The sequence below is a fragment of the Benincasa hispida genome, chromosome 11 (genome assembly GCF_027475165.1).
Source record: "Benincasa hispida cultivar pf3 chromosome 11, pf3_genome.v1.1, whole genome shotgun sequence".
Classification (NCBI taxonomy): domain Eukaryota; kingdom Viridiplantae; phylum Streptophyta; class Magnoliopsida; order Cucurbitales; family Cucurbitaceae; genus Benincasa; species Benincasa hispida.
In genome coordinates this window covers 67,733,537-67,805,625 of record NC_143488.1, presented here as the reverse complement: position 1 = coordinate 67,805,625, position 72,089 = coordinate 67,733,537, and the positions used below count along the sequence as shown (strand labels likewise).

Genomic DNA, 72,089 nt, shown 5'->3' with positions numbered 1-72,089 from the left:
ATAATTGATTTATATGTATATATATTACAGATCTTGGCATAGAAAATATGTACAATCTCAATCATTCAAAAAAAAAAAAAAAAATCATAATATTAAAAAATTGCAGGTTCAAATTTCCTCTTAATTTTTTTTTTTAGATATAGAACTAAATTCCATTAAATTTTTTAGCTTGGTTTAAACATTCTGATGAGTTTAGATTTTTTTTTTCCCCTTGTGCTACATGTTTGATTTTGTCATCAAGGTCAAGTATTTTAAAGATTTGTTGTTTTAGAAATTTATTAACTTTATCTTGAGTACTTTGTTGGATGATTGGTTTTTATGTAATTTATTGTAATTCGTTCATAGTCAGCCTATTTTAGTTTTGATAAGGACAATGATCCTCCAACTATCTCCATAACAATATGATATCGTCCACTTTGGACATGAGAGCAACTATCTTGATAATGGTATGATATCATCGTCTTTGGATTTAAACTCTCATAACTTTGTTTTTGGTTTCAAACCAAAATGTCTCATACTAATGGAAATAGTTATCTTCACTTATATATCAATGATTCTCCCTTTACTCAAATAGTCATTCATCCGTCTAACTCTTATCTAGGTTAGCTCCTCTTCACCCAAGCACACTATCTATCTAATAGAGTTCAAAAGTTTTAATGGCTTTGCTTTTGGTTTCATCCCAAAAGACCTCGTACCAATAGAAATAGTTGTCTTTATTTATTTATATATCTATGATCCTTTTTGGTCGCATTTTCAACAAGTTTTAACTTAGTTTTTTAAAAATAAATAAATAAATTTAAAGGTTTGATGTTAACGTTTATTATTAAATTTCATTAGTTTAGGGCCTCATATTATTAACTATATAACTACAATTTTTAAATAATCAATGATGAGATATGGAATAAGTAGCTCAATCATTTGTTTAAAATTACTTTTGAGTAGACTTTACCATTTTGTAATATGATGTCCTGTAATGTTTCTAGAAAAATAATTTTAGTTTTATATATTACTTTATATTTTAGACTTTCAAATTTATCGTATTTTGAAGAGAAGAGAGTCGTCAGTATTCTTCATTGACCGATACGTGGCATAAAGAGAGATGACAGGCTACCGAATGAGAGTTGAAGGAGATGTTAGAAACCATATAGAATTTTTTTCAAATCTCAAAAACCTATATGTTTATTTTAAAAATTCTAAGATCAAATAGAAATTAATTTCAGTTATCAAATAGAAATCAACTACAAATGTGTTGTACCCTAAAGTAATATTTTAAAGTTAAATGACTAAGATAAAATTTAAGAAAAATATCAATTCACACTCATAAACTTCGGGGTTATATCGATTTGAATTCTAAACTAATATCAATTAAAACTTTGAACTTTTGAAAATGTATCAATTTATACCCTCAATTACGTTTCATTTGGGAAAATCTCACTTATAATTTTCTTTGCGAATCGTCTATTTATTTACTTTAATCACCCATTTTGTAAAATCAATATTTGAAGAAGTTTACACATGCTTGAGAATTTAATACATCGACGACTTTAAAAAGTAATCGTAAGAAATTGTCTGAATTGATTAACTTATAAAAATTTATAAATATAATTGATTAAAACTATAAATTTTATACGGTATTGATTGAACGAAATTAAAAAAAAAAAAAAAAAAAAAAGTATAAATTGATACACGTTTGCACATTTAAAATTTAAATTATTATATAATTAGTTCAAAATTTTAATGGATAAAATGTTTAAAATTTAAAGTTAATGAAATGGAAGTCTCCCTTCCCATTACACGCCACTTTGACCACAAGCCACTCTTTGCCATCACGCGAGCACCTAGCGGTGGGCCCCATTTTATTATTTTATTATTTATTTTCATTTTGTGACGACTCTATTGCCAAATTGCCAATTATAAGTTTACAACTGTTGAAAATTTGTATACAATATCATTTTGGTCCTATTATCTTCATATTAATTTTATTTTCACCCTTCTCTCATGAGATGTTTAGTCTCTATACGTTTTTTTAAATATATAAATATATATTAAAAGGGAATGTAAGAGAATTTTTACTTTTTCAATTTACCCTCCATTTTTAAACAAATGATTATAATACCTTACTAGATTTGGTGGTTAGTTATGTGTGATTGTTACTGATTCAATATATTTATAATTCCATATTTAATTTTCAGATCATCTACCATAATAATAACTAAATTCTCATAACATAAAAGAATGTTTATCAGTAGATTATATATTCTTGGCGAAATTCATCTACAATTCTGAATATTGCAATTTTAGAATTTTTTGAATTGAAGATTTTTGTAGATTTGATGCTCGAGAAGTATTTGATAAAATGCGCATAAAAAATGTAATTACTTGAAACACTATGGTTTCTAGATATGCTTACAATTATTGTCAGTGGATTTGCTTGTTGTGGTGTTATTTGTTCGTGTTTATGTTACGAAAATCATGTATACTATTTTCTTCATTCATTTTCTTTGTAGTTGATTAAGTGATCTTCGTGGATTCGATCAACTAATCTAATCTAAATATTGAGAATTTTTTTATATTTGACTTTTTATTTTTAGATTAACTTTTGATATTTTTATTTAAATATTTGATATTCATAGGTGGCCATGTTACAAAATCTCTAGCTTTTCTCTTTATCCCTTCCGTTCCTTTTTAATTTTTTCATAATAATAATTTTAAGCCTTCTATTTTGTATCTTCGTTAAAGATGTATGTTAGTCCTCATGTTTTTGTCATCTCAAAATTCTCGCCCTAATGTCTCAAAAGGTACACTTGTTTTTCTTTGTATTTATATACATAAAAAGATTTTCATTAATATTTAATAGATTATTCAATTCAAACTAGCACCTTCAATTAATTGTTAACATATTGTTTTCCCGGTACTAAATAAGTGTGAAGAGAGAATAGAGATTTAAAAGATAATTAATTAGTAATTGAGAAGATAAGTGAACAAAGGGATATACATAAAACTAGGGAGATAATTGGTACAAATAGATTTAATCTTCTTAATTTTAATTTCAATCTTAATTTTAAAAGTATACTAACTATTCATCTTCCACAATTTTTAGAATTATTATATACATAAATAAATTATTTTTAAATTTTCTTTAAATTAACAAAATAAAATATAACCTCATAATTTTATTAACTTTTAGGTATGTTGGGTTAATGAAATTTATAACTTATATTAAAAAAAATGGTTATTGTCCTCCAAGTCATATAAAATAAAAAACACGTTGACGGAAATTTTATGAAAAAAATTTAAAGTAGCAAACAAATATTTTTTAATAAAATAAGAAAGAATATTCATCATTTAAGAAAATAAAATATAGTTTTTTGGACAACAAATATTTTACATAAAATCAAAATTAGAATTTCGTAAACGAAAACAAATTAGTCTGATGCTTTACTTTATAAAAGATATAGCTTATGGGAATTAAAATGAAACTATATAATATTTATTTGTCACATGCTAAAATCTACTATGTTTTACAATGTCTAATTAAAACTACAAGATCCACGTGCATTGTACATGTTTTTTCACTAGTAAATTTTAAATTAGTTTATTATTATTAGTTTAAAGTTATTTTATTATCAAATTTTATAATATAATAATATTAAATGTCATACTAGAAGTAAAAAGTTGATCTTTGAAAATTTTCATACTATATTTTATAGAGAATATCAATAGAACAAATCTATTTTTATTTAGTAATTCAAATAATTGTACCTTTTTTAAAAAAAAAAAGAAAGAAAATTTAAATTCGCCATGTTTATTAGTTTTTAAATATTTAATATATGGATATTCTCATTTCTTTTAATTTTCTTTTGAGTACAATAAAGGATATCAAATATTCGAACTAAAGGTTATTTTTTGCTATCTAACACATATTGGGTTTCAGTCGAACTATGTTCTATATAACTTTTTTAACACTTCGTAAAGCATGTTTAAGGCATGTTTATTGTCTACAAAACTTATGCCAAAATAAAAATCTACAATGACATAGACTAAAAGCAAAATACTAAATGTTTTGCGGTATTTATAAGTTCTATTAATTCAATCTATTATGATTAATAATTTCCAATGAACGAGACATAAATGAAATACACACATAAATATATAAGAAGTATATTCAAACGAACTAGTTCATTAACATAAAATTTATACTATCAATTTTAAAATTGGAAGTCGATTCTTTCACCCAACATATGTAATGTATACGTTTCAGTTGAGTTCAAAAAGTAAAGTTTAAAAGTATAAGATTTAAAATCAAATGATACATAAGATTTAATTAAAATCTTATAAATATATAAATGTAATTTAATATATACATTTTTCTAACTAAAATTATGTTTGCATTTGAGGTCGAACTTGAAGTTATAATTTTAAACCATTATGGAACACTTTTTTATATATACAAAAAGAAAAAAAAAAGTATATTTATTGCGCAACTGCCCAACTAAGCCAATGGGAACTTGACAAAGTTTCAATAAATAACACTACAAAGTTCGGTTGGCACATGCATTTCAAACTTCTTATTCTATTTCTCTAGTGGTTTATTTTATTGCTATAATAATAATTATTATTTTTTTAATGTTCTGGATTATCCACAAAAGGCATCTAAGATCTTGACATTTTTGTCCTCCAAGAGTGTTGTATTCACACACAATTTTTAATGGGAAAGTAGGATTCAAACTTATTAGGGCTAAATGTTTGATAACTTTAATGTTCCTTCTCCTTATTAATATTTTTAAGGGATATAATTAACAACAAATTTTTTAAAAAGAATGCTAAATAATCCTTCAACGATATTGTGGGTGAAATTGAATCCAATGAAATAGGTCAAAATCGAGAAAAAGAAGTTTAAAATAAAAGTGGACTAAACTCAGCCAACTAATCATTAAGTCAGCTAGAAAACTTTGCTTCATTCTAATCCTAGGAGAAAAAAGGTAAATTGATCGGATTTTCCTTCTTCATATATTTCTCTATATTTGATTTTGACATTAAAATTTTATTTATTTGTTTTGTAGTCTATTTTTGAAGGTAAAAGACATGTGAAAAATATTCTGACAAGATTTTGCCATTAACAAAGAGAACAAAAAACACTAAAATTATTCTCACGCTTGTTTCAAAGAAAAAAGAAGAAAGTATTTTTTTTTTTCAAATACAAAAAGTAGAAAACACTTGAACGGGAGAAAGAAATTATGAGAAAAAAAGAAAAAGAAATGAAAAAAGAATAGCAGCCACTATATTGTTTTTTCTTAAACAAAGAAAATGCCCTTTTTTTTGGATTAAGATAAAAGGCCATTAAAAGAATAGATTGGATCGGAATCTTTTTGCACACCCATATTGAACTTGTAGTTATAAGTCACATTCTTGTTCTTGATACCTTAATAAGTAGTATGGGGAGTTTGGAGTAAGGAATCTACTCGATAAGATTAGAAAATTTGTAAAATCTAGAGAATTATGATGTCGTGAAACTATATATATCAGTTAATAAAATATAAAATTGATGTTTTTTAGTTGTGAGATACTAGAAGAAGAGCGTAACTCCAACTTTTTGGACTAAATAATCCCTATTTGTATATATTGAGTAAATTAATAAATAAAATATAATTTATTTAAATGACAAAACTGTTCAAAATATTTATAAATAATAGCAAAAGATCACAATCTATCTATAATAGATTGCGATAGACTGTGTCAATCATTTTCTATATTTGAAAACACTAATTAATCTAAAAAAAGTGAAATGATTTACTATAGCTTATGTCAATATTGGTGCAACCAAACATTTTTTTTAATCTAAATATAATATGATATTTGTCTTTTTTAAAAAAGAAATGCTTAAACTAGAAAGATATTTTAAATAACAGACTCTTAGATCATTGTTCCGACTTAAATATGGATCGAAATGGGGGAAAAAGGAAATGTATGGGTTGAAATGTAAAAGATTATGATTATCCAAATTCTAATATTAATTTATTTTTTAAAGTCAAATTAATAATTTTCCCATTTTTGATACATCAAATAATTGAAAATAGTTTTCATAAAGACAAATAATAATAAAGTAATCGAAAATGGTGATGGGATCGCGGACAGTATCCCTTGGGAGCTATCCAATTTGGTCATTTTTGGGGCTTTCTTTTTTCTTATTTAATTATTAAAGAAAATATTCAACACCTCGTAAATATAAAATTGTTTAAAAAAAATTCAGATATTATAATTGATCTTTTTATATTAGACATAGTACAGGGTCCACTGGATCATAATTTGAATGATAAACTTCTCTAATAATTTAATTTGTGTGTGTATAATATATATACGTGGTTGTACAAAATATGCTTTTTCCCCTTAGAAATATTATGAAAAATGAAATCATAATGTATTTCTTTTAGTAGGGTACACTTTATCCATATATTTAGTTTTATGAGTGAGTTTATTAATATTTGAAATTATAAATTCTAAATATTAACCGAATGGAGGTCATTTAGTATAAAGACATTGATTTTTTTTTTTTTAATAAAAAGGTTTATAGTATAAGTAGAACACACGCTCGTTCTCGCGGATGGATAATTTTTTTTTTTTTTTTTTTTTTGAAAAATATATGGTTGAAAATAATCCTTTCAAAAAAAATATATTTATCCATTCACGAAAACGTGCATGTGTTTTACTTTTAAACAAGCCTATATGTCTTAATGGATGGATAAACTTACTTATTTGTTTTCTTGATGTGTAATATCTAACTATTTATTTGTAGCATTTTCACATAAGGTTCAATAATTCTCTAACTTGATTTTGAGGGTTTTTTATTTTAATAATAATAATTATTATTAGTAATGACTTAGTTTAATCCATGATGGCAATTTTGACTTTGTATTTTTTTTTTAGATTTTTATTTTTAAACTTCTAGTTAGGAAAATAAAAACGGAAGGGATTGATTTCGTTTACCTCTTCGTTGTACACGATAGAGTTAGGGAGCTAAACGATAGAAAATGGATTATATTGTTTACCTTGTCGTTGTACACGATGGAGTCTCAAAGCTAAACGATAGTGAGACAGTTGATCGTTTGCCTCTTCGTTGTACACGACAGAATCAGGGAGCTAAGCGATAGAGTCAATCGTTTACCTCTTCGTTGTACACGATGGAGTTTGAGAGCTAAACGATGGAAAGAATATTGAATCGTTTAGATCTTCGTAGTACACGATTGGATTAGAGATACTAAACGATAGAGAGAGAATTTTATCACTTGCCTCTTCGTATTCTATTACTTGCTTTGGAAAGGGGCAACCTGCCCAATTTATACACTATTCCCATATTTTAGGGATACAAAGAATTACAAAATTATATAACGAATAACTAATGGTATGAGGACACATGGTCCAATACATGGAGAATGAATATTTGTTTGTTATTGCCCAATCCTAACAGAATTCTTCAGTTGATGTGTTTTCTTGACTCTTCTTTGGTAGCTGATGTGGCATAGTCTCTAACATCCCCCTTCAAACTTGTGGAGAGTTTAATTATCCCAAGTTTGGACCGTAAGTTGAAAAATTGAGAGTGGATCAATGGTTTTGTGAGACAGTCAGCTAACTGATCTGATGAAGGTATATACCTGATTTCAAGCTTCCCTTTAAGGACTAGGTCTTTGACAAAGTGGATGTCTATTTCAATATGTTTGGTCCGAGCATGGAAGACAGGGTTGTCGGCTAATGCCCCTGCATTCACATTGTCACATCAGATTATTGGTTTGGATGAGTGGGACTGCTGGATCTCACTTAGTAGCTGCTGAAGCCAAAAAATTTCTGAGGCAGTGTGTGCAAGGGCTCGATACTCCGATTCAGTACTTGATTGAGCTACTGTTGTTTGTTTCTTTGAGACCATATGACAAGATTTCCACCAACAAAGACACAGTACGCAGCTACTAACTTCCGGTCATCAATGTTTGCTGCCCAATCTACATCTGAGTAAGTTGAAACTTCAAGTGAGGGGCTTGGTTGAAACACAAGTCCATAGTTCTTGGTACCACTGATGTACTGAAGGATTCTTTTTGTTGCTTGCCAATAAGCATCTGTGGGAACTTGGAGAAATTGACTGAGATGATTCACCATATATGTGATGTCTGGACGAGTGTAAGTTAGATATTGAAGAGCTCCGATTGTACTTCTGTATAGATATGGATTAGTAAGGGGAACTCCATCGGTAATAGACAAGTGTTTGCCTAAGTAGCCAGGTGAGGCTGCAGGTTTCAAGTCTGGAAAGCCAATCCTTTGTAGTAGATCATCAACATACTTCAACTAATTTAATATAAAGCCATACTCCAGATACTGAAGTTGGATACCTAAGAAGTAATTCAACTTGCCCAGGTCTTTGAATGGAAACATGCTATCCAAAATGGCTACTAACCGAGAGATCAAGTTGTTGTTGTTATCGGTCACTATTACATCATCAACATAGACAAGGAGTAGTATAGTTGAGCCCTTTGAGTTTAGTATAAACAGTGAAGTATCTACCTTCGAGTTTATGAATCCCCAGTTGATTAGAGTAGTGTTAAGTAGATCATTTCAGGCCCGAGGGGCCTGTTTCAGTCCATATATAGCCTTATTCAACTTGCACACATGATTAGGGAAATTAGAGTTAACATACCCTAGTGATTGATGCATATAGACATCTTCTGTAAGTTTCTTATTGAGAAATGCATTGTTGAAATCAAGTTGACGAAGGGCCCATCCTTTGAAGACAACAATGCTTAAAACAACCCTGATAGTTGATGCTTTGATCACCAAGCTAAATGTTTCAAAGAAGTCAATTCCAGGTGTTAATGAAATTTTTTGGCCATTAGGTATGCCTTGTATCTTTGTATTGACCCATCAGAATTCTCTTTAAGCCTGAAGATCCCTTTATTGCCCAACACATTGAAGGATGGTGAGGGAGGAACCAAGTGCCAAGTCTGGTTGTTGATGAGAGCTTGAAACTCAGTATCCATGGCTTGCCTCCACTGAGGTGTAGCAAGAGCATCAAACAACCGGTTGGTTCGGTTAAGGACCAGTTATGTCGGACAGTGCTTAGCCAAGATTTTAGCTTGAAGATGCTAACTTTGCCTCTTGTAACCATTGGATGAATAGGCTGCAAGGGATGAGAGGGATTAGAGACAGGGGATGTATGTGGGTCATTTGGAGATATAGTGCTAGGTGACCGAGTGGAAGGGCTGGACAAGGGAGATTGGATGGCTATATTGTCTGGACAAGGGCTGGACAATGCATCTGGTATTGGGGAATAGAAGACAGCTTCAACTGAGACATAAGGGAGAGGAGAGGCTGGATTGATATCTAGTACAAGGATATTTGAGGGTGAGGGATTATTACATTAATTTGAGGAAAACTTGGGCAGCTGGATGAGGGCAGTGTGCAATAGTGGAATTATGTTGGGAGAGAGGACTTGAGGGCCACTGTTCACTATAGGTTTGTGAGTTGATAGACCGAACACCTAAAAACTATAGGAGAAAGAAAAATCAAACTCACTAAAAATGACATTTTTGGAGATGAACACTTTACCATCTTTGTTCAGACATCGATGTCCCTTGTGAACCATGCTTGGACCTAAGTAAACACATTTATCATAGTGGAACTGAAAATTGTTTGGTTGGTATGCTCGGAGACATGGAAAGCAGACACAACCAAACACTCTTAGTTTTGTAACATCTAGTAGTTTTCCATACATCAGTTGTATAGGTGATTGATTCTTTAGCACCTGTGAGGGAAGACAATTTATTAGATGACAAGTATTAAGAAAGGCATCTCACCAGAACTAACGAGGCATTGAGGCTTGTGCTAATAAAGTTAGTGCCATCTCTACTATGTGTCTATGTTTCCTTTCAGCTCGTCCATTGTGAAACTTGGATTTCCATTATCCTTACTTAAGCAGATGATTAAGGGATTAACTAGGTGAAAGTTAAATCCTATGTTGAAAGGAAGGAAATTTCTAAGTGTTGAATAGATTTTCCTTGAGTAGCTTTGAGTTAAGCTTAAATTGATGAAAAATTAACTAAGTGTTGGACTAGGCATTGCCATGCGTTGGCCATAATATCTTGGAGAGATTACTTGGCAAAAGGAGAAGAAAAAGTGTGAATTTGGAAGTTGACTTTTGGGGAAAAACTTGGAAATTTGACTAAGTATAAACCTATATGATGGATGCGTTGGATGCGTTGGAAGGATGGTATGCATCAATGCGGCTGAAGGAAGTGATGTGATGCATTGGAAGGGTTGTTGGTGATGGCATGCGGCTGAAGGAAGAAAGATGAAGGTGACATATTGGAAGGCACAAGGGTAGGCAAGGCATGCGTTAGAAGGCAGCCCATGCGTCAAGCGGCCAGCCAAGCTTCCTTGCCCAATGCGTCGAGTGGCCTCGGTCAGACGCCCAGCTATGCGTCGAGCAGCCTCGCCCAAATGCGCAGCCATACGTCTAGCAGGCTCGGCCAGACCCCCAGCCATGCGTTGAAGCGCCTCGGCCAAACTGTCCAGCCATGCGTCGATGGAAGCGCCCATGCGTCAAGCGGCTGAGCGAGCCCTGTGAGCGATGCCAAGCTGTTATGCCAAGCGTCCCTGCCCATGCGTCGAGCGGCCGAGCAAGCGAACGATGGCCTATGCCTATACAGCACGCCCATGCGTCGAGCGGCCATGCCAAGCGCCCCTGCCCATGCGTTGACCGGTCGAGCAAGCGAGCGATGGCCAGCGCCTATGCAACACGTCCATACGTCGAGCGGTCGAGCGAGCCTTATGAGCGATGCCAAGTTGCCATGCCAAGCGCCCCTGCCCATGCATCGAGCGACCAAATCCTATACAGCATGCTCATGTGTCGGTGGCCAGGGCCTATGTCAAGCGCCATGCGCCCATGTTGAGCAAGCCGTGCGGTGATACCTAGTGAGCCATGCATTGAGGATGAGCGGCCATCCTATGCGTTAGTGATGGCTGGCTCTTGCGATGACTAAGTTGGATTGCGATGGCTAAGTTGGGTTGCGATGGCTAAGTTGAGTTGCGATGGTAGTAAGTTGGCTTGCTATGCGTTGGTTATAGGCTATGCGTTGATTATGGACTATGCGTTGGACATCCAAGAGTTGGACGCATATAAAGGATGAGATTACATAGAAAACGTCATCAAACATGTGTCTTCTTGGGAGGAAGCCTTAAGCCTTAAGCATTTGAGGTGGTTGCATTAGAGGACATGCAATTTAAAGCTCATGCATTGGCTACATAGGAGAAAGACACTTAGATTACGTTGATTAAAAAGTTGTGTTGGTAGTATAAGGGAGAAACATTTGGACATGCAGCCAAGTAGGAGGTGTCGAATTTGGAGAAGGTTTGGATGCCTATAAATAGGGCCAAAAGACTTCATTTTTAGATCACAATTCAAAAATACAGTAAAAAGAGTGGGAAAGTTGATTAAACCTTGTGTTGAGAGCAAAATCCATGCGTTGATCATAGAGATTCAAAGAGGACGCATTGGACAGTGAAGTCTGGAAAACAGCATCAACTTGGGACGAGGAGTTCTCCCAATAAACTCGTGCATTTGGAGTGATTTCAAAACCATCTGAAAGCTATGAGAATCTAGTTTTCAGGATAGGGCTTCCAGAGAAGAAGCTCTAAGGAATCGGGCTGGAGAATGAGGAAAAGACAGAAGGGTCGAGCTGTCGGGTAAGCTAGGCCAGTCTTGATGTTTTGATGTTTCCAGCCAAACCACGGAGAGTTATAAAATAAGATTTTGAGGTAAGCTTCCTGAGACATTTTAGAGCATATTTGAAGGAGGTAACTCTAGATAAATCCTAGAACTATGAGTAGTTTGAGCTTTAAATTAAATCTGTAATTTAGGGTTCAAAAGAGGAGCTCGAGAAGACCAAGGAATTTCTAGAGAGAAAAGTTCCTAAACGACCAAAGTGAGTGGTACTTTCCTTTAAGTCTTAAAGAATATCTTTTAGAGTAAATTGAATATGCTTAGGTTATGAATGATTATCTAGTGTGAGAATGAGATTATGTGATCGGAATGGTCAAGGGGTCAATAGACCTAGTGCCTGAGCCCGTAAGCAAAACCTCAAGGGATGGTCAGGGGACACGAAAGTCTAGTTCTTGAGCCTGTGGGAGGATCCTCATATGGGATGGTCAGAGATCCGACGAGCCTAGCTTCTGATCCCATGAGTGGGGAGCTATGTGCACATAGGAGATTGAGGGAATGTAATGAGTAAGCGTTGTAGCTAGTAGCAGTTATCTATCTACCGTGTGTGTAGGTAGACAACATACTCATTTTATGTAGTTATCGAATTAGATATCTACTGTGCGTGTAGATAGAAGTGAGAACAGACTCACTCAAAGTTTAGGTTTGAATGTAACCTCGTATTCGTGATATGCTTGTTATTTATGAGTTGAAATAGACTCTAGAAGTTGCCTACCACTTACTAAGCTTTGTGAAGCTCATTCTGTTATTTTTTGTTTTTCTTCCCAGGTAGCGAAAGGTGAGGAGTTCCAGGGTGCTGCTAAGGTCAAGGTCTGCCACATGCCACTGTTACACTTCCAGAGAGTTCTGCAGTTGTTGTTGTAAACTTCGTAGTTAAGTCTTGGAGTTGTATAAACAATACATGGTTGTAATATAAGTTGGGCCTACTTAATCCGCTGTAGTTTGCCTCCTTGACTTAATCAGTTGGTTGTTGAATTTGTTCATTGGTATCAGAGTTATTTCCGCAAAAGTTATTAGGCAGTAAGTATCAACTAAAGGGTTGATAACTGTTGCAGTCACGCCCTTTCCTAGGTTAAGAGGATGGTCTGGGGTGGGGTGTGACATCCATTTTTTTGAGATGTATAGGGGCAAGAAAATCGAGATGCAATGCCTTGTGAGCTGCATAACTGATGCAATTTAGTATATTTAATACAATTATCTTACTGCAGTGCTTTAATGCTTGTTTTAAACTGTGTTTGAACAACTTGTAGGAAATGTTTGAAGAGAGTATCAGACTTTTGTTTAAGGGGATAAACCCAGAGGTATCTACTGTAATACTCAATAAATGATATGTAATATCATATCCTCCAGTGGAGTTTTTAGAGGTTGGACCCCATACATCTGATTGGATTAAATCAAATTTATGCTGTGCACGAGACAAAGAATTAGAAAAGGGTAGAGAGTGAGCTTTACCAAGACAAATGAGTTCACAAAACTTAATCTCTTCATTCAACTTAGTAGGAAGATTACAAGTTTTTAGTATAGTCTCTAAAACTCAAAGAGAGGGGTGATCTAGTCTCCTATGCCACAACCCTTTTGATTTTACTAAGTTTGCTCCACTTTTGGACCAAACAAATGTTGTAGAACTATTATTTTTGTTCATTGGGTTGGGAAAACAACAAGCCTTTTTGGTATTTACATCAACTGGGATCACCTCTGCTTCATTCAACTGATATAGTCCGTCTTTAAGAGTTCCTTTCACCAGTACTTGCCCTGAACATTTGTCTTTAACAACATAACTGTCATTATAGAACTCAACAGAAGCATCATTATCTTAAACCAGTTTTGATAACTAACCAAATTCTTTGCAATATTTGGTACACATAAGATTTTTTTCAGACTTAGATTGCAATTAGAGGAACTTAAACATGCATTGCCTCTGAAGGATATGTTTAACTATTGTCCATTTCCTACCATAATATGATCATTACCTGTGTACTCAGAAGGGTTGGCTATGTTGTTGGGATTAGTTGTGACATGGTTGGTTGCTCTGTCTGCATACCAATTAAAATCCCCTGCAGGTTCAGTTTGAAGAAATTGATTCAAGTTCTGAGAGGTAACAAAGGCTGAAGGATTGGTCCTTGAGTTCTCTTGGTTCTGACTGTTTCCTTTACCATTATTTTGATTTAGAACAAATTCTTGATTGTACCTTTGATAGCACACATCTGCAGCATGTCCATACTTGGAGCAGACCTGACAGGTAGGTCTATTTCCTCTGCGTCGACCTCTTCCTTTGTTTCCTCCACTATTATTGTTTCTCTGGATCCATTGAACTATTGTCGATTTCCTCCTTGTGTGTTACCCTGTCCAGATGTCATGAATGTGGAATTGTTCCGATTGAAAGCAGCATTAGCCGAGGCATTGTGTGCAAACGCTGTAGTGGCTTTTGAGGTATTTTGGTATTCTAACCTTTTTTCAAATGACAGCAACTCGGACTGCATATCTAGCCAGGAGATCTCAAGTTTGCTTTGGATAACAACCACCACTGGATTATACTCTTCATCTAGCCCAAGGAGTACTTGAGACACTAGGCTACGTGTGGACACTGGACTGCCAGCTTGAGCTAAGTTATCCGAGTGAAGCTTCATAACTTTCAAATATTCAGACATTGTCATGTTACCTTTACGGGTTTGTTGAAAAACTTAGTGAAGAAAGTCTTCTTCTGCCCTCGACTGAACTCCAAACAATGAGTGAATGGCATCCCATAGACTCTTAGCACTTTCATACCCCATCAGCTGTCCAACAACTTCAGGAGTCATGAAGTTGTATAACTACCCTAACAAGAGTTGGTTAATCGCTGGTGGATCTCAAAGCTCCTTCTGAGGCTTGAGAATCAACTTCACCAGTTTTAGTAGCTGATGAAGTAGCAACAATGAATATAGGAGGACATACCTTAGTTCCGGACAGATGACCTCCAAGTCTATATCCTTTCAAAACTAGATGAGCTAGCGTCTTCCATAGCATAAAGTTGCCTCTCTCCAACTTGGTGCTAGTTATTTGGTTTAATAGCTGATTCAGAGGGGGTGTGCTGAACTTCGTTGATTCATTGGTCACACCGGATCCTGTGATAGTGGCGTTTTCCATAGCTGCACTAATACCAAGTTAGGAAAATAAAAACGAAAGGGATTTGTTTCGTTTACCTCTTTGTCGTACACGATAGAGTTAGGGAGATAAGCGACAAAAAATGGATTGTATCGTTTACCTCGTCGTTATACACAATGGAGTCTCAGACCTAAATGATAGTGAGACAATTGATCGTTTACCTCTCCGTTGTACACGACAGAATCAGAGAGTTAAGCGATAGAATTAACCGTTTACCTCTTCATTGTACACGATGGAGTCTGGGAGCTAAACGATGGAAAGACTAATGAATCGTTTAGCTCTTCATAGTATATGATAGGATTAGATATACTAAACGATATAGAGAGAATTTTATCACTTGCCTTTTCGTATTTTATTACTTGCTTTGGAAAGGGGAAACCTGCCCAATTTATACACTATTCCCTATTTTAGGGATACAAAGAATTAAAAAATTATATAACGAATAACTATTAGTATGAAGACACATGGTCCAACACATAGAGAAAGAATATTTATTTGTTATTACCCAATCCTAACAGAATTCTAGAGCACTAAAGAAATACTCCTTCATGACTCACCTCAGTGACATGACATTCTTCTGCTGATGTGTATTCTTGACTCTTCCTTGGTAGCTGATGTGACAGAGTCTCTAACACTTCTAAATTTGTTTAATTTTAATTTTTAAAATTTTAAATTATCTATTTTAGTTTCTTATCTTTGATGTTTGTTCAAATTTTGTCTAAATTTTTTCTAATTTTGGCCTTTAATATGTAAGTTTTCTTTTAAATCTAATTTTCACTTTCCTAAAGTTTGTCGGCTTGAAATCATGCTCGTATTAACATGCTAGCAAATGTATCAAAGCTATGTCATGAATTTGATAATTAAAAAGACAAAAACAATGACCAAAATAATTACTCTTCTAAAGGTTCATGAACTAAAGTAAACACTTGTAAAAATTTGAGGCCGGATATTACAAATTTAAAAGTTCAATTATCAAAATAACATTTTGTACGTTCAATGATGAAAATATATGTATGTATGTGTGTATTGGATAAACCATATAATTTTATTTCAAAACTAATTATAAAAGAGAAGTAGTTCGTGTTTCTTCTTGAGATTGCAAGGTCTTCCATATTTATAATGTAAGATCCTCAATAGTTTGTACTTTTTTTAAAGGGTATTTTTCTTTTTCTAAAATCTATTGTATGAAAAGTTTGGAAAAGTAAACATAAAAAATACACACTGTTGGGTGCATAATTATATTTAAAACAGTCCATTGATTATATTTAAAACGGACCGTTGATTATTTTTAAAACGGTCCATTTCGACGCTGAAGGCCTATAAAAGGCGAGGCCTTTAGCAGTTCGTAAGACACATAATTCATTTTCATAATACCCAACTTTATTTTCCTCTCCTTCTCCATCTTTGCTTTCCGAGCAGTGCGTTTAGAAAGGGTGTACGTTCTGATCGGTAACGGTGCATTTTTGATCGGTTTTCATTTGGTTGTTTTTTCATGGGGATGACGTGGCAATTTTCAGACCTACTTGCACACTTGGGAGAGCCACAAAATTTCTTAAAGAGAGCGAGCTCCGCGACTCAGCCTATAACGATTTTCTATTTTGTAGGTTTTGCTCTTCGCTTAACCGTCGTGTCTTGACGGTTTACAGTTCGTCGTTCTGAGGACCCTGCCGTTTTCAACTTTTAAGACGTTTCCACATCATTAATGGCCCTCAATAGCAACAATGAGATATCTAACCTTAACTATCCATTTCGGTTCGAAGGAGCGAACTTCAAGCGGTGGAAGCAAAAGATGTTGTTCTTCCTCACCGTAAAAAAGGTTGTCGAAGCTTGTACCAGCGTTAAGCCGATCGTCCCTTTAGAAGAACCAACTAAACAACATATAAAAGAAGTTGTTGACTGGGAGGAAAAAGACTTTCTACGTAAGAATTTCATTTTAAATGGTTTGACGGATGATTTGTATGACTACTACAGTACAAGGAAGACAGTGAAGGAGGTCTGGGATGCCCTGCAAAAGAAGTATGACACCGATGAGGCCGGGTCAAAGAAATATGCGGTTAGCCGTTATCTCAAGTTCCAGATGACGGATGACAAATCCGTGGAGGCCCAATCCCATGAACTCGAAAAGATAGCCTACGAGATAATTACTGAAGATATGCCTCTAAACGAACAATTCCAAGTTGCTGTTATTATTGATAAACTGCCCCCCTTGTGGAAGAATTTTAAGAACACTTTAAGGAATAAGACCAAGAAGTTCTCCTTGGAGAGTCTTATAACCTGGTAAAGGATCGAGGAGGAAGCCCGGAAGTAAGACCAGAGGGAGGAGGTGAACGCAGTACCTAGGAAACCTGCTTTTGTCGTGGTAAAACCTGACCAAAAACCTAAGGGGACAAAGAGGAAATGTCAGAATCGTGGCTCCAGCAACCAGAACCAACAGAAAAAATAAAAGCACCCTTCAAGAGAAACGGTACAATTCCTCTTTGCTTTAATTGTAATAAACCTGGGCACATGGCTAAGAACTGTAGGAACAGACATCGTCCTGCTGGTCAGGCGAACCTGACAGAAGAACCGTTAGTCGCCATGATCACAAAAGTAAATGTGATTGGTGGTTGTGAAGGGTGGTGGATAGACACTGGCATGGTGCCCCATGTCTGTCATGATCTTAGTCTATTTAAAACTTGTACTGAAACTAAGGATAAGAATATTTTGTTGGGAGATCACCACTCTACGAAAGTTGCTGGAACCGATGAGGTGGAACTGAAATATACCTCTGGGAAGACTCTCACGTTGAAAAACATTCTGCACACACCGAAGATATGAAAGAATTTGGTTTCGAGCTATCTCCTCAACAAAGTCGGGTTTACTCAAACTATAGGGGCAGACCTATATACCCTTACCAAAAATAATGTATTTGTAGGGAAAGGGTATGCAACTAAGGGAATGTTCAAATTAAATCTAGACCTTAATAAAATGAAATCTTCTGTGTATATGCTATGTTCTATGAATATTTAGCATGCTAGACTTTGTCATGTGAATAATAATTTAATTAGTAACATGATTAGACTGGAAATGATACCTAAGTAATCCACGAATGATTTTGATAAATGTGAGTATTGTAGTCAAGCTAAAATTACTAAAACTCCACATAAATCTGTACTTAGGAATTCTTAGCCTCTAGATTTGATTCATTCTGTTGTCTGTGAATTTGATGGCATATTGACTAAAAACAGTAAAAGATATTTCATAACTTTTATTGACGACTGCTCTGATTTACTTTTGTATATCTACTGAAAAAAAAAGTGATGCTTTTGATGCCTTCAAACTTTTTGTTTCTGAAATAGAGAATCAGTTTAATAGAAAAGTTAAAAGACTTCGTAGTGATAGGGGAACTGAGTATGACTCAGACAGTTTTAATGAATTATTTAACTCACATGGAATAATACACGAAAAGACCACACTTTATTCTCCTGAAATGAACGAAAAATCCCAGAGGAAAAATAAAACTTTAGCTGAGCTAGTAGTTACTATTTTACTTAGTTCAGGAGTCGTATCTTATTGGTGGGGTGAAATAATGCTTACCATGTGTCATGTCCTAAATAGAATTCCGAAATCTAAAAATAAAACTTCACCTTACGAAATTCTCAAGAATAAGAAACTAAACTTGTCCTACTTTAGAACATGGGGTTGTTTAGCCTTTGTAAGGATTCCTGACCCAAAAAGGAGAAAGTTGGCTTGTAGAGCTTACGAGTGTGTCTTTATAGGTTATGTCTTAAATAGTAAAGCCTACAGGTTCTATGATCTAGTGAACCAAGTGATCATTGAGTCAAATGATGCGAACTTCTTTGAAGATAGATTTCCTTTTAAATCAAGGAATAGTGGGGGCTCCGATTTAAGTGGTATAACCCTAGTTAGAAATCTTAACCCTAGAGAGGAAACTGACACCGAACCTAGAAGAAGCAAAAGAGTTAGAACCACCAAAGATTTCGGAAATGACTTCCTGACCTACAATGTAGAAGAAGACCCAAAAGATCTAAAAGTTGCCCTGTCCTCAGTAGATACCAACCTATGGCAAGAAGCCATAAATGATGATATGGACGCACTTGAGTCAAATATAACTTGGCATTTAGTAGATCTACCCCCAGGATGTAAGGCAATAGAGTGGAAATGGATCTTAAGGAGGAAACTTAGACCTGATGGGACTGTCGACAAATTTAAAGCCAGGTTAGTAGCGAAGGGCTTTAGACAGAGAGAAAACGAAGATTTCTTTGACACCTTCTCCCCTGTCACTATAATTACCTCTATCTGTGTCCTATTTTCTCTCGCTGCCCTTTATAACCTCGTAGTACTTCAGATGGATGTAAAAATCACTTTCCTAAATGGTGAACTTGAAGAAGAGATTTACATGGAACAACTTGAGGGTTTTGTCGTCCATGGTCAAGAAAATAAGGTGTGTAAATTAGACAAATCTATCTATGGACTAAAACAAGCTCCTAAGCAATGACATGAAAAATTTGACAACCTTATCCTATCTAAAGGTTTCAAGGTCAATGAAAGTGACAAATGCATCTACCATAAGTTTGATAATAACCTCTGCACTATCTTGTGTTTATATATAGATGATTTATTGATCTTTGGGTCAAACTTCCATGTCATAAATGATGTAAAATCAATATTGAGTGCGAACTTCAAGATGAAAGACTTAGGAAAAGGCAGTGTAATCTTAGGCATAAAGTAAATAGGTCTGAAAAGGGAATTTCTTTAGTTCAATCTCATTATATAGAAAAGATTCTAAAGAAATATAATTACTTTGAGTGTAAACCAGCTTGTACTTCTTATAACCCTAGTGTCAAGTTGTTCAAGAACACTCGTGACAGTGTTAATGAATCTGAGTATGCGAGCATCATAGGCAGTCTTAGATACACTGCCGACTGCACTAGGCCTGACATAGCTTATGTTGTAGGACTACTTTGCAAGTTTACAAGCAGACCTAGTAAAGAGCATTGGAATGCTATAGAAATGGTCATGAGGTACTTTAAGAAAACCCAAAAACTAGGATTACGTTATCAAAAGTTTCCCACTGTCCTGGAAGGGTTCAACAATGCTGATTAGAACACTCTTTCGGATGATTCAAAGGCTACGAGTGGCCATGTCTTTAATATAACTGGTTGAGTTGTCTCTTGGAAGTTCAAGAAACATACTATTTTAGCCCAATCTACGATGGAGTCAGAAATGATAGCACTATCGACAGCTAGTGAATAAGCAGACTGGCTTAGAAGTCTGTTATCAGAGATTCCCTTATGGGAAAAGCCGGTACTGGCCATATTGATCCACTGTGATAGTACTGCAACAATCGCAAAAATTTAGAACTGTTACTACAACGAAAAGAGACATCAAATACGTCGTATGCACAGTACCATTAGAGAGTTTCTCACTACTGGTGCAGTTAGAGTGGATCACATATGGACTTATGAAAATGTGGCAGATCCTTTGACGAAAGGATTGGCCAAAGAAAGGGTTTTCAGAACCTCAGAAAGGATGGGACTCATACTTATCGAAAAATGAATCACGGTGAGGAAAACCCAACCTGTAGACTGAAGATCCCAAGAAATAGATTCAATGGATAATAACTGATCATGAGTGATATATAGTGAATCATGCTAAACCAAACACAGAGTTTCATTCCTATGACTTAAAGTCTGAGCATGATATCCTGAAGCGTAAGAAAGGTTGAACTCAGTTATTAATGAGATCTATACTTGATGATAAGTGTACCCTTGATAGATTCACCTGTGTGAATATGGAAGTGAGGGTCACTTCCTATGGAGTTTATAGGTAAACTCTCTAGAGCATTCACTAAACCGAGATTCACGTGCTATACCTTAAAAGCACGGGCTTTCGTACTATACCCTAACAACACTCTGTATGAGATGTTGTTAGAGATAGAGTTCAAAACGAAGGGTTACTCTAGTATATTCTGAATCATCTACACTATATAAAGGTTCAAGTCATAAGACACCTTTGCTTATGCACAGTGTTGTATATACTGAAACTGCTCGATGAAAATCTTTCCTCTCTTCTCGTTTTGTTTAAATTTCCAAATGGGGAATTATTGGGTACAAATTTATATTTAAAACGGTCCATTGATTATTTTAAAATGATCCGTTGATCATTTTTAAAACGGTCCATTGATTATTTTTAAAACGGCCCGTTTCAACGCTGAAGGCCTATGAAAAGCGAGGCCTTTAGCAGTTCGTAAGACACATACTTCATTTTCATAACACCCCATTTCATTTAACTCTCCTTCTCCATCTTAGCTTTCCGAGCAGTGAGTTTAGAAAGGATGTATGTTCTGATCGGTAACGGTGCATTTCCGATCGGTTTTCATTTGACTATTTTATCCTGGGGATGAAATGGTAATTTTTAAACCTGCTTGCACACTTGGGCAGAGCCGCGAAACGTCTTAAAGAGAGCAAGCTCCGTGACTTAACCTATAACGAGTTTCTGTTTTGCAGGTTTTGCTCTTCACTTGACCACCGTGCCTTGACGGTTTACAGTTCGTCGTTCTGAGGGCCCTGCCGTTTCCAACACACACACATTAAGATTATTTTTTTTATTTTATTATTTTTTAAATGGAAACGTATGCTTGAAGGTAAATCAATCTCTTATATTTCAAATAAATCAATGTATTTATTTTATAAATATGACAATGACACAGAAAAAATAGATCATTTTTCATAGGTACCCTTCATTTTCATTATCTGAACTACTTTTTCTTTTATTTTTTACAAATGAAGTAAATACAGAAAATCAAACCAACAAACGAACAATTCTCAAAGTGTGAAGTTTGTAACAAAATAATGTTCTCGGTCAGAACTCGGATATCAGCTAATCTTACACTGAAGTTAACAAATCTACCCTTATATATATATGATTAAAGTAGCTTAAAAAAGAAAAGGAAAATTGGAGGAAATAGCAAACTCGAAGGTATGTTTTGATTTTTGTCAAAAAATGAAAACAATATGATTTTTTTAGAAGTGTTTCATTTTTCACAATCTAACTTTAAGATAGTAGATTGTGACCCCACTTGTGCAAACTGTACAACGGCGACACGTGAGTGTCGACACATCTGGCAAAGACAGAGGGCCAATAGAAGTGTCGTGATGCGATCGGAGGATGGTGCATTATCCAACACCCCAACATAAGTGGATAAGCATGCCATGTTGAACATTAAGCAGAAAGACAAGCAATTGTGTGATCGGTGGTGTCGGTGACAAGCTCCGCGGGGGCCAGATGGGGCCCCAGGCCGTGACCTCAGAATGTAAGGTTCCGTCGCGAGTTTGAACGAGTGGCTCTAGAGTTAGATGTATATTGATAAGATATGCAAACACGTCGAATTTCATGTCAATCGGAGTTTAGGCAAGCGCTCTACGTTGGTGAGTGACAGTTCGCTAGTGGCAAATAGGAAAATGTTCAAAATGCACTATAGGGGGAGGCATGGTGTCAGCTCTCCACCACCTCTGGGCTCTGTGGCCTAATTGAGCTACCCCATGGCATATGCGTATATCATGGCATGGGCGAGCGTTACAAGACAAGTGTCTCGGGTGTCTTCCATTGAGAATGTGATCTCATAGACAGTGTAGGACGGCACGGGTATGCGGGCATTGCTCCCAATGGGCCAGAGGTTTAATGTAGCACCCAGTATGCCATTTTGATTCGACAAAAGCTCGGAAAGGCCTAAGTCTCGATTATGTTCAGATGGATGGATGTCCGGGAAGTCCCGAGTTAGATTGTTTTCCATGGGTTGGTTGATGATGGTTCTCGATAAGTGTGCCCAATCAGGAGAAAGGAAGCTGATGACATCTCGACACTGAGGATGGCATCCTAAGGCATCAGTGTGACTCGATAGTTTCTAGTGGCCCTATACTTGTTCAAGTTGTCCCGATAAGCAGTATAATGGCTCGGTAAAGCTCGGTAGGTGACCATTAGGCTGATAGAAGCCCGTTAAGTGCCAAAGTAGGCCGATAGATCCCGACAAGCATTGTTATGTCCTGGAAAGCCTCGATAAGTGTCTGAATCACCCGGTAAGCCCCAATAAAGGGTTATAAGCTTGTTTTGGCCCAACGAAGGGCCAGAATTCATCCCCGTGGAGTTTTGAAGCGATGTAGAAGTATGGAAGACGTGTTATTGGGAACCAAGATGGCGGAAAGAGATGCGGCGTTGTATTGTGATGAACTTAGCCTCATATATGGGCAAGGTCAAGCCTCAGGACTTGGCCTAGAGTAGAGGTAAGTCGGCTAGGAGTTGCACATGAGGGAAAATACACGTACGGGCGACGTGTATGGTCGAGTGAAGTTCAGTTCCACATGAGTTCAGTTCAATTGAGGATAGAATAACCTCGCCTAAGGTCTGACGAAGCTTCAAAGAGTCGAGCAAAATGTGAATTGGGGCTTGAGCATCCCTTAAGGCTGATCATGATCACGGGTGAATCATGGTGTCGCACGGTTGGAGAAGTACGACCGTGACACCACGCACATGACATATATTTTTTTTGTCCCCAAATTTCCCCTGGTATGGTCGATTAACAGTTTTTTCAAATACTGTATAATTGTTCTACCGTGTATAAATTCTCAATAGGAATATAATGTAGATAGAATCGTTTGTTAGAAGATCGTGTATCAACTCTCAATAGAAATACATATAATGGAATCGTCGGTTATGAGACTTCAACCTAATGAATTCAAGAGATAAATCTGTCGAATTTTTCTCTCAGTTTAAAATTTGAATTAACGGTTTTATATCTGTTTTGATTTGATTTAACCACTTTTCGAAAATATTCAGAATTAATTAATCTTTAATTTGTTTATCACCATTTTGATTTTAATTTATAATCTATCTTTATGTTTTACATTATTTTATTGGTTTTTTTATCATTTTAAATTCAAAATAAATTTTTTTTATCCTGGTTAGGATTTTACTTAATATTTTATACATATTATCTTCTAACAAACTGTATATTTCATTTAAATTTAATCATTTTTTATTTTTTAATCATCTTTTCTTTATTATCATCTTATTATGTTAAATAAGCATTCACTTTTGCATTCTTGATGTTCTCTGCAACAAGTAAGGTTTCTTTCGTAGGTTTTATGGTTGATGGAGTTATAAATACAGTGAAATTGTTGAAGCTTAAATGAAAATGAAATTATAAATACAGTGTAATTATAAATAAATGAACTTCCTTCATGATTTTTCTCCCCAAATTATATTTGAATTTATATTTTATTATCAAATTAGATTTATTTAACTACTTATTGAATTAATCACAATAAACAAAAATTTCCTGATTTTCTCTCCCATTTATTTTTGAACTTATTTTTTATCATCAAATTTGATTTTATCTAACTAACTTTCTATTTGCTTAAATGTTTGTTACAAATTCAATTGTATCTAAATATTTTTTTTCATTATTTTATACATATTGTTATCAAATTAGTTTGATTTTTTTTCATATTTTCGATGTTTTCAATATTTCATATAGAAACACGTAAAAATGGCTTGGTGTACTTAAAAAAAACATATAAATGGGAATTAAACTTTAAATGTTTGAAACATGTGTATATATATATTATTCAGTTATTAATATTAATATTATTATTACTATCATTATCATTATTATTATTATTAAAATAAGATTAAAAAAACCCTAAATCTCACCTTACTCATCTTCTTCACTTAGTCGTCCCCAAAATCTTTTTTTTTCACTATCAATCTCAGCAACCTTTCTTGAATTTCATCGTCTTGACTAGCTTTTGACGACCACCCTTGCTAGATCACCGAACTTTTTCGCTCGCACACATATATCCTGCTTTTGTTTCTACTTTAAACATCATTTTCAACAATGACATTTTGGTATTGATAGTGTTTAAAGTTGGCTTTCAAGATCCAATGAGAAAAATGGTCACATGGAATGAAAATGATGAAACTCCTTGCAACTAGTTTAGTGTCAAATGTAATCATATTTCCAATAGTCACATCATTCGGAAGTTGCAATTTCTTCAAATATTCAATTGTAAACAATAACTTCACTGGTACAATCAACTTTGCTTTTTGTCAACTTGAGGGAAGTTCATCATCATAGATATCCATAAGTTTCTAATGACTCCTACTGCTAAATCAACTTTGCTCTTTCTCACCTTAAAGGAAGTCCATTGCCATGGACATCCATAAGTTTCTAATGAACCCCACTGTCTGGTCGTCATCTTCTGACATACACGCATTCTATAGATAATCAGAAGTGTAAAAGATCATACTAGGTGATTTTTAATTTTTGCTTCTGGAATGTTTAGATACTGTGTACTCATGGTTCTAGAGTGTTTAGGTAGAGAGTATTTGTGGTATTCGAGTTGTTTTTGAAGCAGTGTATCTTTGCATTATCGTTTGTACTTAATTTTGTTGTTTTAGGGTAGTTTTGTCATTTAATAATTAGTATTTTCTATTATATAAATTGATTTTTTTTTTTTATAATTTTGAAATCTTTTTGCCATTTTTTCAAATGAAACTTTAAAATTAGCTATTTCTCTTGTGAGTCCTTAAAAAATGGAGTAAAAACTGGAGTATATAGCATAATTTTAGGTTTCAATTCGAAAAATTTAATAAGAATTTTAGCAAATCACTTGTGGATCACGTGTTCTGACTTTTTCTAATTCCTTATTTGCCATCAATCTGATCTATAGTTATACAGTGTAATTGTTGAAAACTGAGTTATTAACATTTATATATACAGTATAATTATTAACTATTGGGTTATTAGTTTTCATCATAATCAGATTAAATAAAAACCAAAAAACGAATATATTTTTGCATTTAAACAAATAATCCTTCCTAGCTTTCTCCCCAAATATCTCTCTTCAAATAAATCTTCGAATTTGATTAATATATTTTTCTATTTAAACAAATAATCCCTCCTAATTTTTCTCCTCAAATATCTCATATGTATCTTTCTTTTCTTAATATTTATCTAAATCATTTTTTCATTTATTTATACATATTGTTATTTATTTGTTTTCATTTTTTTCCAATGTATTCGTTTGTATTCTTATCATGTCTTATTTAATATTATATTAATATGAAGTTATGAAATTTAACTATCATATATTTACACATATAGTGTAGTTGTAGTGTGAAGTTATAAAGACTTTAACCATCATTTTTCATGATTACTAATTATAACGCTATATTGCATCTTCTTAAAACTCTATCAATATAATATGGTAATTAGCTAATATACATTTACAAACACAGTATAATAGTAATATAAAGTGATTAGATTTAACTAATTTACCTTTACACATACAGTGCTAATGTAAGTTATGAGGTTTTATGCAACACTCATAACCTTTAAAAAAAATGGTTATTTTTAATCAATTCAAATTTAATTATGGATTTTGTCTTTGAAATAAGTGTGGGCTCGATAAAATCAAAATATGGCTTAATTTGACTTTAATAGATTAAATTAAAATATTTTAGTTTTTATTATTTTGAATTGGAGATTTTGAATGTAAGTTTCATAATTTTGGAAGTCTAATGTATTTATTTTAATTTAAAATTTTTAGAATCAAAATTGAGTTTATTGGAAAGATTATCTAGAAGATATCGATATATTGGGAATTTAAGATGGAAAAGAGAAATTATTATTATTATTATTATATAAACATATTTAAATAAGTTTTTAAAGTTAAAATAATATATAAAAAAATAAAATAAAGTTAAACAAATTGGAGAAAAAAAATCTAGTTATCCTAACCACTGCACAAAGCCCTCCCCCCTCCCCCCACCCCTCCTTCGCATGAAGAGCAACACTCTTTGCTTCACACCAGTATCCATGTCATTCTGTTAGAATGCAGTCCACCACACGTCATCGTTTTTGTTGAAACTGCAGTCATCGCGAAAGTTTGCTTCGATAAGTGCCATGGATCTTCCTATATCATTCACTCTCTTTTTCTCATTTCCTCTCTCATTCTTTAGATTTCTTTTCCACCATTAATTACCAGACACCATCACTATTGCTGCCATTGGGGTCGTAAGAAGAGTTGGTCATCAGTGTTTAGGTGATATTTAGGTGATTATCGGGAGCTTTTGTTGTAGGTTTTTGTTAAAGTTTTGGTTTTTCTATGACATGATTGGCTTCAAATTAAATTAAGGATTGTTTTAGAGTTTAATTTGGTGGTAATTTTGGTTGCTATCTAACAAAGGATGTTGGACGACATCTGGTTTAATGTAATGCAATAGGTGGTCATTCAAACCGCAAAAACTGAACCATTTCTAAAAATCGAACCGAACCGAACCAAAAACTTAGTGAAACCGAAAAATGCGGTTCGATCTGATTTGAAGAAATTTTAAAACCGAATTAATTTGGTTCGATTCGGTTTCACTTTTGAAAATCGAATTTCAAAACCGAACCGAACCGTTTTTAACTAATATATTTATTTATTTATTTATATATTTAAAAAAGAGTAAATCCGAATTTAAAACCGAACCGCTTTTAATTTAAAGAACAAAATTGAATTTAAAACCGAACCAAACCGAACTGCTTTTTAATTAAAAAAGAATATGACATGGATTTTTTTAAAATGTCAAAACCGAATTTGAAACCGAACCGAACCACATATACGTGGTTTGGTTCGGTTTCACATTTTAAAAAATTCGGTTAGGTTCGGTTTGACCACCAAACCGAACCGTTTCCACCCCTAATTACAGTGTATTTGCATTGAATTAACTTCTTTGGATTTTATTTTGTTTGTGATATATGATTTAATCAGGTTTAGTGTGAATGGGTAATTTGGATATTTTCTAATTAATATTTTTTATTTTAAAAAATTGTTTTGCTATTTTTACGTTTTTTAAATTTTTTTGCTACTTTTCCAAATGAAATTTTAAAATTTGCTATTTATCTCATCAAGTGAAAAATAGATTCAACACCCAATGAGACTCGTTATTCCCAAGGCTCGGGCTTTCCAACTAAAGAGGCCCATTTTAAGGGATGTAAGTCTTTTATGAGGGCTAGCCTACTCTCTTTTCTTGGGGGATTTCTACATAAAAATCCTAAAGAATAGACACATATTAGTTAATGTCTTGAACATTTCATTTTTTATAAAAAGACCTATTGGCCTCCTTATTTTCACTAGTATCAGTAGTTATTTACAATTTAACCTTCACCTACGTTTTATTTATTTATTTATTTCTCTCTCCCCCATACATACTCTCTCTCCTATGCATATTCTCTCTCATGCATATATTCTTTCTCCCCAATAATATATTTCATATATTCTCTCTCCCATAATTCACACTCATTTCTTCCTCCAACCCTCCCCCCTCTCCTTTCTCCTTCCAGCGGTGTGAATTGCAGGCGGTAAACGACAACGTGGGGAGAGAGAATCTCTGACGATGGTTCGAGCAGACGACAACGTGGTTGTAGATGAATGGTGTGAGATGGCATGGTGCGAGGCGAAGCTTCCGGCATTGAGCGCGGGCAAATCCGACGCGGACTCGGGCAGATCCAGTTGACGGCAAATGGACGACGTGGCAAAATTTTCGGCACCGAGCGTGAGCAAACAGATGATGTGGCAAAGCTTCCGGCATAGGGCCCGAGCAGATCTGCGTGCGGACTTAGGCAGGGTTAGTTGATGGAGCTAGGCAAGAAAATTCGGTCGATGGTGGGGGTTTAATATAAACGATGATGATATATATATTGTGATATATATAATTTTATATAAATGATGATGATTTTTGTATTTAGATTTCTTGTTTGTGATATATATATATATATTTTATGTTGAACATCAAGTCCATCTATGATTTATATACTATGTAGATATTTTTTTCCTTTGATTTTTGACTACTTAGAATTTATGATATATGATATATACACATTTGTATATATGTTCTAAGGTATATTTAAATATAACCATGAATATTTGAGTAGTTATCAAATATATTTCATATATATTTTTAGAATGTTTCCACATAAAAAACGGAATATATTACATGTAGAAGTGAACAAACAATGAAACATTTCACATAATAACAAAAATCAACATAAAAAACAAAATAGAAAATAAAATCATATTAGAAGACATTTTCTCGCTCCAAATGAAAATGGAAAAAAAAAATATCAAATGCATTTTATATTAAATGCATTTTCTCTCTTCATAATAAATGCATTATATGGTGATTTATGTTAAATATTGAATTTATATATTGTGGTATATTTCACATATTGGTTAAAATATTTTCAAATACCTAACAAAATGTTCTTAGATATATTTTAAATAACCATGAATCGGCAAAAAAAAAAAAAGTGAAACCAAAACCAAAATAGAAAAAAAAATCATTAAATGCAGTTTCTCTCTCCATTTGAAAATATGGAGGAAAAAAATTATATTAAATGAATATTCTCTCTCCATAATAAATGTATTTTAGAAAGTTTGAAAATAGGGAAATATATATAAAAATCGAGAATAAAAATAATAAAAAATGGTAAATTTGTCCAAAAATAATACTAAAAGTCTTTATTGAAAAAATTCAAATTTAAAAACATTTTTGAAATATAGGGCCTAAAGAAGGTTTTTTTTTTCCTTAATGTAAAAAATCCTTCCCCCCTCCCATTCCATCCTTGAACAGAAAAATAAAATCAACGAAGTTTGAAAAGGCATAGTCGACTCTAATTCTCAATATAAGTTAACTTTTAGTACGATTCTAAACGAAATAATGTAAGCTTATAAATATTATGAATTTGTGTTTCAAAACAAATACTTTAGCTTAATTATGTTGTTCGACTAGAATAATATTCAACGAAAGTTTGATAAATGTCAATGATAAAATGATTTTAACTTTGCAGTAATTAACATGTCCTTTCTCTTTAGAAGTTGAATATTCGATTATTCATTCTTGCAATCGTACTAAAAAGAATGATAAATGTCAATATTTATACATCATGTACACTTGGATAACTTAAATGATTAATTTGAAAAAAATATGACCATTTATAAAAGTGTGACCCATTTACAAGCAAAGGAAAAAATGAACTTCCACTTCATCATTTTGTGACAAAAACTCAATCAACAGTGACATTGGGAATCTTTACATACATATAAACTTCAACTTGATTATTGGCCTTTTCCCTTTCATTTATTATTCACTTGTCTTACAACACTACAATTTATCCTTTCACTCTCTCTTTTTATTTCTATTAAAAAAATAAGTGAAAGAAAAAAAATTGAAATACGGTCTATATATTTTGAAGTTTGTCTAATTTTTAATTTATGTAGTTTCAGTTGTTCACTTTTAGTTTTTGTACTTTTAATACGAATTTTTTTCTTATCTATTAACATTTTTACTATAAATTTTGAAAGCATATTCATACATTGTATTCCTTTGTATGAAAATTATTCTTATTATTATTAATTAACCAATTTCAATAAAAGTTAACTTTGAAAGACTAACTTTATGATATATTGAACTTACAATAATAAAAAGTACAATGGCTAAAATTAGACAACTGAAAGGGGATTAAAATTGAACAAACTTGGGAGACCAAAATGATTAAATTATATACACAAAGTACAGTTTTTTTCATTTATTCTTTTTTACAACATTTTAGGTTGTAATAACAAAATAGCAAAAGTGAAAGATAAATCCATCTGTACATAATTCATAAGAATTGCTATCATGGTTGAACTAAAAAAAATGTGCCAAAAACATTTGACTATGGGGACCAAAATTATATTCAAAATTGGCTTGTTTGTATAATTATTGTTTGTTTGTTGTTTTTTTTTTTTTTTGAATAAAAAAGGGGGGAAATCCTCTTCAAAACTGTGAAAGGATAACTTGTAAATTATACTATTACTGTGTATATATGTTGAAGAAAAAAAAAAAGAATTGTTTGAAAATAAAAAAGAATTTTATTGAATTTCAAATGCAACAGTTTTAGCCCAAGACTTGAGGTGTTTCTTCATGTCAGAGGTTGAAGAAACCTTTGGCATCCTTAGATTTAAAAGAGGAGAATTTGATCTTTTTATTGTCCATGCCTCTGAAAGATATGGTCTTGCTATATCTCTCTTCTTATCATCATCATTTTCGTCGTCGTCGTCGTCGCCGTCGTCTTCTTCTTCGAGATTTTGTTTGTTTATTTGATCAGTTCTAAGCCTTTGTAAGCCAGGTAGCAACTTCACCATTCGAGGGCTCAAATTTTCTTTCTTAAATTCAAACCCTAAGTCCATAAACCCTTTAACTTCTTCAAGTTCCAACTCCCCCAAGCTTTTACAACTTGTAGATTTGTTCAATTTTGTTCCCACTACACACAAGAGTTCTTATCAATATATAACATAAATTATATGTAACTCAATTGAGTTTCCAAAGCTTAATTATGATGTTCGTTATAAAAATTTTGATTTTATATTGAACCTGAAAGTTTGAGATTGTTGAGACTTTCTTCACTTGGCTCTTTCTTCCCATCTTGTTTGTTTTTGTCTTCATCATTACTATAGTAATCCTGTTAAAACCAAACATAAACTGTTTTTGACGTGATATATACGTTTACAGTCTCGTCATTCATTTTCTCCTTAATTAATATTGAAAATCATTGTCGGACTTATTAATAACGTTGATTTTTTAAGCTTGAAACAAATAACTTGTTGGATATATCATAACTTAATCAAGATGAACTTAATGATGTATCGCAACAGGATGAAGGAGAGATCGAGGGTTACCTGTGAGACGAGGGAGATGTTGTCGGAGGAAACCGAAGGGGACGGCGAAGAGGAGGGAAGAATTGATTGATCCATTAGAGGTGAGAATGGGAGAGGGGAGGGAGAAGGGGAAGAAGGGAAGTTTGTGAAATGAAAAGATGATGTGTTGAGAAAATTGGGAATATGGGAACTCAATGGATCTGACCAAAGAATGATTTGGTGGTACCAAAGGCGATCCATGGTTGAAACTAGACATAAAGTATTTGTGTTCATAGCCATGGAAGAGAGGGAGAAAGAAAATAAGAGTGAAAGAAAGGGAGAAAAAAGGAGTATAAGTTTGGGATATAAAAACAATGGAAGAGGAGAGAGTTGTGGTGGAAATGAAACAACAAGGAATGAGTGAAAGCCAAAAGGAAAAAAAAAAAATAATAATTAACAAAGAATAAGTTTGAGTGGAAGTGGACTCCCTTTGGAGGAATATTGGAGGATGTGGTCACAAGTGAATATGAATCCATATCTTTAGGTTCTTTTTTTTTCTTTTTATCGTAAATTACTGTTTTGCCCCCATATTGTAGGTACAAGGGCAACTCTTTTTAGAAAATTATTCTCTCACTTGATTTGAGTTTTAGTGATGTGTCAGAGCAAATAGATTAAATGTTTGAGGGTTAAATTACAATTTTTATTTTCATGGTTGGAAGAAAATTATAATTTAGTCTCTATAATTGAAAAAAAAAAAATTATAAATAGTTTCTATGATGGTTTGATAAAATCTTTATAAATATAGTTTTCGTTACAAATGATTTTGGACCGAAAAGTATAATAAAATATAGTAGAGACAAAAACAATGAGCCCGAGAAATAACAAGATTTGAAAAAAAAAAAAAAAGCATCCGAAGCTTAAAATGGGAGATGGTAGGGGTGTTCAAAAAACCTTATGACCCGAAAAAATTGATCAAACCAATCCAACCTGTACGGTTTGGGTTGGGTTATCAACTCATTTGGGTTGGATTAAGTTTAAATAAATGAAAATTTTATGAGTTGGGTTGATTCATGGTTCACCTAATATAATCCAAACCAACCCGAGTTTATTATTAACTTTAAAATATATTTTTTATTACTTATAAAACAATTATTTATACATATATTAATTTTAGTTTTATTTAATTTCAATATTTTTTGAATAATTTATTATTTAACAACTTTTAAAAGTAGTTTCTTTACACTTTAAAATTTCACTATATAAATTGAAATTGAGTTGTTAATCTTAATTCAATATATGAAAATAATCAAATTCGATTTTTACATATTTACGTTTTACTTCCTTTTAGAACAAAATTTTAAATAAATAATCCGATCAACCCGAACCAACCCAACCCAAATATTTCATGGTTGGGTTGGGTTCATTTTTTAATAAACGTTGGTTGAAAAATTTACAATCCGAACAATTGGGTTGAGTCAAAAAAGTATTTCAACCCAATCCAACCCAACTCATGAACACCCCTAGGAGATGGTTAGCTCGGGTCAAGGCCCAAATCAATGTGAAATAGTTAATGAGGCAAGTCCTATACATGCACCAACCTAAAACATCATCAGACCAAAATAGGCTTAAGGGAAGGTGCTCGACCTTGGCCTAGCTAAATGAGAAATAGAGTATGCCCCTCAACCTGGTGAGTTGAAGACTTATCCCAAAGCGATTTTGAAACTCTATTGAGACAACCTAGGTCAGTTACTCTTATGAAAATATCATGATAGTATGTGGAGAGATGTAAGTTCATTCTCCATTCACAAGCTATTAACTTGCTATGCCGATCCACTATTTGACTTAAAACATCAAAGAGTATGTAGCAAACACCACACAGGTGTGTATATCTTTCCATTTTTTAGATCACGTTCTTTCCTCTATAAAACAAATTTATCCTATGTCACGTGAAGGTAAATCTCTTGTTCTCTATACGAATTTTGGCATCAACCATTCATACCCTAGAAAATATTTATGAATATTTTTTTTTATTAAAATATATAATCTAAAATCTAATTATAAATTAAGAATTAAATTTTAAAATTTTCCAGAAACCAAGTTTTCAATTTAATCATGTTTTTTTGTTAGGTCAAATTCTTTACCTTTTGTAATATAATTGAGCAGAATATTATCCTTTCCATTGGCTATTTGTCCGTGATAACTTTTGAGAGGTTGAGATACGACTATTTACACAATATATTAATATTGAATGAAAAGATAAATAATAAGGGACGTCATAAATATTTTGTTATATATTAAATAATTGTAAATGCGTTGTGTTACCAACAAAAGGGCATTTGGTCTAGTGGTATGATTCTCGCTTAGGGTGCGAGAGGTCCCGAGTTCAATTCTCGGAATGCCCCTGTATTCTTAAATTTTTTCTATTTGGGCCTGCAGTAATTCCGGCCCAAATTTGAAATGGGTCAGGCTTTTGCTAGAGGGCTTGGCAAATTTGGGCTGCGTTTCTTGAGAACCAACCTATCATTTACTGCACGGTGAGAAATGGGTTAACAAGAGAGGAAAAAAAAAAAGAGTTTATTTATGGGCTAACAAAAGAAATAACAAATAGTAAGTTTCATTTTAATAAATGACAAAAAAAATTCGAAATTAGATAAATGGCAAAAAACTTGTCTGAATTATTTATTTCAAATTTTCAATGGATCAAAATAATCTTATCAAATCTTACTTATTAGTAATTCAAGTTATGAGATAAAATCAAATCCTAGTTACCTAGATTTCGTTACTATTAAAATGGAAAAAAATAAAACATACATAATATTAAAAAATTATTTAACTCAATTATTAGAAATTTTAAATCGATCATGTTTACCACTAGGCATGAAATAGAAATCAACTATTTTTTTTTTAAAAAAAAAGAAGTATGCTTTTAACTTAAATTATTTGCATATAATTTGCAATTGATTATTTTAAAAAACACAATTACTTGAAAATTAATGTTATTCAAAGGTAATCGATAAGGAATATATTGTACAAACTCTATAAAATATAACAAATACAGTGTAGAAATATTACAAAATCTAAAACATATAAGAAATGCAGAGTTGTTACAACAAATACTCTATATACTTAAATTAGATTTAACTTTGCCAAAAAAAAATCCTAAACTATATTTTAAAAGTATATTTAAACTTAATGTGTATTAGAAAGTGCAAATAAAAGCATAAGAGTTAAAAACAAAAATTTAAAAGTATAAGTAAAATTACAAAGTTTTTGGATATTCAAACCAACCATTTATGATTTTAAAATATTATAAACTCCTAAAAAAGATGCATAATGTACTTTCTTGAAAAATTAAAATATGAACCAAAAGAGGAAAAGAAATCATGGACTTGTGAAACCGCCTTACATTCATGTTGAAACAAAATCACAAGATTAAAGGGCAAAAAAATTGAAAAAATCTCAAACTTTTTAGTCAACAACCTAAAAGAGAAATTAAGAAAAATCTATAGGAAATTAAAGAAAAACGACAAGCAATGAGGTATGAGTTTAGAAAGAAACTCTGAGGCGTTAGAATCTAAAGGTAAATACAATCCTCGATCTTACTTGTGGTGGTGGGTCTTGGTTTCAGACAGAATGTGTGTTACGTGTGATGGGGGAGAAGACGGAAAATAAGGAGGAAAGCAAGAGAAGAAAGAGAATTGAGAATGAAGGGATTTTGAAAACTATAATATCAAATTTGGATACATAAATATTTTTTCTAAAAAAAAATGTAATGTAATTAAATTTGGGTGAAAGATTATGTTTTGAGGGTATTTTTGGAACACAATGATCAATCTACACTTACCATAGATGTGGTTTGCCAAAAATCTTATTAATTATGAATTATGCCGATATCCAAACAAAACCTAAAATTTTGCTATATTATCCCGTTTCCCTTTATTTATTAGTTTTTAATGGCATTTTCTTTGCTATCGTAGAATTAACAAAATGTAACATTATAACATTAAAAATTTATTTATTAATTGACTATGGAGTCAAGTTGGAGCCAACAATTTCAGATGCAAGAAAGTTGGATTTTTGTATGGATGACCCATATTGGGAGAGAGAAATATGAGATTTACTCGTTTTTTTTTTTTAAAACGAGATTTCGTGATTATTTGCTGACGTCAAATTTAGGTAAAATGACCAAAATGAATTCCCCGTGCACGCGGAATGACTTCTCTCGCATCCTTGCATCCTCGCTCTCTCGCTCCATCTCTTCCTTCTTTCACAGCGCTCTCATCCCTCGCAGATCACTTTCAACTCTCATATTGTCTCGTTATCTCGTTTTCTCACACTCTCATCTTTTCTTTGTGATCTTACTCTTGTACACAAAATGAAATTGGTTGCACCGGAGCTGCTCGTGTGGACTTGCCATGCTGAAGAAGAAGAATAAGGCACGCCAGATGAGGAGGCGTGAATAAGAAGAAAAAGAAAAAAAGATCAAGAAAGGAAGGGAAAACCATAACTTCACGTGGTCACGATGTCAGTAGAAGGTTAATTTACCATTGCTTTTTTTTTTTTTTAAAGTAAGGTATTTTTCATTTTGGACCTCCGAAATAGGTCAACTGTGTCATTTCTCAAGAAATCCCTAGTCTTGCCTGAGACTTATTATTTGAAACACCCCATGACGTAAGATAGCGACAATGGTTTGGCGTTCACCCATAAATCTGCATCACATTCTTGATGGCTTAAGGGTAAGCTTTTAATTATTACCCACACTTTGATTGCCTTCAAATTAGTGTACCCATAATGTTTAAAGATCAAAATTGCAAGTTCAGATGCTTTTGAACACTAACTAGTATGGTTTGAAGCATTTTTAGTAAGATTCAGTAAGGATTGTTGCTTTAGTTTCATTTTCGAATTGAATTAAGTGTTCAAATTATATTATGAACCCTTTGAATGCATTTGTGGTTGTGTTTGCATAAAGTTTGAAGTATTTGATTAAAGTTATATCAATATTATCATGTTCTGAATTGTTTAGATCAATTTATAATGTAAATTCTTGTTGTTTGTATTTTTGGACTAATCCATACTAGTCGATTAAAGTCTATGGTTGGTTTATAGTGGATTTTGGAGTAAGAATGTTCCTCTGGAACATTATCTCAGTGTGGATCAAGGTTTTGAAGTGAGCTCCTACACCTAAAAATTGTGTTTGCTCTTAGGCTTTCTAAGAAGTTGATATTTGTTCAAGGAAATGAATTTTCAAATTGAAAACGGTAACTTGTCGAATCGAGATTAATAGTTTCCACATCCCTCCCAAAACATAAATTTCACAAATATGTAATTTGATGAATGTTTGAAAGTATGTTTTGTAATTTGTACCATTTGAATCTAATTGAAATTGCTTTGGATGTTTTAAGTATTCTCTGTTAGAAAACATGTTTGATGTGATAAGGGGATCAACTGAAAGTGTATTGTATATTTTTATTGAAAGTTTTTGTAGCAAGGTGCTACGGTTTTTACTGAAAGTTTTAAAATGATTTATGTTTATATTTACGAAAGTTTTGAAAGAAAATGAATTTCATGTTGGGAATTGTTTATTGAGTATTTTGCAACCATCTTTGTTTTAAAAAATGTTTTCAAATGACAAAAAAGTTGATATTTTTTAGTACATTGAAGTTTGACATTTTGGCGTAGGACATCAACGAATGTTTATTTATCTTAAGATTTGATGGTTTGATTTAGATCTCGTTTGTATAAGTTAATTCAACTGATTTTTATATGTCATATAAGTCTAAAATGATTATATTTGTCAATAGTTGTATTAAAAAATATGGGCAGTACCCAAAAAAAAAAAAAAAAAAGAAAAAATCAAATTGGTTAAAATAAGATAAAGATGAGTTAAATTAAATCTCAAATGAAATCAAAATTTTAAAATATGATAGTTTTTTTTTTTAAATTTTATTTTTAATAAACTACATTTTTAGTTATTGAAATTTGAAGAATTTGTACATTTGATCTTTGAAAATATACGTTTTTAATATTTAAATTTTTTAGAATAGATATATTTTTAAGGTTACATCATTCGCTGCCTCACCATTGTTCTTATACTTAAAATCAATTCTTCTCTAAGACTAACTTTGGTTTGGTGTTCTAGAGATAGGTCTGATTTATTGTTATCCATGTCGTTTTAGTTTTATTCGTTGGGACGAAACTCATGGTAAATATTATTCATGAAATCTCTTTTACAACCCCCTTTTCTTTTGGTTTTTAGGTTGTGTTTTCATGTCGGATCGGTCTTGGATATGTTAATGTTATTGCATTTAGACTAGTTTGAGTTCAATTATATATTAAATATGTTATTGCATTTATTCTCGGCTTTTGTTTCTTTCTTTTCTTTTGTTTTGATTTTTTTTCCTCATAATTTTTTATGAAATCTTTTCTAAATTTCAAGGAAAAAAAAGTGCTTGCTTAAAACCAATTCTAAAATGGTTTGTTTTATTATTAATTTAATGATAGACATTTATTCCATTATTTAAAATTAAAAAATATTTCACAAATAGCTAATCAACTATAATTTAACAAAAACTCAATCAGATAGCATTTTAGGACCAATTATCGATCAATCACTTAACAAAAATCACCTAATGACTAATTCTTCCTAAAGTAATTTGAAATGATTTTAGATTTTTCTAAAATCAATTTGAACTCATGCCAAACACCATCATTTTTTTTTTTAAAAAAAAAAGTGGTTTTGACAAGAGAAAAAGTAATTTTAACCATCTCAAAATCACTCTCAAACATACTTCAATAGGATTAATCAAGACTTTACAAGTTCCTATTTATTTATTTAATTTTTTTTTAAGGAGACGAGTCCCTATTTATATTTCTTGTAATATTTCATCATAAGTCAACACGAATATAGCTCAACTGACATAATATTTGTACTATCAACCTTGAGATTAGATATTCGATTCTCCCACACCTCATCTTAATTATAATATTTTTTTTAAAAAAATCCATCTTAAATATAGAAGATAATAATAATAAAGAAATACAAATATGTAGTAAATTGAGTTAAGCGGTCGAGTCATTACACTTGCTTTTGCGAAGCAAGTTTAGTCTGATATTTGGACATCACAGACGCACGACTTCTGTAGATATTCTCGGAACCAATTTTACCGCCGTAGATCACCGGAAAACCTACCGGAGCGCGGAGGCGAAGAATCGAAGATGAGCGTGATCGACCTTTTGACCAGAGTAGATGCAATTTGCCAGAAGTACGACAAGTACGATGTTGAAAAGCAGAGAGATCTCAATGTCTCCGGTGACGATGCCTTCGCTCGACTCTATGCCTCTGTCGAAGCTGACATTGAAGCCGCTCTCCAGGTTTGACTCCGATCCCTCAATCAATTTCTCAGTTGCTACTCGTTCTGTTGCTGGATAGGGAAAATAATCTTTTCATTTGGTAGCTTGTTGCGTATGATCTAGGTTTAATTCAATGGGTAAATTGTGGTTTTGAGTATTTTTAGATGATTTAGTATTTTACATTGTTGGTGAGGAGGTTTGGGTTCTATTTTAGAAGTGTTTTGTGTGTGCAGAAAGCGGAGGATGCTTCTAAAGAGAAGAATAGGGCATCTATAGTGGCGTTGAATGCGGAGATTCGTCGTACCAAGGCTCGATTACTGGAGGAGGTCCCCAAATTGCAGAGGTTGGCTGTAAAGAGGGTTTGTATTCACTGTCTTTACTGAATTTATTTTGAAATTTCACTCTCATTACTCAAATTCCATCTTAAAAACCTATATGTCTAACATGAATTGATGAGAGGATCGTGATGAAAGGATTGTTTTCCTACATTCATTTTGAACTAAGGATCGCGATGAAAGGAATTTTTATACTCTATTGAAGTTGAGCCACTGGATTTGAATTGTGTAGCTTCTATCTATATATTACATCGGATGTCACATAATCTATTTACAGGTTAAAGGACTATCGACTGAAGATCTTACCACTCGAAATGATTTGGTGCTTGCATTGCCGGATAGGATTCAAGCTATACCAGATGGAACTGTGACTTCCACGAAGAATAATGGGGGTTGGACATCCTCAGCTTCACGTGCTGAAATCAAATTTGACTCAGGTGATGCATTAAATTTGAATTTTATTCAACCATTTTTGTGAATCTTTCTTTCTACTTTTAGCTGTGAGTACCGTGAACTAAGCATATTTTTGATATGTACATTTAAATTGGTAAAAGATGGGCGATTTGATGATGAGTACTTCCAACACACTGAGGAGTCGAGTCAGTTCAGGCAAGAGTATGAAATGCGGAAAATGAAGCAGGTAAATTATATGTATCTATATCTTATCATAGTGTAGTCTCTTTATTCAAGACTGAAGGATGCATGCTTATTAGTCAATGGTTGTGGTTTAAACCTTCGTTTTGGTGTATATGCAGGATCAAGGACTGGACATGATATCAGAAGGGTTAGATACTCTGAAGAACATGGCACATGATATGAATGAGGTTAATTATTTTCTATGCTGCAAATCTTATTATTATCATTATTTTTTTATTTTTTCCCCTTATCAACATATTAGTTGATAGTGATTGTGGCATGTTATTTGCAGGAAATTGACAGGCAAGTCCCTCTGATGGACGAGATCGACACTAAGGTAATGATATCTCTCTCATTATTGGTTATGTATCTTTAATTTTACGTAGGTATATGTATATATGTACTTGCAGTCTCGATGTTCGTGTTTATAATAACCACCAAATTTGCTTTTTGAATCATGTCAGGTGGACAAGGCTGCATCTGACCTTAAAAACACCAACGTTAGATTAAAGGATACAGTTAACCAGGTTTTTCTTTGTTCCTCCAATCTCTATTATCAGTTTCTCAAGTGTATATTGCTGGGCACATATGTGCTTATCTGTATTCCTTATGCTTTGCCGAATACCTAGATTTATATGTACATTTGTAAAACGTTTGTAAGTTTATCTAATGTGAATTCTATTTTGCTACAGCTAAGGTCCAGCAGAAATTTCTGTATCGATATCATTTTGTTGTGTATAATCTTGGGGATTGCTGCCTATCTATACAAGTAAGTTTTTACATTCTACCTCACTGTCCCCTAAAGAAGAAGGATAGTTGTAATCATTTAGTGTTTCTGAATCATTTTTAATTCTCACCATGTGTCATGTTTACTATTTTCACCACATAATGAAATTTGATATATGGCTATTTTATGGGATGGTTGACTCAAAAGGGAAAATAGAATTTTTAGAGTGTTGGAGAGGTCATTTGATGAGGTTTAGGAGATGGTGAAGTTTATTGCCTTCTTGTGGGCTTCGGGCATTTTATGAGATTTTGTTGGATTGGAATCCTTTAGTGTAGTTTTTTTTTTTTGTCTTGTACATTCTTTCACTTCTCTTAATTGAAGCTCGGTCTCTTACTAAAAAAGAAAGAAAAGGAAAAATAATTGCATTATTTCTCTATTCTTATTCTCTCTCTCCCTCCTGTTTTCTTCTTTCATCATTGGTAAACTGATGTGAGGCTTGGATTAAGTTGCTTTTTAAAATTATTTGAGTTAAGGCATTTGGAAAGACAAGAGAAGGCTAGATCTCTGGAGGTATTGGTTAATTGAAATTTGATATGCTTGGTTTCTTGTCAAATGTGCAATCAATTAGAATCCTCTTTTGGTTTGTGATGGTGAATGAGAATCACAATAATCTCCTGGGGCAAAGCCTTGAGATAGGTACTGCCCAATGCAACCTCTTGTCTACTATAAGGTCTTAACAGCTCGCCCATCCATATATCCGAAGGAAGATTATATTTAATTTTGTACTCCTCTACTTGGGTGGTTCTATAGGAAAGTGAATATTGACTCTATTATGGAATGTGGGAGTAGCACTGTACCATTTCAGGTTCATGATTCAAATCCTTTCTAGCTGATCGAATTTCCCATTCCAACTGTTGTAATGTTAACTTTGGAATTTTGTCAGATCTTCCGGGCAATTGTTGAAAGCTATGTGGATTTGGATTTTTATTGACTTATGTTACCTAATGGTGGAAGAGTGATAGACCCCCAATCATTAAGAGGTATGAGAGGAAACGAAATAGGAGAGGTATGGGAAAGGAAGCAAATGTAAATGGAGAATCAAAGGGAAATGGGTGAGGGAATAAAATTAGTTAGAGGCTGTGGATCTTCTGTGCCCACCGAAAATCTGGTTAGTTACCAATTAGAGTATTTAAGAAGGGAAGGGGGGTGAGCTAAGACATCTTGATTGTAATTTTGTGAATGCTCAGTGAGCTGGTGTACAAGGGGAAGTCTCGGCTTCCTTGGCAATTCAGCCAAAATAGTAAATACATAAGTCGAGTTCTATCGTTCTGGTATTAGAGCCATTGCTCCTTGGGGAATGGTGAAGAAAATGGAAGTGAGAATGTCTGCTCTTGAGGAACAACTAACCCTATTGCAAGTAGGGATGGAGACTAGGATGGACCAATGGTTTATTGAAATGCAACAAATAATAGAGCAATCAATGGTAGCCAGACTGGAAGTGTTAAGGGAAATGTTGGAGCAGAAGATGTTATGTGTGTTGGAAGCTTGGTCAAAAAAAGGGGGAATCCCAGGCGACAATGACTCGGGTTCATCTGAACGGACCGTGACGGAAAAGGGGAAACAACCATTGACTGAGGAGAGTGAGAAAAGGAAGCCAGATGGAGAAGGAAAAAAGGGACGTACCTTTGTTCGATATGAGGTTGAGGAAGCTGGAGATCCCAATCTTTAAAGGTGAAGTAGGTAACAATCCATTAGGATGGTTTCATCGAGTCGAGAGGTATTTCGTTGTGAATCGGTTGACGGAGAAAGACAAGATTGAAGCGGCGATTTTGTGCTTGGAAGGAGAGGCACTCGAATGGCATCAGTGGGAGGAGGAGCGGACGCTAATGGATACCCGGGCCAAGTTTAAGGAGTAGTTGTTATTATGTTTCCTTTCGGCAAAGGAGGAAGATTGTCGAGCTCAGTTCCTTACTCTGAAGCAAGAGGGCATAGTCAGGGCTTATCGGCGGCGATTCGAGCAGTTATCAGGGCCTTTGAAAGACTTGTCGGACGCAACCCTGGAGAGCAAGTTTGTTTGTGGGCTCAAAGAAGATATACAAATTGAAATGCAGATGTTCAAACTCGAGGGGATTAAGGAGAAAATGAGAATGGCCCAGTTAATAGAAGACACAGAGGAGGCCCGTAGGAAGAAGTGGGGAGGGGGAGGCCTAAGTCCATCGAAAGCGACTGAGTCCATATCTTCAGCAGGCTCTAACTCCACTTCGGGTCAGGCCAACTTCAATAGTCCGACAGCCCGAACTATTTCTCTTAACTCGAACCGAAGCGTAAGTGTTCCCTCCAACTCTGTGACTCTGAGGGACGTGAATGGGAAGACGTTCACCGCCGGTGCCTTCAAGCGATTGTCCGATAGCAAGATGCAAAATTGGAGGGATAAGGGCCTATGTTATCGATGTGATGAGAAATACACTCCGGGCCACCGTTGCAAAAAGAAGGAGCTAAGCGCCTCAATACACCATGACGACGACGAAGAAGAATTAGCGATCGAGACAAGTGAAGAGCAGGTCAAATCCGAAGAAACTCCACGGGCAACCCTGAAAACAATGGTGATGGACACAACTGAGGATGAAATTGTAGAGCTGTCGCTCAACTCTTTAGCCAGAATCGACTCGCCACGAACGATTAAAGTAAAAGGGGTAATTGGGGACAAGGATGTGGTAGTGCTGATTGATAGTGGCGCATCGCATAACTTCATCGATAAAGAATTAGTGGCGGTCCTCGAGTTGCCACAAACACCCACGACAAGCTATAGCATCATATTAGGCAATGGAAATTTCGTTCGGACTATTGGAATCTGCGAAGGTGTGATATTGAATCTTCCCAATCTCACTATCCTTAATGATTTCTTTCCTTTACCCCTTGGCAGTGCTGATGTTGTTTTGGGTGTCCAATGGCTTATAACATTGGGGCGAGTTGTGTGCGATTGGAGCACGTCCGAAATGGACTTCCAAACTGGTGATTTGCAGGTGCACCTTAAAGGAGATAGGAGTTTGATGAAATCACAAATCTCCCTTAAATCGATGATGAAGCTTGTCAAGGAAGAGGGTTAAGGAATACTGTTGGAGCTGAATTCACTCATGACCCACGCGGGTGAAGAAATCCTGAAACCGGACCATGAAGAAAGCCACCCCGACATTCAAGTGGTTTTACAGAAATTTCAAGCAGTGTTTCAGCCCATCGAGGGACTTCCTCCGGAGCAGCACCACGACCATCTCATCGAACTGAAGTCAAGGGCCAGTCCAGTGAACGTTCACCCATATCGATACCCCTAATTCCAAAAGGATGAGATCGAGCGGTTAGTTGAGGAGAAGTTGGCTGCAGGGGTTATCCAGTCGAGTGCCAGTCCTTTCTCCAGCCCAGTTTTGTTGGTTAAAAAGAAAGACGACAGCTGGAGATTTTGTGTCGATTACAGAGCTCTCAATCGGGTGACGGTGCCGAATAATTTCCCGATTCCAGTTGTTGATGAGCTACTTGATGAATTAGCAGGAGCCATGGGCTTTTCCAAAATAGATTTGAAGTCGGGGTATCACCAAATAAGAGTAGCACCCAAAGACATCCACAAAACAGCATTCCGGACTCATGAGGGTCACTACGAATTCTTGGTCATGCCGTTCAGACTATGAAATGCCCCATCAACATTTCAATCGGTAATGGCTGATATCTTACGACCCTACTTACGCAAATTTGTTTCAGTCTTCTTTGATGATATATTAATCTACAGTCCCTCGATTCATGACCATGTTCAACATTTATCTCGTGCTGCAAATGTTGGAGGAAAATCAGTTGGTGGCCAACCTAAAAAAATGTACGTTTGTAACCAGCAAAATCGAATACTTGGGCCACGTGATTTCAGCAGAGGGGGTGGCCGCCGATCCATCTAAAATAGAAGCCATGGTGCAGTGGCCAACACCATCTTCTGTGAAGCAATTGAGAGGGTTTCTCGGGCTGATAGGGTATTTTCGTAAGTTTGTGGCTAACTACGGCACAATTGCATTCCCATTAACTCAACAACTCAAGAGGGACAGTTTTAGGTGGGATGAGGAAGCTCAAACAGCCTTTGAGATTGAAGCAGACGATGGCACAACTCCCTGTTTTAGGACTGCTCGACTTCAACAGACCATTTGTAGTAGAAATGGACGCATCAAGGGTGGGCGTAGGTGCTGTCTTAATGCAGGAAGGTCGTCCCTTGGCCTATTTCAGCCACGCCTTGCCACTAACACATCGCCTCAAGGTTGTTTATGAGCGAGAGTTGATTGCAATTGTCATGGCTGTCAAAAAATGGAGACCATATTTATTGGGCCGACGATTTACAGTACGCACCGATCAGAAGAGCCTTAAGTTCCTACTAGAACAACGAATCATTGTCGGTGAATACCCGAAATGGGTAGCAAAACTAATCGGATATGACTTTGGGATTGAATATAAGAAGGGGTTAGAAAACTCGGCAGCTGATGCGTTGTCCCGATTACCTTCGCTAATGGAACCGAGTTTGTTGACTGTTGTGGAAACTATTAACCCAGTTGTCTTCAGCAGTCAGATTGATCAAGATGAAGAATTACGAGGCATCCGAGATAGTATTCAAGCCGGAAATCCTCACCCACAAGGCTACACTATTAGAAAACTCGGCAGCTGATGCGTTGTCCTGATTACCTTCGCCAATGGAACCGAGTTTGTTGACTGTTGTGGAAACTATTAACCCAGTTGTCTTCAGCAGTCAGATTGATCAAGATGAAGAATTACGAGGCATCCGAGATAGTATTCAAGCCGGAAATCCTCACCCACAAGGCTACACTGTTAAAGGGGAACTCTTATTGTATAAACAGAGAATAGTGTTGTCGTCTTCATCACCAACAATCCCATTATTACTCCAAGAGTTTCATAGCAGTCCAATAGGAGGCCATAATGGAGCAATCAAGATGTACCGTCTCAAGACGGAATTTTTTGTAAAGGAATGAAAGCTCGGGTGCATGCAATTGTTGGTGATTGTTCTGTTTTCCAACAAGCCAAATACTTGTCCTTAGCGCCGGCGGGGGTTGTTGCATCCTTTGCCTATACCTGAACTAATTTGGAACGACATCAGCATGGACTTCATTGATGGGTTGCTGAAATTTGAAGGGCACAACTCCATTTTGGTGGTGGTTGACCGTTTATCAAAATACGCACACTTCATCGCCCTTCGTCATCCTTACACAGCAGCCGTAGTAGCTGGGATATTCCTTCGGGAAGTAGTAAAACTACATGGGGTGCCCTGGAGCATCGTGTCCGACAGAGATAAAATATTCCCAAGCCTCTTTTGAGAAGAACTATTCAATTTGATGGGTACACAATTGAAACGGGGCACATCGTACCACCCACAAACCGATGGTCAGACGGAAGTTGTCAGTCGAGGATTAGAAGCGTATCTACGTTGCTTTGCCATGGAAACACCAACAAAATGGTCCAAATGGTTGGCATGGGCAGAATGCAACTACAACACCTCCTATCATACCGCTATCAAGAAATCCCCTTATGAAGTAGTGTATGGCTGACCTATTCTCCTGTTAGTTTCATATGAAGCTGGGACCGCTGTGGTTGGAGAAGTGGACGCCCTATTGAAAGATAGAGATGAGATGCTAAAAAACCTTAAGGGTACACCGGCAGCAACACAACAACGGATGAAATCTCTTGCGGATGCTAAAAGAAGAGAGTTAGAGTTTGAAATATCCGATTGGGTTTATGTTAAACTCAAACCGTATCGTCGAAGCTCTCTGCTGATTCATAAGCACCCGAAACTCGCTCCTCGCTTCATAGGCCCCTTCCAAATCATTTAGAAAATTGGCCCGATGGCATATAAACTTGATCTCCCCACACATATCAACATCCACCCCGTATTTCATGTATCTCAACTTTGGAAGGCAGTCGGCACATTGTTTTCAAGGATAACCAATCCTCCGGTATGGCTGAACGAAGGACAATTGAGCCCTCATCTGGTTGCCGTTTTAGGTATATGGAAGGTTGGCACAACAGTAGTATCACCAACCGACTTTGAAGTCTTTATTCAATGGGATGGTATGCCTCCCGAAGATGCAACGTGAGAGAATGGTGTGCAAATCAAAGAACAATTTCCAAGCTTTCACCTTGAGGACAAGGTCGCCTTTTGAGGGGCAGGTAGTGATAAGACCCCCAGTCATTAAGAGGTATGAGAGGAAACGAAATAGGAGAGGTATGGGAAAGGAAGCAAATGTAAATAGAGAATCAAAGGGAAATGGGTGAGGGAATAAAATTAGTTAGAGGCTGTTGATCGGATCTTGTGGGCCCACAGAAAATCTGGTTAGTTACCCATTAGAGTATTTAAGAAGGGGGGGGGGGGGGGGGGGGTGGGGTTAAGACATCTTGATTGTAATTTTGTGAATGCTCAGTGTACAAGGGGAAGTCTCGGCTTATTTGGCGAGCCGAGTTCTATCAAAGAGTTTGGGATGTCTATAAATATTTTCGAGGGTCTAGGTTCAATCCTTTAGTTTGTAAAGCTTGAACTTAAACCATTTGCCGCAAGGTTGCAAAGAAGGTGAGGTTCAGGCCAGAACCAAGGATGGATGTGTCATGGTTCATCTAGCTGGAACCGTTTCCTTTATTTTTGAGAGATTTTATCTTATAACTATGTATTGAAACTCGAAACTCGAAACTGTTGATATGTTGGCTGAAGTTTTTTGTTTTTTGTTTTTTGGGTGGTTAACAATGGCAAAATCTTTTGGAAGTTCTCAATGAGTTTGTCTCATATGCAGTGTGTTGAAGAAGTGAGCTAAGAAAGGGAATAATCTTCATGTTCTTGTGGAATATTTGTGTCAAGCTTGGTAAAGATGAGTTGATGGAATATTCGATTGAGTTGTATCTGTATGTAGTACATTATGTGTGATCGTGTGTGTTGTTTACAAATATTTGTATGTCATATTCTTTTACTCACAACTCGCCCTTTATCATCAACTTGCCCTTTTTTGTACTTGTGCAACCTCTTTTTGTTCGGCTTGAAATTTGAACACTGATCTCCATGTTTGATATATTAGCCATTTATTCATTTATAGAAATGTAGTTTGATAAGAGTCTTCTGATGAACATCCATTTTTATTTATGATATCGATTGAGGTACCATGTACCATGTAAATTTCTCTTTATATATTGGATCTGCTGACAATCTCTAAAGGAAAGATCTATAATGACATCCAGATTATTTCGACTTCCTCGGTCAACTATCTAAATTTACTTTAAGAAAGACCATGGAAATCAAACATACCAAGGAAAAATTCTCTTCATTCTTTGCATTCTACGTTCATCAAATCGTGTTCAAATGATGAACACGAGTCACCCTTTTTTTTTTTTTCCTTTTCTTGGAAGGCATGATTTAAGAGTTTTTATATGCATATTTCATTCTCTTTATATACTCTTTTTAGGGGTTGGATAAATATATAATGTTTGACTTTGTTGGTACTAGAATGAAGGGACAGTGTGAGAAGTGGACTTTTCAAACTATATAATTTCATACATTAGATTTCTTTCCTTATTATTTTCACTTTTAGAGCATATCTTAAAAGTTTTCTAAATGTTCATAAACGCAACAAGTTTGCTCAACATCATCCAAAGAAATGTATTTTATTCTACGCAAAATTACTTGGTCCCTCCCAAATAATTCATCAAGTCTGCACTTTGCTTTTAAGACTGTCATTATATATAGGAGTCGATATCGAGATCGATTCAAGAGAACAATTTTCTTTTCCATACAAGCAAATGAATAAGTTTCTTTTCTTTTTATTCTCATGAAAATGTGTATTTTTTACTATTTCCAAAAACCTTGGTTAAATTATCATTTAACATATCTATATTTTTAAAAAGTTATTTATTAGCTGAAATTATTTTGGTTTCAATTTATTTGATTATTCGGTTGACAGATCCGAACAAGATAGTAACTGATTTTAGATATAATAATTAAGTCCAACTTGACCATTTGATTCCATTTTATGTCTTTTTCTTCTTTGGATTCCTGTTAGTTTATTTATTATTAATCATTATTTTCTTTTAAATGCATTAAATAATGTTATATCTTCATAATTCTTCATCTAATAAGATATATACTCCATTTTTATTCCAACATGTTTGACAATATGCGGATCTAATCTTGCATGTATTTTCTCTAAAGTCATTTTCTTTTAATTTCAAAATCAAGTATTATATGTACTGATTTTTCGTTAATTAACAAATAACATGTCGGTTTGACATGAGAGATGAGATGGATTATTGAAAGGAATATATCGTATTTTATATTTCAATCATAACCTAACACGCCTATCCTTTTAGACCTGAATAAGGTAATTTAATCCGACCCGGCCTCACATTAGTTTCTTATTAGTAATTAGATTATTTGTTTAATAATGTGCATAAGAAGGGATTTGATATGGACTTATTGAAGTCTTATATAATAGCAAATGGAGGTATTTCTTCAGTGAAGACAAAAGACATTCTATGGGCATATAGTTAAAACCAAAGGATTCTGATTATTTATCAATTAATTCATGGCTCAAGGAACGTTAAGCCCTATGCCTTTTTTTTTTCTTGTGGAATTAAACATTGATATTCTTTAGAAGAATCTAATCTTTAAGAAAAACCCTAACTATATATTAAAAAACAAACTTACAATATTTATTAATACTTGTCACCATCCTCAAGGCGACATGGTGGCTAGGGAAAAAATTTGGGCACATGAGAGGAAAATTGTTTGGCATATATAACTTGTGTATAATATTAATAGTTTTTTTTTTTTTTTTTTTTTTTTAATAATGTTATTTTAATATTTATTGACAAAAATAGGGTTGGTTTGAAACTTTGGACAAAAATAGGGTTATGAAATCGTGGACATGGTTGAGTTTTGAGTTAGCACATAAATCGTGTACCCCGTCCACAATTTAAGGCCAATCACGAATTAAGACTAAATCTTTTTCTTTTTTTCACATTTTCTCCCAACTTTGTCTTCTTTTATTTTTTTGGTGTTTTTTTTTTTTTTGTATTTTTGGAGAATTTTTACTGTGAAATTCAAAATTTTAAAGGTGTACAGTAAAATAAAAAATATGGATTTTTTTATTTTTATTTTTATTTTTTGCATTTTTAGAGAATTTTACTATGAAATTTAAATTCTTAAAGGCCTACGATAAAATAAAAATTGAATAGAATTTCTAGCCACGAATTAAGACTAAATCTATATTTTTTTTCACATTTTCTCCCAACTTTTGTCTTTTTTTTTTTCTTATTCTTTTAATTTTTTTAGTGTTTCTTTTTTTGCATTTTCGGAGAATAATAAAAATTGAATCAAATTTCTAGCCACGAATTAAGGTTAAATCTATTTTTTTTTTCATATTTTCCTCAACTTTCATCCTCTTTTATTTTTTTAGTGTTTTTTTGTATTTTTGTACAATTTTTTATTGTAAAATTTAAATTTGTAAAGGCTTCCGGTAAAATAAAAATTGAATCAAATTTCTAGCCATGAATGAAGGCTAAATCTATTTTTTTCACATAGATTTGTTTTACTGTAGATTTTTTCACGGAGATTTGTTTTACACGGGAATTCAAATAGATTTGTTATCCACTTAAATAAAAATAATAAAAAAATAATAAAAATATCCCGTCCACGAGTTCGTTAGCTGACATAAAAATCGTGTAATGGATACACGATTTTGCTACCCTATTTTTGTCTACTTTTTCCTTCCACCTTACTTTTGTAATTTCTTTCTTATATACCCTATTTTTGTCATTACTTTTAAAAAATACATTATTTTTTAACTTACCTCAATATTATAACGTATATATTTGATTACTTTTTTAAATGCATATACATCTTAAGAGAATTTTTATTTACCCTTTTGAGCTGAGCTGAGCTGAGCTGAGTTGAGTTTTTTTTTTTTTTAATTTTTTAATTTTTTAATAATTAATTAAGTTTTTTAGAATGAGTTAGAGTTTAGTTGACAAAACTATAATCGTATATTTCATTTACATGATTACTGGTAAAAGCATGCTATTAAATTATTTCATATGATTCAAGAGAAATTAAGACGACTTTAAGTTTATTTTCCTGACTGAATAGAATTTATATTTTAATGGTAGATTTTCCCTAGAATTAAACGATTAAGGGATCTTTTGGATTCACTTTTTAAATATTTTAAAATATATATTCCCAAGATACTAAAAAGGCACTGATGTCTTTTCAAAATCAACACAACAACTAATAAAAAGAATTCTATGCAATAAAAATATTATAGAGCATTTGGGTAGAAATTAATTCATATGACTTTAAAGGATTTTTTTTTTTTTTTTTTTTTGAAATTAAAGGAAAAATTGATTGGCTAGAAAAGAACTATTTTCTTGAATAATGTGTAATTAGACATGTATAAATCGCCACCCCTTCAAATGTTACTGGTTATTGTAATACCTCTTATTTTAGAAGAAATTCTGAGTGCAAAATATTTCCAGAATAAGATTGCTTGATAATTGTATTTAATACAATTATTATAAAATAAAAATGATTATCCATTTGATTTATTATTTACTATTATATTATTATTAGAAGAAAAAAGAAAGATGGAAATGGTCATATTAACTAGGTTTTGTTTTTATTGTGTTTACTTATTTATTTTAGTTATGTTTATTAATCCACAAAATTTATACAAATTTCTGCATTTTTAATTAAATTAAAAAACCACTATTTTAATCTTAACAAAAATTCCATTTCAAAATTTTAGCTTAGAGAAAAATACCTTTCTAGACCCTAAATTTTGGATCTAGGTAGTTTCCCATATAGACTTTTAGGTTTCAAAATGTTACACATTTAGGCCGTGTGTATCCACCCATAAATATAATAAATCAATTGTAATATGAAAAGTTGATCCCCATTTGATTACGTTTGTTGCTATTTACTTGTATTCCATAATCATAATGAAATGTGGGGTCTAATAGAACGTGATCTGATTGAGGAATTGAATGTGTTCGATTGATTGAATTTGAAATTTACATGAGATCCACTAGCCATTATCGTTATCATTACTATTAATGTTATAGTATTAGAATCATGAATTTTTCATATTTATTATTACTGTTACTGTTACTGCTACTATTATTGTTACCTTACCTTACCATTACCGCTAAGTCTAGTGATAACAGTAAATGTGATAGATTTGAAATTCTAAGTAAATGTGATCAAAATCAATCCAATTACGTTTGCAATTCAGACTCGTTACAATTGATTTGTCAATGAAATTTCACTACGACTACACCACTTTTCATTACGATTTGGTAAACATGGCCTTAGTACTTAGTTTTGGGTCTGATTTCAATTTAGCCCATAGGTTTCAAAATGTTACAATTTTATCATTGAAATTTGAATTTTTGTTTCAATTTGATCTCTATGTTTGAAGATTTATACTTTGAACCTTGATTTTTCATTAATTACTTGCTTTCTGTGTTTAGTGTCATTGTCTATTAATTAATTTAAATGAAGTATAATTAATTATGTTCACTATTTTTCTTCATTATTAAAATTAAATTTTATAATTATTTTATATTAGTTAATAAACATTAATACCAATAAATTGAAAATGAGCCATATTCAATGAAAAATGGAGGTTAAAAAGGTAAAATAAACACTTCCAAGATTATTCTTCTTGAGATTAGGAAAGCATTTTTAAAATTTTAAACAAAGTAAAAAATTTGACTATACAAGTGATTGGAAAGTTAAAAATAATAATGAAAATGAGAGAATTAATTCTTGTTTTCAAGGGGTTATGATGTATATCCAAAGGGCAACACATTATTGCCATCCCCTTCCTTTCATTGATAGAGACTCACATGTGATATATGTATTATTATTATTCCCAATTCCCAATTCCCAAAGCACTTCTTCTTTCCTTCAACATCATATCTCTTTTGTAGATTTATTTTCTTTTACCATTTTCATTATTTTGAAGGTGATTTTTGGTGTTGGAAGGGTATATAAAAATGAAATCAATTTGTAATTTTCCCTTTTCAAATCACTCAAAAATGAAAAAGTGGGATACCAACGACATATATTAGTGCAACGCGGTTTTATCAAAATCACGTTCAATGCGATTAGACTTGTCAAAATCATACATAATAATGACATCATCTTTTTATTATTTGAAATTTCGACATATCAATTGATGAAGTTGATGTGTCGTCGACAATATATCCTTCATGTGGAGCATGTTGTCGTATAACAAGTCATCAATGACATTATATAGGATATCTTGGTCAATTTTCATATATTCATAATAGGATGTGATATTGTGATCTGATTTAAACGGGTTATTCATCTAGTAATAACTTTTGTATTCAATTTAGGAATTGTTAATCAATGAAGATGTTCTTATGCTTATTATAACTTAGGTATTTTCTCGAGTTTAACCGTGATAAAACTATGTTTACATCACTAACAGATTGGTAAAGATATAGGTTAAGGTGATAATGTGAGTCAAATCAATCATGTATATTGACACATCACAATATGTATAAAGATTGACAAGACAATTTTGTGTGATTTATTCACCACAAATGCAACTTGACCCAATTGGTACTTTATACATTGAGAATGAAAGATCAACTTAAATATAGTTTAATGGGTTAAAATAAGCATTCTTAACCAAAAAGTTAGAAGTTCAAATTCCTACCACAATTACTCAACGATTAACTAAGATAACATAAAAAAAAAATAACATATAATATAAATGAAGGCTTACAAATGTATGGAATAGTTTAACTACAATTTTATTAATAAAATAGAGAAAAAAGGTGAAATTAAGAATATTAGGGCCTCTTTAGCAGGCAATCTGAAAACAAAATTTTAAAAATAAAGAATTCAATGAAAACAAAATTGTATTTCATTTCATGTTTTCAGATATGTGTTTGATAGTTGATTCAGAAATTATATTTAAAATTTAAAAAAATTTCAAAATGTGATTGAAAATATATTCAATTATTCACTAAATATTTGGTTGAATATAAATAACTACTAAATAATTTTTGAACTTGTTTTATGTTAAAACTTTTGTATAATTATTATTTTGTAATATCATATAATATATATAATATATTATATATTTTAAGTTTAACAAAAATAATTGAATTTATAACATGAAACAATATAATTGTTATTGTTTTAATTATCATTTTTAATATAATTTTACATTTTAAAATTTTGAATTCAAAATCTGGATATATCGAAACATAAAAAAATTGTTTTCAAAATTTGCACGATTTGGATCACAGAACTTAGAAACAGAATTCAAACAGTCAATCAAACATATATAGTTGAATTCTATAATCAATATTTTTCTATTTATAAGAATTTCTCTAAATTGTTCTTATTTTATCACAATTTTTTAATTGTGATTTAAATGGAAGGTAATTTTTTGAATTTTTAGTTAAATTCTTAAAAAAATTAATATATATATATATTTTCAAAATTTGACTTGTATTTTAGAAATATCCCTAAAAATGTAGACATCTATAATATGCAAGATGAGAGAATCTAACCTCTTAGATCGAGATGTAGTTGAGTTATGCTCAAATTAACTCACGATATATAATTAATTAGTATCATATGATTAATATTTTTATACCTATTAAACAAATAAAAAATGAAGATATCGAAATATACTTCCGAGAATTATGTATTAGGACGAATATAAGAAATGATAATAATATTAAATAAAATATCACTAAATAATTTCTTGAGACAAGGAGGATTCCAAAGCATAATATTATATATACGTGTATGTATGGAATTTTGGTTTTGTTATTTTGAGAATCTCAAAATTTTTCTTAGAAAATATCATACATTTGGATGCGTTTTTTTCTTAGTTACATTTTCATGAAAAAAAATAAATAAATAAAAAACTAAGTAAACCAACGTGTGGCCAAGCATAGAAATGGTTCTAATTAATGATATTTGGATAATTGAATCATTATATTTTGTGAATTTGAACGTAATTCGATTTTTTTTTTTAAAGAAAAAGATACATGGACCAGTAGCTACACTCGAACATCTCAACTAGGTTAACAAATTCTTAGCACTCTCATCATATTACACGATCTTTCATAAATATTCAATAAATCCAAAAGACCATACAAAAGTCGGCATAACAGATATAACAAAGAAGGATTAGAGATAAACCCATAAGAGGACAACACACAACATTAGAGCTAAGCTTAGCTAATTGAACATATAGAACATATATTCTCGTTCAAGAGATTTAAAGTTTAAATTTCTCCACTCCACATGTTACTGAACTAAAAAGAATTAAATTGTCATAGATTATTGGACGACAAAAAGTAGTAATAAGTAATGGCATGAAAATGAAATTACACCACATATTTCGAATCTATAATTCTATCGTCATAAAAGGTCAATTCTCTCTCACTCCTCTCAAATAACATGTGAAGGGAAGGAATTCAAATCTTTATCCAATTGATCGAAGTTTTATACTTAAATCAGTTGAACTATACTCACGTTGGATTATATCATAAGATTAAAGAGAGATACATGCATGTCCAAATTTTAAGCTTTGCGTTTTAAATTGCTATTATGAGATAATCACATTGTGTCAGTCGTATTCGATAATCCTTCTCTCTCGAGTCGAGAGAGAAAGATAGAGGACATATCGGGAATCTATTTGTCTCTCTCTCATCCATGCAACATGTATATTGGAGTGTGTCCTTATCTGGTCGGACATATATATCTTTAGGGCTCATTCTCTTCCCCACCTGTTAAATTAGGGTTTTTTTTTTCCTTATTATATAGAAAGAGGAGAGAGATGAGACATAGGGTTTTGTGTATTTGTTATAAGTGCATGTGTTAGAGAGAGAGAGAGAGAAAAAGCATTGGATACCAAAATAGGGATGGGAAAAAGCATATATGATGTGAATGAAAATCCAAGGGAAAACAGACAAAAGTGGTTGCTTTCTCTCTCATATATATAATATAATTTTTTTTAAAAAAAAATTTCATCACAAATAGTATTACATTTTGAGATTAAAATTAAAATGTCTACTTAAGGCCTTAATTAAAAAAATTATGGTGTCTCTAAATTTTTTATTATGATTTTTTTAGTTGAGCAAATGTATGAGATTAAAGAAAAAAGTGTTGTAATTGTTGAATAATGCTATTGTTGACAAATTATGTTTTTTTTTTTCTAGTTCATGTTATTAATATTATTTCAAGGAATATATATTGGAAATGAGTATTATGATAAGTGTTTGTTTTCAATTTAAGTTTAATTTAGAAGATAAAGTACTAATTATTATTTCAAAGGTCGATGATTAATCTTTCACTCTATAATTGTTGAACTAAAACGAAGGTTTATATTCTTTATTAGTTACAACGACATATTGTTAAGGGTTGTTTTTAAATATAGAAAAATGAATTAAAATATTTATAAAATATAACAAAATTTTATAACTATCAATGATAGATGCTCTATCAGTTCTATCAGTGACATTGATAGACACTGATAGAAGTCTATCAATGTCTATTAACGTCTATCATTGATAGTTCTAAAATTTTATTATATCTTGTAAATATTTTCAACAGTTTTACCATTTGAAATAATTTTTCTATTGTTAATGGTATTAACAATATGAACTAAAATAGAAATTTAGGAATAAATATAACTAAAACTTTTTTTAATCATTAGTTTATATATATGTGTGTATCATGCAAACTTTGGATTGATTTTATGAAGAGCACCCCACATGTTGTACATGTACTAAAGAAAAATAAAATTATGAATCCCTTAAATCATGGGTTCAAACATTTTCTTTGGTCTCAATTAAGCAACAAATTAGAGCCCACTTAATTTTCATAACAAATTTATCAGTATTATTATTATTTTATTTTTAAAACAATAAATTTGTTTATTCATAATTCCTTTATATTTTAGTTTATGAAAAAAGAACATATTATAAATTAACATTAATATATAGTTAAATTTATCCAATCAATTACGAAAAAAACAACTATTATACGAAAATATAATCTAAATCTTGTAAAACCTACCTACAAAATTGTATATAATAACACATTTAATTATCGGTTGAGTTATATATATGTAGATCAATCAAGACTCAGGAAAGTCAATAAATTATAACCAACATCAATCAATGAAATCGGTTCATGATCTTCTATTTGAAAAAGCGTAGACGACGAGCAAATCTTCTCAAATCAATTCAATCGAGTCAATTCGTCAACACCAACACATGAATCACATCCCTACTCATGATCCACACCAAAGGGTCCTTTTCTTTTTTTTTTTTTTCTTTCTCTTTTTTTTCTTTTTGAAACAAAATATTTCAAAACAAAAAGAAAAAAAGAGTTGTGATTACAAAATAGATAGAGACAAGTAAAGGTATCACGGACGGATGTGGGAATTACAAAGCAAAAGTATGGGGAAATGTAAACTATATATATATATATATATCTTCTCTTTCTTCTGTCTCAATGTTTCTGACCCTCTGATTTGTTGTACTGATATGTCAAATGCCCAAAATTACCCTTTCATAATTATTACTTAATCATTCTTTTCCAGATTCACCCCCATAAAGTTTACTTACTTTTACTTTTTTTTTTACCACATAAAAAAAAAAAAAAACAAAATCTCACACCCTTTTCTCTCTCTCTCTTTGTTTTGATTACTTCTAGGTAGATTAGGTACTTTGTTTGCTATACATTACAATCCCCCCTTTTCACTCGAACTTTTTAACTTGCCTTTTTTACATTTGGTCTATTGATTGAGATATTCATTTTCACCGTGGTGATTTTTCGTTTAAGTAGAGATCGAAAGAGGATGTAGGAGAAAAAACTTCTCTGATAAGCGAAATCTCCTATTCCCACCACGTTCTTGTCTCGTTTGTCTTTTTTTTAATTTATTGTTTTTATTATTGTTAACTATAACATTTAAAATTTTAAGTTTTATTGTTTAATGGTCAAGATAATAGATATGTTTGAAGATTTAGGTTATATATTGATAATTTGAAAGATAATTATTTCATTCAAGAGAAAATTTGTTATATAATTAAACAAAAATTTAAAAAATTAAACAGAAGATCTTTGTGAGAATTCAATCCTTGCAAATTTTTCCTATTGGAAATTTTCACTTAGAACTTCGAAAAATTAAATGGAAAATTTCACGGGATGAAATTGAAATAAGGAGGAGAGATAGAAATAGAGAAACTATCCTTAACGTGGCCCGCCCACCTTGTGAATATCTCTATCTGTTAATGTACATATAGGTCCACTATTTTTCATTTTTTTGTTTTTGTTTTTTTTGAATATATAAATATTCATCATGGGAATTGCTTCAATTGGGTTGGTGCTAGGGTTTTAACGGTGTTCGTATGTTTTTCAATTTATTTTCCAATATGGTTTTTGAAGTTTGAGTTAGCGTTTGAGAATGAGTGTGGAAAGTGATTGATTGATATCAACTTTTGTTCTTGAAAACAAAACTTTGAGTATTGACTTGTGTATGTGTGTGTATAGAGATCTTTTTAGTTTAGAAACTTACTAATTAAAGTTTTAGGTGGAGTTGTTTGGGTAATAGTCTTTTGTGAAAGGATAGAATAATGTCATTTTTTAAAGTATTCTATTAGGAAAAAGACAATCACATGGTAGTTATTCATGAGTAAAGAACATTTTTGTTGACCACAAGTTTAAACAAGGTATATTTGGGGAGGAGGTTTTTGGCTTTATCAATTTGGACTATTGTGTAAAATAACACTAGTAGTTATGTTTTACATTTGCTATTATGGGTTCATTTATACTTAGATGTTATAGGTGAGCTTCTCTAGAGTCATTTAGACTAGACGTCGAAGTCTCCTATTGAAACTATTAAAGGTCGAATTAAGGAGTGACATCGAATACATACGAATAACTCAATTGAGGTACATGTCCATCTCCTTTCCCTTCTCACATTTTCTACGTACAATCATGATATATAACATTGGATAGTAAGAAATGGTATGAATAGAAGAGAGACATCCTATTTAAAGAGCTATGCTATACTATCCTTATCCTAATCCTAACTCAAGTAGCTGAATACTACTACGACCTCAACAGTAATTTAAATTACTGGAGCATGTTTGACACATACATATCGATATGAATTCCTTTCCTTACAAGCTAGATTGACTTTTTGGTCTATTTCCTTAGTAGAAAAGTTTAAATAGACATGCGACTAAAGTCTTACATGAATGATTAAATTTTTATTAAAACTCATTACAAGTTCTCATTTATTTGCTTTAAAGAGAGAAGCTATACACAAATCCATATATATACCTTTTCAACCAAACTTTATGTAACACAATGAGTCAACACTAACACCATATCTTTCATATAGTTGATCAAAGACAAACAAAGAGTTTGGTGTAGTTAGTAAGTTTACATCTGTATATAAATATATGTATATATATATATATATATAATTAATTAATATGATAGCTTTGAATATAACTCATCAAATGGGACCCCCACTTTTTTCATTGAAAAGTTGAATGTACTGTTGAAGTTTGAACCTCAAAAATGTTGAAAAAAAAAATGAAGAACTGTATATACATTCTGGTTACAAAGCATGTGTATAGAAAGAGAGAGAAAGAGAGAGACAAACAGAGAGAGTTGGTTGTCCATTCCAACATATGGCTTACAAAATTAAAAAGATAATAGAATAATAGAATTTAATATCCACATAGTATTTCAAAAATATAGGTTTAAATACTACTTTGATTTCTGTACTTTTGGTTTCGATTCATTTTGTTCCTTACATTTTTAACTTTTTGATTCATTTTGGTATTTGAAGTTTTAAAAAGTAACCGTTTTGAACTCTTAAAAATGAAAATGAAGGGATTGGAATGGTATCACTTTGTGAAAGTACAAGGATTAAAAATACAGGTACCAAAATAATATTTAAACCAATATATATATATATATATATATATATATTTGAGTTTAGGAGAGAGAAAAAGAGTAAAATAAAAGGGGGAAGAGATTGTTTTTCATAAGAGAAAAACATGTTGGTTTTTGGTGTTTTCTTAAAAGCAAACAAAAGAGGGAAAAATCACACCTCAGATCTCCATTAGAAGAAAACACACACTCTCTTCTCTTCTTCTCTTCTCTTCTCATCATCATATATAAATTTTTTTTTTCTCTTCCAAAGGTCTTTTGTTCAGATTCAAAGTCTTCAAAACTTTGGTTTTTACTGTCTTTTGGCAGAACCCTAACAATTAGTCTCTTCCTCTCTTTTCCTTTGTCAACAGATCATCATCATCATCATCATTTTAACACAACCAAAATCCCTTCCCTCAAGTTTTTTTAGTTGTTTGTTTGCAGATTAAGAAAAATTTAAAAATCCCTTGGTCTTTTCTTGTTTGTTCTTGTCTAAACCATCTTCAATCACCTCCAAAATAAGAACCCAAAAACCAAAAAATTATGTCAACTAATCCCTTTTCTCTTCTCTCTTCTACTACAACTGCCTTTGCTCATCAGCACGACGATGCCAACCCTAACCCTAACCCTAAACCGAAACCCTCCGCTGCTACAAAGAAGAAGAGAAACCTCCCTGGAACCCCAGGTGAGGCGCGCTTAATCTACTTCCTTCTTTGATTTGTTTTTGTTTTTTAAATAATCGCATAAGGTTTTTTTCATGCGGAGCTTGAATAAGTTGTGTTGTTGTTGTTGTTGCAGATCCCGATGCGGAAGTTATTGCTTTGTCGCCGAAATCGCTCATGGCAACGAATAGATTCATATGTGAAATTTGTAACAAGGGTTTTCAGAGAGACCAGAATCTGCAACTTCATCGACGAGGGCATAACTTACCATGGAAGTTGCGACAACGAACAAACAAGGAGCCGATCAAGAAGAAGGTGTATATTTGTCCAGAGAAGACCTGCGTACACCACGATCCGTCGCGAGCCCTCGGCGACCTCACCGGAATAAAGAAGCATTTCAGCCGGAAACACGGCGAGAAGAAGTGGAAATGTGACAAGTGTTCTAAGAAATATGCAGTTCAATCTGATTGGAAAGCTCACTCCAAAACTTGTGGGACTAGAGAATATAAGTGTGATTGTGGAACCCTTTTTTCCAGGTAAACTTTCTCTCATTCAAGAAATTAAATGAGTTCAAATCATTTTTCTCACCATCCAAACAAACAAAACATAGAAGATTCGAAAACCTCTAACTTTTTAATAGTAGTGACCGAGACAAATCAGTTTCAAACTGTAGTATCACAGATCAATCAGGGTTGGAGAAGAAACACGTTTTTCAAATCATGGGTCATTTTTGAATCAAGCAAAAGGCAAAAACTCACTTTTTTTTATAATTTTTTTTAATTTTTTTTAAACTCTTATTGTTAAAGACAGAAGTAATTAATGCAAGATTGTGTCTCTGACCTAGAAATTGAATTGTAACAAACATAAAGACAAATGATTGGACAAAATTAAAGTGTTGGATTTTTGTTTCTCTTACAGGAAAGATAGCTTCATAACCCACAGAGCATTTTGTGATGCTTTAGCTGAAGAAAGTGCAAGAATCACAACAGTTTCAGCTACAAATATTCTCAATAATCTTAGAAATGATTCAAATATTCTTCTTCACCAACAAGATCAATCTTTGATTGATCATCATACCAATAATACTCTTCAATCTCTTGGAGATATTTCTGGGCTTTCCCAATTCAATCATTCAGATCATTTCTTGAGAGATTTTGAAGATCATCAACACAAGAACAGATCTCCATTATCACTTTGGTTGAACCAAGCTTCAGCTGAAACTGCAATGAACAATCACAACAATAACAATAATAATATTTCCAACCTTTTTGGAGCTTCTTCTTCTTCTTCCAATCTTTTCGGATCCATAACCGAAAACGGGCTTTCGATGTTGCCAGTAATCGAGAAGGAAGATGTTGAGAATAAGGGAGGTAATAATTTGTCGAAAGCTACATCATCGTCGGCAGCGGCACTGTTGTCGGGTCAGTCTTCTCAGTCTGTTGTTTCGTCTTCTCCGATGTCGGCCACCGCCCTTCTGCAAAAGGCTGCTCTTATGGGCTCAACTAGAAGCAACAACAATAATAATTCCCCGCTCTTCGGTGCGGGTGCTTTTGGAGTAATGAGCTCTTCATCGTCGTCATCATCGTCTTCCAATGCAGTAAGCTTGAACTCTCTTAATAAATCTAGAAGCTTGACAATGGCTGACTCGGTTCAGATGATCGGTACCAACTCCGACTTAAGCTCGAATTGTCTCAGCCAGCTTCTAATACCACAGAACGGTAAATTAAATTTAATCTTTTATTCATATTTTTAACCCTCATTTCAGCTATAGATTTGAAAATTACTACTAAATTCAACAAATGACTCTGAATATTAATTGAGAAAAAAAAAATACCAATATCACTAAATTATATTCTAATTATATAGGATAGAGTTAGGACAGGATTATTATAATAATTATTATTATTAATTTTTTGTATGTATAACATTTCAATATGAAAATTTAAAGGGGTAAATTATTAGAGAAAAAAATATTTTAAATGTTAAACTTTTTCATATGAATTTTTAAAGCCCTAGACCAAGACAATGCGACATTTTTCTCTCTAAATTACATCAACCTTAAAAATTGTTTTTAAATAAAGGAAAATAAAACAACTTATTTACAAATATAATAAAATTTTACTATATATTACGATCTATCATTAGTAGACAGTGACATTTTATTATACTTAAAAATATTTTCCACAGTTTTTTCATATTCTTAATGCAGGTAACAACGTTATGATTAGAAGTAGCGGTCAAACGAGGGACTTCCTCGGAGTTGGAGGAGGAGAAGCACCCCGACCGCCATTCCTTCCGCCGGAGCTAGCAAAATTTGCCACCATAAACTCAACAGTGGGATTAAGCCAATTCGCCGCCAACCACTAAAATCCCATCATCAAAGCCATCAAACTTAATCAAATCGGAAGGTCAGTAGAAAATAAAAATAATTTTCATGTGAGAAATTACCACGTTTTATTTTTAACCATAATGATAAGGAAGCCACATATTTTTTTACAGTGCAGGGCGGCGGAAACGGTCAGAAGGGGCCGACGGCGGGGGCCACCGGTGGATGTTTAAAGTTTGACAGTTCCAAAAAGCAGTAAAAATGGCCATGCATGTAAAACCTTTTTTTCTTTTTCTTCTTTTGCCTTTTGTTATTTTCTATGTTGTCGTTTGAACTTTTAAAATTTTTCTTTTTCCTTTCTTTTTGTAATTTCGCTTTCAAATTATTGCATTTGCCAGAGAAAACTATTTCTATATATAAATAAATATAAATATATATATGACTACTGGTCAAATTAATCTGGCCGGCAGCCACCATCAGGTCAACGTCGGTAAGCTTGAAGAAAAATAATTGATAATGATAATAATGATACAATTTGGGACCAATTAGTTTTGGGTTAAAATAACAATTTGTTCCAATACTTAGTTATTTAGAGATAAATTTTATTGAAATGATTAAATGATAATAATCATTTTCATGTAATAAAGTTAATTATTTTAAATAGTAAAACTATTTAAAATGTCAGTAGACTGCGTTAGATATCTATAATTGACACTCATAGATGCCTATAGACTGTGATAAATGTCTATCGCCGTGGTCTATCGCTGATAAACCAATGGCACTTTCCTATATTTATAAACAAGTTGACTCATTTTCATTTATTTAAAATCATTCCTACGATGAAAGATATTATGTCAATATATTTTCACAATTTATTAAAAATAAAGTCATAATAAAGACTAATTTTTCAAGAAAAATGAGTAGTTTTAAAATCTATTAAAAGTGTATTTAAACTTTACTTGTTTTTTTTATGTCAACATGCATGAGCCTTTTTTTTAGTACACTGTTTTCTTTTTTCCTTCCAAATTTTAAAAGATCATGTATTAGGAAAGATGGAAGGTAGAATTCGAGCATTTGGTTAGACATTATTATGATAACTTGATTTTTCTTAAAAATTGGTTGAATTTTAAGTGATTTATGGATGGGTTCATGGAAAATTTTCTAATACGTAATTTCAAAGAGATCAATATTTCAATGTTTGTTCAAGTTTAGAGTTTCATTATAAAAATTAAAAGGGGTAGTTGCAAATATAGACATTAGACCCAAAATATTAGTAGATATAACATAATGTAAAAAAAAAATTACAAATATGATCAAATTTAAATAGTCTATCCGTGATAGACCGACCATATTATTGGTAGTGATAGATCATATTATTGGTAGTGATAGACCCTATTATTGGTAGGAGTCTATCAGTGCTAGAATAAACAATAGAAGTTGATCGCTGATAGACTTGGAAGTCTAGTCTATCAACGATAAAAGTCTATCGCGGATAGACTTGTCTATATTTGTAATTTTTTTAAAATGATGTTATACACTTGGTTATTATTCCTAAAAATGCTACCAATTATAATTACCCAAGTTAAAATTAATTCATTGGGTTTTTTTTCTTTCAATTTAATGATTACACAAAACCTTTGAGAGGCATAATATTAATAATAACAACAACAACAACAATAATAAATTTCTTTAGTTTACATGATTGACAATGTTGGGGATATATCGTTGAATGTATAAAATACTAAAGTACATTTCAGGTTATACCTATGTGATGAACAAAAATAGGTACATTGTAGGATGTACTCAAATATTGCTCTGATTAAATACCATCTTAAACTTTATTAGTATGAGAAATTAGAAAATATTGTCGTTTTGAAAGTTTCATCATAAAAAATAAGATAATCAGTTAGACAATTATTAAATTTGTGTAGTTTACGTTTGTTTTCAAGAAAAGCATATATATTACATGGCATAATCAAGAAAATCGAAAAAAAATTAATGTCATATGTATATACTACAACCGGTTAAGGCATATACTCCTAATCAAGAAGGCTAAAATTTCAACCTTCTATTTCACCAAAGAATAAATAAATAAATCAAAGTCTCATAACAACTATTATAAATATTACATTTGCAAAATTAAACCAAAACAAAGTAAATTAAAATATATTATTAGATTAGAGAGATGAAGAGTTTTAGGGATATATGATTTAAGTTTCCAATGATGTTTATAGATTGAGAATCTCAAGACCCTAATTCAAGAGAGAGATGAGTTTACAAAGAAAAAACAATGTTGGAACTAATTAAGATGGACAAGAATGTATAGGGTCCTAGGTATTATTGTAGGGCACTTTTATTCCTAGGGAAGCACTTGCTTGGGGCAACCACCCCTACACATTTGACTTTGCCCTAAGTAATTTTTATTATATATATATATATTTCTTTTCAAGTAAAAAAAAAAAAAAAAAGCCCTATGAAAAATGGTCAATGGTCTATAGGACATCCCCTAAATTCAAAGGGTTTTTATTTATTTATTTATTATTATTATTATTTTTTTTTTGGAGAAGTTCAACTTTTTGAAGTCCTAAAATAAAAAAAAAAAGGACTTTCAAAAGGGAAGATCTATCAAAATGCACAAAAAGGGAAAAGGTGAAAAAAGTTTTTCTTGATTTGTATTGAAATTATAGTGTAATGATGTCTACCTTTTTGTGTTAAATTACAAAAAGAAAAGGGAACAAAGTTGACCTTTTTTTAAAAAAGTAGCTATGTCAATCAGAAAAGTAATGTTGTGAAAATCTTGTCAAATAAAATTAGAAAAAAAATAACAATAATAATAATAAGTTTGAAAAAGATTATTGTAGCTACTACATATCACTCATCAAAATGAATTTTTTGTTTTTTTTTTCCTGATAAGATGTTCTAAAATATGTGATATTCAATACTATATTTTATTTTTCTCCATAAACTTTAGGACATACGTCTAAGATAAGAGTGTATCATTAAGTAACTAAGGCAATAAAAATAATGAACAAAGTGAATTAAAATAAAAATTTCAAATCTTCTTGAAAACCATATTATCAAAATACAACAATATTATATGTTTATAAATTTAAGGTTAAAACTAATTTTTGTAACATTTTAGTTTCAATCGTATAGAATATTATTAATATTAAATGAAATTTGTTACACGTTTAGATTAAAAAACTAATTAGAGATCAAATTTTGCTTTTACATAATAAAAATTTAAATTTTTTGACGAGATTTATGAAGACTAAATTGTTATAAATTTGAAAATATATTGACTAAGTTGTTACAACTTCCATACAAATATTCAGATGTTTTTATTATGCATTTTCTAATATAGTTTTCAAATGCCAAAATAGATTTTAATAATCCCAGATTTTGACTTTCTCTAATCAAAGAAAACTATAAAAATGTATGATAAAACATTTATATGTATATAAATTTATAGAATTCTCATAGAAAAATTATTTACATTAATCATCTACATAGTCTATAGCAACAATGGGATGAAATACACAGAATGTGAAAGCATATACAATAGTTTGAACTCCCTGTCAATGGCACACTGATATGGTCAGCCTCTGAGGCATGGCTTCTGAAGTTCCCATTTCAATATCTTGACCATGAGGATCAATTTGGCTCAAGAGCAAGGTTTCGCGTACTGTTTGAGGCTGCATCGGTTCCTCGACTCGCCGTTGAAGACCAAGTGGAGGATCTGCTTGCATCTGATGCGGTATTGTCAAAGATCCATCTGGCTGCATAGTTGACATAGTTTGATGGGTTGATTGATCGACCCATGGTCTTGTTCGTCGAAGAATTCTCTCGAGAACGGACGTAAGAGCCATTGTAACCCCAAAGCCTGAAAAGGTGGCAAGAAGAACAGCTACAATAGCCTGCATACGAAACTATAGATCCAAACAAACACGATTTACTTGAATGCTAAACAATGCATCTCTTCTTCACATTGCATCAATATCACTACAGTTTTCGAAGTAAATTCTTACCTTTGAGTAGAAAACATGAGAAAAGGCGATCACTAAAGCAAGCTGAATAGCTGCATAAATCCATATATACTTCTTCCATACTGACAACAAACTTCAATAGTATTAATACGGATTGATATCAAGAACAAGCATCGGAAAATTATTTTCCGTATAACGTCTTGAACGAACGAGTAAAGCCCTACCCATGGTTGCTGCAGTCATGGATGCAAGAAGACCAAATATGCAAGAAAATGGAAGAGAAATAGCTAGAGCACTTGATCCCATTTTATGAGCCTGCACAGGCACTGGTATTAGCAATCCGAACAGCCTTGAAAAGGATAAGCAAACCATACATTAATCCCCACCCGTCTACTGGTGTAACATTGTTAACGCCATTGATCGATAGAGAAGAACATTACGAGGTAGATAATTAAGAAGGAGAAGAGTTGGAGAAGTGCTAGAATACCAGGAGTTGCTCTAGGAAGCCAAAGTAAGCTAGCATGTTGATGATAACAAGAAAAGGAACATCCTGCCAAACCCTGTAGAATGTTCGCAAAAAAGTTCAGTTTTCGACTCAAACACAAATTGGAATTCGTCTTCTGACAATCGGGCAGATTTTTATGTACTACGTTAAGAGAATGGATACCCTTTTCCTGGATGCATTCACATTCCAATGGAGAAATGGCTTTACTTGCCTGTATCGAGTAACAGCAACTGAATTGGTTCCGCTTCCTTGGAAGTTGTACGTCTGAACGGCATGCACTCGTAACAGTTCAATTGGAAGATTCTGAACCTCTTGCCTGCACACATCGCATATTCTGTTACCTTTAGTGCTAAACCATTTGATAGCACATTCTTGGTGAGCCAGAGCAAGTTCACCCTTGCAGTTACATTCCATCTTGAACGTCTCGGGACCGTTCCCAAGCTCAATCAAGCATACTCGACAAACAGCTTCTTCTGATATATGTTCACCAGTGTCTATATTTTTATCTGAATCATGAAAATAAAGCATGTATTGATAATTAAAGTTTAAAGAAAACAGAGGAAATATCTGTCTACACCCTTCCCCCCAATTAAAATCCTCAACTAAATTGAGTCATTGGAATAATTATACAGTAACGAAGAGTGAAGAAAACATGACTTCCATGGCACTTCAAGAATGGAGAAGGAATCTAGTTGATGCGAAAAACCGAAAACAAAACAACATAAGAAATATTACCATTATGATGTGTTGGTGATTTAAATGGGGTCATAACGATCTCTTTGCCAATTTGTGGAGAGATTGGAATCGGACGAACAATATTACCATGTAATAATACACTTCCATCTTCTCTGATCAATGGTACAGAATAGGAACGATGCATCGACCTTTGAGCCAAGTCTCTCTGTAATGTGAGGAATTCTGTAAGAACCAAATAGAAAACACAGTTGGAAAAAAACTGTTTGAGCAAAAGGGATAAACCAATCAAATTGTAATGATGTTAAGGGAGTAGCTTCACAATGCATTGCATACGAAAAGTTACATTGATGCTGACTCAACCATAAAAACTAAGCCCAGTCCCGAAAATGCCGAAGTTGATGATCTAAAGACTTAAAATACAAAACTTCAATCCAAAATGTGAAACCCTTCAAATTGGCTAGCTTAGTAGAGAGCAATCAAGTAGAGCTCTCCAACTGACTCACAAGAACCGTTCTACAAAGTCGTTGCAAAGTATAAATGTTATGAAAGATACAAGAATGACAATCAAAGAATAAAGAACAAGAAGAAATCAACACATACGTGGTTCACTAATAGGTTGTTAGATACATCCACCAGCATAAGGAGAGAGAGCAGTTTTATTATTAGAGAGGAATATCAGAAAATACAAATAGAGAGATTCAAGATATTTCAACAATAAGAATGAAGACGGGTGGAAATAGTGCTATAAAACATAATCATATAATTCATATCTATCACAATAAACAGTTTTCATGGTCAGAAGTGATAATATACGTACAGTTGGGATGGGAGGTTCAATTATGCTCCCTTCATATGAGGATCCTAAATCTGCTTCTCTTTTCAATTTGGGGTTGAAAAGTTTTGTAAGCGATAACGACCTCGATATTCTAGGTCTCTGAGATGCAACAACACGAGAAACTTCGCAGGGTAAGATTGGAGACATTTCAACATCTGACCTTAAATTTGCATATTGGGAGTTCATGCTTGTACCAATGCTTTCTGGATTTGATTTACTTTCGGATGGTGAAGCGCCTTGGGAAAATGCAGCATTAGAAAAACTTGGGGAAGATAGAGGGGAGAAAGCCACTCTTTTGGAAGAATGGGCTGGAATTTGGGAAGATTTTGATATCTCAGAATATTCACCAGAGTTCATAGCTGCAAGTGATGGACCATCCATAGGAAGATTATCAAATTTCTGGTGCAAATTAGGGCACTTTTCTTCAGTTGAATCTCCTTCAGCCTTCAGTTTGAAGCAGAAAATCAGAATGAAACTATTTTATATTTAGGAAATATACACAGAACTCAGAATTTTATGAGCCTGAACTCAAAGAAGAATCAAAACAACCAATTCTCTCATTCAGAAAGAGCACAGAAAACCAGAACCCATCAATTTCATTGGTTTGATTCGACTTTTGAAGTATGGTCCCATAACCATAACTGTTTGTCCACTGATTTTCTTTACAAGAACTCTAAACAAAGTACCAACACTTGACAAATGTAACAAAAACTAACTATAATCAACATTGAAGTCCTACCAAACACTCAATAAAAGTGAATTCCTAAGAAAACCCAGATAAATTTTGGACAAATAAACAGAAAATTTGTAATTACTTTGAGATTTGAAGCACCAAACTTGCTCTTCAAAGGGTCTCCACCGTCTTCTTCAGCTAGATTGTGCTTCCCAGTAGCCATTTTTCATTGAAGAACTTATCTCACGCCAATTGCCGGAACAAGACCATGATTCTTGAAAAAAAAGTAATGGGGTATCAAGTTTTCTTTGAAACTCTCTAATCTGATAATAAAATAACCAAAAAACATGGAAAAGGCAGAGGGAAAGAGAATCAAAATTGGGGTTTTGGTCTATTCCATTGACATTCATATGAATGTTTTGGAAGAGCTGATTTTTGAGTTCTGACAGGTGTTTGATATGGTTACATTATCCATTTTCCGTTCTTGACCCGGAAAAAATCAAGTAATTAAAAAGGGATAAGAAAGTGACAACAAAGAAAACTAATTATTGAATAGAGCTTTAATTAGCAGAATTATGAAAACCACTTGTCTAAAACATGACGTTTTGTATAATTTGTTTATAATTGACTTTTTTTTTTCCTTCTAAAGATAGAACAAGATGATAATTGACTTATTTTTCCACTTAAAATAACACAAAGATGGTAATTAAGTCGAGAATGTGATATTAATTCCTATGGAATCCAATTGACCAACTTTAAGCTAGCAAGGGGTTGCACTTCTAGTCTATCCAAACTCAACTGGTACGTTGTAAGTTGGACATTGGTATTTAAAACTGTTTAGGAGTCGTTTAGTTAGAGGGTCTCAGAATTAGCACATGTATCCAAATCTCAGGTTTGTTTCATAATTTTCATTTTTTTTCTGAAATAAGATATTATCGACATTCTCATTTATTATAAATCAGAGTTTTATATTCATTTTCAAAATGGTGGATTTTCTCTTTTCCCCTCCCCATCTATTTTTCATTTTATATATAATTTCATTTAGAATATAATTAATTAATTAATATTAATTTAAAAAAATTAATAAAAATATGCATTTTTATAAATCAACAGCAGTCTATTAAAATATTTACTTAATTTATTTTTATAATAAAAATTTATTAAATGAATGCAATTACTTTTGAATTAATTGCTCAAAAGACCTATTTTAAAGGTCCAAAATGGCAAATGACTCAGTTTTTGAAAAAAATGTCAAATGCCCCTTTACTAATGTCATGACCACGTGAAGTTACATTATTGCTCTTCTTTTTTCTTTTTCCTCTTCTTTGGTGGGAGAAATCTTCCTCTGCACATCGTCGTCTTCTTCTCCAATTTATTCTCCTCCGTTCGTTTAATTCTTCTTCTCTGGCATGATGAGTCCATGCGAGCAGCTCCGATGCGACCAACTCTAGTGAGCAAGAGACGAGAGAGAGGAGTGATTTTTTGAGTGATGAAACGAAGAGAGAGCGAGACGAGTTAGAGCGATAGAGATAGTGATTTGTGAGTGAAAAAAGAAGAGAGAGCGAGACAAGCAAGAACGATACTACTTTTCTATGTGCGTGCGAGTATATTTTTGTAATTTCACTCGAATTTGACGTTAGCAAATGGTCATTTGGCATTTTTTTTTCCAGAAATCGGATCATTTCACATTTTTTGCTTAATTTTTGGGTCATCCATGTGACGGACCCATTACTTTTCTACATGAATTATTAATTGATTAGTTAACAATATCTTAAATCTATTTAATTAGTAAACTAAGATTAGTTAAATTTAGTTAGTACAAATATTCATTTTTCAATAACAATAATTAATTACTTTATTTTTTTTTAATAATCAACCAATTATTTATTGAGATTAGTTTTAATTTGATCCTTCATTAGAACATATAATCATTATTAATTATTTATTGTGATTAATTTATATTACTTCATTCATTATTAACATATCATATTTATAAAAAAAATCAGTATTCTTTATTAATATATCATATTTTTATCTCATTTGTTACTTTTTATACAATACATTGTTTATTAAAATATATTTTCTTATATTATTTAATTAAAATCAAAATTACTAATACTAAACTTAATTAATTATAAAAATGATTAAATATTAGATTATAATTAATATCACAATCCTTAAATATATTAATTGGCTAACTTTAATTATAAATTACCCCATTCTTACATATTTGTAATTAAAATTATTATTAATTCTTAATTAATTAAATTTTATCAATATATTAAATTAAATTTATCGATTATTTAATTAATCTATTAAAATTATATAAGATTTTCTTGCTTAGTTTCGTAAATTAAATACAAACTTAAATTAAATACAAGCATAATTTTTATAAATAAAATTTTGATAGCATTTTTTATACACATCCAAACACAATCATTTTTTATTCTCAGACATTCTATTTTCAAATATCTTATTCATAGACTGGTATACATTTTGATATTGTTTAGAGCGAGGGATAAAATACACAAAGTTTTTGTTATATGAGATAAATTTTAAGTTTCTTGATTCAACAACTTTTTAATAAAATTTCATAATAATTAAGCTAAAACTTCAATTCAATAGAATGAAAATAAATGTAAGGTAATTAATTGAACGAGTCTTCGTAATAAATGAAGGGAAAAAAAATATAATTTTGAAAATCAAAATTCAGGACTTTA

General features: G+C 32.6%; 5 protein-coding genes and 1 non-coding gene across 8 annotated transcripts; 4 read left to right on the top strand and 2 right to left on the bottom strand.

The window, feature by feature from the left end:
- Positions 1-16,601: 16,601 nt before the first annotated feature.
- LOC150032827 (uncharacterized) lies at positions 16,602-17,716 on the top strand. Its single transcript, XM_090307039.1, has 2 exons — positions 16,602-17,081; positions 17,414-17,716. The coding sequence occupies exons 1-2, from the start codon at positions 16,602-16,604 to the stop codon at positions 17,714-17,716; spliced, it is 783 nt and encodes a 260-aa protein (XP_090163165.1).
- A 13,048-nt stretch (positions 17,717-30,764) lies between these two features.
- Positions 30,765-32,044, bottom strand: LOC120090009 (uncharacterized). The gene is made up of 3 exons (XM_039047482.2): positions 31,663-32,044; positions 31,358-31,445; positions 30,765-31,247 (listed from the first exon to the last, which is right to left on the bottom strand). Exons 1-3 carry the CDS (start codon positions 31,918-31,920, stop codon positions 30,856-30,858), a joined length of 738 nt encoding a protein of 245 aa, XP_038903410.2. The 5' UTR covers positions 31,921-32,044; the 3' UTR covers positions 30,765-30,855.
- Positions 32,045-33,950: 1,906 nt separating this feature from the next.
- On the top strand, positions 33,951-34,022 carry TRNAP-AGG (transfer RNA proline (anticodon AGG)). The gene has a single exon. It is a non-coding gene; the product is annotated as a tRNA-Pro (tRNA).
- A 4,633-nt stretch (positions 34,023-38,655) lies between these two features.
- Positions 38,656-47,799, top strand: SYP71 (syntaxin of plants 71). 2 transcript variants are annotated; one of them, XM_039048132.2, is made up of 9 exons: positions 38,656-38,991; positions 39,204-39,329; positions 39,583-39,742; positions 39,860-39,945; positions 40,061-40,129; positions 40,234-40,278; positions 40,406-40,468; positions 40,634-40,710; positions 47,487-47,799. In XM_039048132.2, exons 1-9 carry the CDS (start codon positions 38,836-38,838, stop codon positions 47,500-47,502), a joined length of 798 nt encoding a protein of 265 aa, XP_038904060.1. In that variant the 5' UTR covers positions 38,656-38,835; the 3' UTR covers positions 47,503-47,799. The 2 variants fall into 2 exon arrangements, with proteins under 2 accessions (XP_038904060.1, XP_090162787.1); XM_090306661.1 differs by lacking the exon at positions 47,487-47,799 and having other exon boundaries at positions 38,663-38,991; positions 40,634-40,782.
- A 12,001-nt stretch (positions 47,800-59,800) lies between these two features.
- LOC120089851 (uncharacterized) lies at positions 59,801-63,113 on the top strand. Its single transcript, XM_039047263.2, has 5 exons — positions 59,801-60,371; positions 60,485-60,884; positions 61,267-62,066; positions 62,558-62,756; positions 62,848-63,113. Exons 1-4 carry the CDS (start codon positions 60,230-60,232, stop codon positions 62,713-62,715), a joined length of 1,500 nt encoding a protein of 499 aa, XP_038903191.1. The 5' UTR covers positions 59,801-60,229; the 3' UTR covers positions 62,716-62,756; positions 62,848-63,113.
- Positions 63,114-66,111: 2,998 nt separating this feature from the next.
- LOC120089760 (RING/U-box superfamily protein) lies at positions 66,112-69,902 on the bottom strand. Of its 2 annotated transcripts, none has more exons than XM_039047147.2 (8): positions 69,512-69,902; positions 68,679-69,140; positions 67,901-68,066; positions 67,377-67,671; positions 67,148-67,220; positions 66,885-66,975; positions 66,703-66,782; positions 66,112-66,603 (listed from the first exon to the last, which is right to left on the bottom strand). In XM_039047147.2, exons 1-8 carry the CDS (start codon positions 69,590-69,592, stop codon positions 66,253-66,255), a joined length of 1,599 nt encoding a protein of 532 aa, XP_038903075.1. In that variant the 5' UTR covers positions 69,593-69,902; the 3' UTR covers positions 66,112-66,252. The 2 variants fall into 2 exon arrangements, with proteins under 2 accessions (XP_038903075.1, XP_038903076.1); XM_039047148.2 differs by having other exon boundaries at positions 66,112-66,557.
- Positions 69,903-72,089: the final 2,187 nt, after the last annotated feature.

Bases quoted from the DNA above. Each gene is read 5' to 3' on its own strand.
- LOC150032827 (XM_090307039.1), top strand. From the start codon at position 16,602: ATGGCCCTCAATAGCAACAATGAGATATCTAACCTTAACTATCCATTT. The intron at 17,082-17,413 runs GTTATTATTGAT...CACATGGCTAAG, and splicing joins ACGAACAATTCCAAGTTGCT to AACTGTAGGAACAGACATCG.
- LOC120090009 (XM_039047482.2), bottom strand. From the start codon at position 31,920: ATGGCTATGAACACAAATACTTTATGTCTAGTTTCAACCATGGATCGC. The intron at 31,446-31,662 runs GTAACCCTCGAT...TGGTTTTAACAG, and splicing joins ACATCTCCCTCGTCTCACAG to GATTACTATAGTAATGATGA. The intron at 31,248-31,357 runs GTTCAATATAAA...TCTTGTGTGTAG, and splicing joins CAACAATCTCAAACTTTCAG to TGGGAACAAAATTGAACAAA.
- SYP71 (XM_039048132.2), top strand. From the start codon at position 38,836: ATGAGCGTGATCGACCTTTTGACCAGAGTAGATGCAATTTGCCAGAAG. The intron at 38,992-39,203 runs GTTTGACTCCGA...TTGTGTGTGCAG, and splicing joins ACATTGAAGCCGCTCTCCAG to AAAGCGGAGGATGCTTCTAA. The intron at 39,946-40,060 runs GTAAATTATATG...GTGTATATGCAG, and splicing joins AAATGCGGAAAATGAAGCAG to GATCAAGGACTGGACATGAT.
- LOC120089851 (XM_039047263.2), top strand. From the start codon at position 60,230: ATGTCAACTAATCCCTTTTCTCTTCTCTCTTCTACTACAACTGCCTTT. The intron at 60,885-61,266 runs GTAAACTTTCTC...TTTCTCTTACAG, and splicing joins TGTGGAACCCTTTTTTCCAG to GAAAGATAGCTTCATAACCC. The intron at 62,067-62,557 runs GTAAATTAAATT...TTCTTAATGCAG, and splicing joins GCTTCTAATACCACAGAACG to GTAACAACGTTATGATTAGA.
- LOC120089760 (XM_039047147.2), bottom strand. From the start codon at position 69,592: ATGGCTACTGGGAAGCACAATCTAGCTGAAGAAGACGGTGGAGACCCT. The intron at 69,141-69,511 runs GTAATTACAAAT...TTCAAACTGAAG, and splicing joins TTGGTGCTTCAAATCTCAAA to GCTGAAGGAGATTCAACTGA. The intron at 66,783-66,884 runs GTAGGGCTTTAC...GTTTGTTGTCAG, and splicing joins CATGACTGCAGCAACCATGG to TATGGAAGAAGTATATATGG.